At 45.1% G+C, this 67,732-nt stretch overlaps 1 protein-coding gene and 1 pseudogene across 1 annotated transcript; both read right to left on the reverse strand.

Annotated features, from left to right (window-relative positions):
- Positions 1 to 18,816: 18,816 nt before the first annotated feature.
- RASGEF1C (RasGEF domain family, member 1C) lies at positions 18,817 to 44,992 on the reverse strand. Its single transcript, XM_006898120.1, has 13 exons — positions 44,812 to 44,992; positions 44,527 to 44,649; positions 43,341 to 43,478; positions 38,050 to 38,250; positions 36,347 to 36,421; positions 29,340 to 29,429; positions 28,500 to 28,602; positions 27,914 to 27,993; positions 27,738 to 27,833; positions 26,399 to 26,494; positions 23,979 to 24,102; positions 19,302 to 19,374; positions 18,817 to 18,841 (listed from the first exon to the last, which is right to left on the reverse strand). Exons 1-13 carry the CDS (start codon positions 44,986 to 44,988, stop codon positions 18,817 to 18,819), a joined length of 1,401 nt encoding a protein of 466 aa, XP_006898182.1. The 5' UTR covers positions 44,989 to 44,992.
- A 2,366-nt stretch (positions 44,993 to 47,358) lies between these two features.
- LOC102859509 lies at positions 47,359 to 47,798 on the reverse strand (annotated as a pseudogene).
- Positions 47,799 to 67,732: the final 19,934 nt, after the last annotated feature.

Raw genomic sequence — 67,732 nt, forward strand, 5'->3', positions numbered from 1 at the left:
ATTATGAAAATAGAAGTATAACTAGTAAGATGTGTATAAGACTCCAATGGATAAGGGCAGGGGAAAGAGGAGCTGAGAATAGGGAGAGGAGAAATCACTTGGTCACAGAGTGTGGTGGGTGGAGTGAGGGAGTGAAAGAATTAGAAAAGATACAGTGGGGACCTGATAAGACAGGGTAATAGTGGGCATAGATCAATGATAATTAATTGTATAAAACACAATGCATGGGAATGATCACATAAAACACAATATTAATAAAGGAATGTATGAAACAGAATGTATATGAGTGAAACACAACGTGTACTAATTTTGTATGCAAACCAATTCAAAATTTAAAAAATATTTTTTTAAAAGGTGAATTATACCTTCTATAAATTATCTAAATGACATGTTGCAAGGGAACCAGAAGGCATAGTGTATAATCTGTTGGTCTGCTAACCAAAAGGTTGGCAGTTTGAATCCAGCAGTAGCACCAAGGGGAAAAGACAGGTAGTCTCCTTCATTAAAGATTACAGCCTCGGAAATCTCAGTAAAGGGCTGTCGAGTCAGGTTCAACTCTTGGCAATGGGTTTGGGTTTGGTTGAAAAGATATGCTGGAATCCTAACCCCTGTATCTGTGAGTGTAAACTTATTTGAAGATAGATGGTTTTGTTTTTTCTTTTTGCTATCAAATAAATTCATGAGATTATACTCAGAATGAGAGGATTCCTAATCCTTCCTTCTGGGTGTCTTCGGGAAAGGGAGAACAGATAGGAAGACAAGGCCACACAGACACCACTTGAAGCTATTTGTACAACCAGGTTGATGTTCACTGCTGTCGAGTTGGAATCAACTCATAGCTGACACTCCAGTGGGTTTTTAGAGGCTGTAATTCACACAGGAGAAGATGGCCTATCTTTCTGCCAAGGAGCATTGAGATTTGAAACACTAGCCTTTGAGTTGGCAGTGCAAGGAAAACTGAGAAATACCTGGGGCTACAAGAAGCTGTATGATATTTTCCTTTAATACAGAGAGAAAAAAGAAACCTGTCCATAATCTGAATTTGATCTCCCAAGCTCTACTGAGATAACTTGGGGTTGCTGTGATGATGAACACTGTGCCACTGGTGTGTCAAATTGATTACCCATGGTGGACAGTTTTTGATAGGACTCCCAGATTAACACAGGATTGGCATCCACTTCCTAAACAACATGCCTTTGAAAACTCGATAAACATTAGAGATATGACAACAGTTACAGAATATGGTTCACATCTTTTGTTCATAGGGTCACTGTGAGTCGCACTCAACTTGATGGCACTTAGCAATAACAACAACAACAACAACCCTTAGGACTGTAAGGAAAAGAAATTCTTGTTCTTTAAAGCCACCTACTTTGTGGTATTTCTTCTAGTAACAAATAAGTCTGTCTCGTAGAGGGTGAAACCAAGTTTCTTCTGAAGGTTGGGATTTTGAAGCTCCTTCTCACATATTTTGGTCACATGGCCAGAAGAGACCAGTCCTTAGAGAAGGATGTCATGCTTGGAAGGGTGGACGGACAGTGCAGGAGAGGAAGAGCCTGAAGGAGATGGATTGATAGAGTAACTAGGGCAATAGGGGTTGTTGTGTTGGAGTCAGTGAGACTGACTCAGGACAGGGCAGGCTTCAGAGCGGCTGTCCATAGGGTCGCTATGGGTTGCAGGCAACTGAATGGCACATAACAAAAACCCAAAGGAAATGAAAACACAAGGTATATGGACCTGGTTGGCCAAGCAAATTACCACCACAGTCAGGACTGACTCACCCATCGCATAGAGTAGGAGTGCTGAAGTTTGTTGTTATTTGCCGTTGAGTCAGAACCGATCCATAACTGACCCCACCAGTGGATTTTCAGAGGCAGTAAATCACACAACAGGAGATTGCACATCTTTCTCCTAAGGAGCACCTGGTAGATTTGTACTGCTTGCCTTTGGGTTGGTGGTGCATCTCTCCACCGATTAGGCGTCATAATGAGGTTTTCCCCTTAAAACCTCCAGAGAGGTTTTTAAGAAAGTTTCTGCCTCAAGACTATAACATAGACATGCTCTTAAAGTCTCCAGACTGTTGACTGACCTAAAGATTTTCGGACTAAAGATTTTGGGAGGTGAAAGATAAACTCAAGTTGCAACAGTTGCGTGAACCAACTACTTAAATCAATATCCAGTGTGTAATGTATCAGCCTGCTAACCGAAAGGTCAGTGTTCAAATCCAGCAGCCACTCTGCCAGAGAAACAGTTTCCCTCTGATTCTCCCCTCCTCCCAGATCCCACTTCCTCCTTGGGTTAAGATTCATGGCCTCAGAAACCTGATAGAGGGTTGCTATGAGCTGGAACTGTCTGGATGGTAGTGGAACTCCATCTGGACAACTTTTGATTTGCTTTTCTGAAGGACCTTGGATCATAGAGATCCCTAAAGATCATCAGGCAGCCCTGTCTGCAGGCTACCATTGCCCTCAGGGTGGGTCTGTGCTGTTGGATAGTCTGCAGTTTATCTAACAAGATCCTGGCTGAGACTTCTGGGGAGAAGGATTACCAGATTCACAGAGGATCCCCCTGAAGCTGTAGTGAAGTGTGTGTGTCGGGCTGGTGTGGTTGTGCACTCTCTCTGGGAGAGCCTGCCTGAGCCGCAGACGGAGCCAAGCGGAAGAAGCAGCCTCTGACAGTCTCACAGGTGCTCTGGGCCAGGAGCCACAGCTGAGCTGGGCTTTCCAGTTTCTTGAGTCAACGATTCTGAAATGTTGCGAAAGCTGGTTGTGTTGGGTTCCTGTTATTTAAGACCAAAATAGTCTTGGCAGATTTCCTGTGAGGACATATCCTCTTTTATTTCTTAAAATTAACATTTTATTGTATTTTTGATGATATTTTACTAAGTAAATTCAAGTTCTATTTGACAATTTAGATACACATTGCTTAATGATATTAGTTACATTTTCTAAGATGTAGCAACATTCTCTTTATTTGCATTTTGATGGTTATATAATTTTTATTTCCCTGTCCCTTTATCATTTCATCTTTGCTTTAGAGTAAATGTAGACCTTTTAGCTCCGCATAGATGGTTATTAGTAGGGTTCTGTACTTATCTGTTTTGTTCAGCATTCAAATTGGCTATGTGTGGAGAAAGGACGCCGCCGAAGCACACTTGCCATCATTTAAACCATGCAGTGTTCCCTTGTTCTTGTTAGTCAACAGCTTCTTGGTCGAGGGATGAGTTTTGTGATGAGCACAATTAAGTGCACTGAGATTCCCATTCTTCTCATTATTCACTATAATTTATTATGGTCCACACACGCAAATGTCTTTATACAGTCAATAAAACACAAGTAAACATCTTTCTGGTATTCTCTGTTTTCAGCCAAGATCCACTGGTATCAGTAATGATAAACCTTATGCCATGACCTTGTAGGAATACAGCTTGGTTTTCTGGTCATTTCCTGTTCAATGTACTATCTCTGACATTTAAAAAAGTCTTATATTTTATATAGGTTTGCTTACAAAATTTGTATACATTGTGTTTCACACTAACCTTTATTCTCATAGTGTTTCATACAATCATCTCCATTCTTTTAAAAATTAAACATCAGTAAATTTAAAATCAAGAAAAGTGTGTATCAGGGTTGTATCCTTTCTCCATACCTATTTAATCTGTATGCCAAGCAAATAATTAGAGAAGCGGGGCTCTATGAAGAAGATGTGGCATCAAGATTGGAGGAAGACTCAATCTATGATATGTAGGTGACATAACCTTGATTGCCGAAAGTGAAGAAAACTTGGCCTGACTTTAATCTTAGGGGATAGTTTCATTTCAAGGTTTAAAGAATATCTCAGGGCTTGCCAAAAGTGAAGAAACACTTGCTGCAGAAGGTCACAAACTATAGCGTTCATTATGGGTTACAACACAACATCAAGAAAACAAAAATCCTTAGCACTGGACAATAGGAAACTTTATGATAGATGGAGAAAAGACTGAAGTTCTGAATATTAATTTTACTTGGATCCACAATCAACGCCCATGAGAGTAGCAGTCAAGAAATCAAAAGGCATGCTGCATTGGTGAAACCTGCCACCAAGGACCTCTCCAAAATGCTAAAGAGTCAGGATATCAGCTTAAAGACTAAGGTGCGTTTGATGCATGGTATTTTCCATTTGTTTCCTACTCATCTGAAAGTTGAGTAATGAATAAGTATGATATAAGAAAAACTGATACCTTTGGATTGTGATATTGGAGAAGAGTATTGAATGGACCAAAGAATAAACAAAACCATCGTGCAGGAAATACAACCACAGTGCTCTTTACAGGCAAGGACGGTTAAACTTCGTCTCACTTACTTTGGGCACGTTTTCAGGAGAAACCAGTCCTTGGAGAGAGCCATCTTGTTGTGAAAGAGAGGAAGACCTTCTCAAGGTGGATTAGCACAGTGACTTCCACAATGGGCTTGGGCACGACAGAGCTCATGAGGACGGCACAGGATAGAGCAAGGTTCAACTCCATTGTTCACTGTGGTACTATGAGTTATAGGCAACTCGATGGCACCTAACAATGACAACTGTCCTTAGGGATAATAACTTTTTAAATGTGTTCTACCTGCTATTTTCCTAAAAGGTAATCTTAGGGGATAGTTTCATTTCAAGGTTTAAAAGTATCTCACAGATATAATTTTAGAGATATCAGGTTTCACTGGTTCAGTAAGTCTGGGCATTTTAAGACTGAATTCTATTTTGCATTCTTTTAATCTCTTTCTATTGTATTCTATCTTGTGTGGCCCTGATCACAAAGTTCAGTCAGTTGTGGTTGCTGGGTACCTTCAAGTTCTTCTGGTTTTAGAGAAGAAGAGGCTACGCTTTGTAGAGGCTATTAGTCACGTAGACAAGTTTTTAAAATCCCAATACTTTAGTAGTCTTCCTACTCCTTTGCTTTTGATAAGTAGAGACAAATAGTTGCACTGTAGATGGCTGTCTGCAAGACACTAAGATGCAAGACAGAAACCTTGTGAAATATGTTATGTTGGGTTGTCCCATAACATTAAGTCCTATGTATCAAGATTGGAAGAAGACTCATGAACAATTTGCCAAATGCAAAACATGCAACCTGGCTTGCAAGTAGTGAAGAAGATTTGATATACTTACGAAGAAGATCAAAGTCTAGAGCCTTCAGTAAGGATTACATCCTAACATAAGAAAACAAAAATCCATAGCACTTAGAATGATAGGCAATGACTTGATAGATAGAGGGAAGATTGAAGTTGTCAATAATTTTATTTTACTTGAATCCATGAACAGCCATGGAAGCAGCAGTCAAGAAATCAAAGGTGTATTTTATTGGGCAAATGTGCTGCTAATGTCTCTTTAAAGTACTCAAGAACAAGAATACCACTTTATTTTTTTAGAAGGATTTTGCATTTTAATTGTTTTTTTAAATTTTATACGGATATATTTATAAAGTTTGAATACATTGTTTTTCACAAAAGATCCTTCCTATTTCCTTCACTCCACCCACCCATCGAATTGTGCAACCCTATCATTAATATCCCCATCTTCATCCCTCTATTTCCATCCCCGCTTCCCAGATCCTTATACTCATTCTACAATAATGGTTTTATACAGTATTTGTCCTTGTGGGACTGAGTTAGTTCACTCAGCATAATGCTCTCTAGTCCCTCCCAAGTTAGGTAGTAATTTACAAAATCATTGCTCCTGTGTGCTATGTAGTATTCCATCGTATGAATGTACCACACTTCTCAATCCGTTTGATTGTGGTTGGACATCCAGGCTTTTCCCATGTTCTTGCAATGGTGAATAATGCTGCTGTGAACATTGGTGTACAAGTTTCTGTTTGAGCCGCAAGTCTCATTTTCTTGGGTTATATTCCAAACAATGAAATAACTGGGTCACCTGGAATTTCTATGCTCAGACTTTTGAGGAAGCACCAAACTGCCTTCCAGAGTGGTTGTACCATTGTGCAATCCCACCAACAACGTAAAAGAGTTCCTTTCTTACCATATCCTTTCCAACATTTATCAGTTGCTGTCCTGTTAAAAACTTTGCCTCTGCTACTGGAGTGAAATGGTATCTCATTGTGGTTTTTATTTGCATCTCTCTTATTGCCAGTGATTCGGAGCATTTCTTCATGTGTCTGTTGGCCATCTGAATACCTTCCTCTGTGAAAAGTCTTTCTATGTCCTTTGCTCATTTTAGAATTGTGTGATCAGTCTTTTCTTGTGGAGGCCTTCTATGATTTTGTGTACTTTTGATATGAGACCTTTGTCTGAAATAGTATTGTCAAATGTTTTTTCCCAGTCAGTAGGTGTTCTTTTCACTCTGTTAAAAAAAAAAAAAGGTTTTGATGTGCACAGGGATTTAATATTTAGAAGGTCCCACTCATCAATTTTATCCTCTCCAGATTGGATATTTCTTACTGTATTTGGCAGTCTCTTTATAACATCGACTAGCCGTCTAAGCTTTATCTCAGTTTGTCTCTGACAAACTTTATGGTTTTGGGCTTTACTCCCAGGTCTCTGATCCACCTTGTGTTGATTTTTGTGTATGGTGTGAGATGTGGATCCTGTCTCAGCTTTCTGCGGTTAGCAGTCCAGTTTTGCCAGCACCATTTGTTGAAGAGGTTGTCATTTTCCCATTTGATAAGTTTTGTTTTCTTATCTAATATCAGTTGACCATAGATAGCTGGGTCCATTTCTGGGTTCTTAATTCTGTTCCATTGATCTATGTGCCTATCATTGTACCAGTATCATGCTGTTTTGGTTACTACCGCTGTGTAGTAGGTTTTGAGGTCAGAAAGTGCTATGCCTCCTACTTCACTTTTTTTTTTCAGGTGCTTTGTTTATTTGGGGTTCTTTCTTCTCCAAATAAATTTGACAGTTTCGTTTTCAATTTCCTTGAAAAAGGAATTTGGTATTTGGATTGAGATTGCATTAAACTATGTGGATTGCTTTTGGTAGGATTGTCATTTTCACAATATTGAGTTTTCCTATCCATGAACAGGCTACATTTTCCAACTTATCTAGATCTTTTATTACATCTTGCACAGATGTTCTGTAGTTTTCTTTGTATAGGTCTTTTGTATCTCTAGTTAGGTTCACTCCCAAGAATCTCAGTTTGTGGTTAGCTAGGTTAGCTATTGTAAATGGTATTGCTTTCTTGGATTCCTTTTCCGAGTTCTCTTTGCTACTGTAGAGGAATTCCACTGATTTTTGAATATTGATCTTATATCCTGCCACTATACTAAGTTGGCCAACTACTCTAACAGGTTTTTAGGTTGAGTCTTTGGGGTTTTCCATATACACTGTCATATCATCTGCCTACAGTGATAGTCTAACCATCTCTTTGCCAATCTGGATGCCTTTTATTTCCTTCTCTTGCTGTATTATCCGAGCAAGCACTTCCAATACAATATTGAATAGAAGTGGTGACAGTGGGCATCCTTGTCTGGTTCCTGTTCACAAAAGCCTTGGTATTTTCTATTGCTCCATATTCATGTGAAAGTTTGACATGTATAAGGAAGATTGCAGAAGAACTGATGCCTTTGAAGTTTAGTATTGGCAGCGAGTATGGAATACACAATGAATTGTCAAAAGAGCAAACACATCTGTCCTGGACGAGGTGCAGCCAAAGTGCTCCTTAGAAGCAAGGATGATGAGACTTCACTGCGCACAGTTTGGGCATGTTATCAGAAAGGGCCAGCCCCTGGAAGAGAAGGTCATCCTTTGAGAAAGTGGACGGTCAGTGAAGGAGAGGAAGACTCCTCATGCGATGGATTGACAGTGACTGTAACAGTGTGCTTAAGCATGGTTGAGACTGAGGATGCACAGAACTGGGCAGGGTTTTGTTCTGTTGTAACCCACTTCTGAGTATATTCAATATTCTCCATGGGCACTGAGAGTCAGAGGCATCAATTATTCTTTTTTGCTCCTTATTCACAGCCAAACTTCCATGTACACATGAAGTGCTATCAGGGCCATGCACCTGGAAGACTTCCCTTAACTTTCTTGTGAATTCAAAAATTTATTCAATCAACTATTGAGTGAGGTATGTAAAAGCCTCTATGATTGTGGGTTTATCTTTTAGCTTTATATAATTTGAAGGCATGCTATTTTGTGTTTCTAGATTAGCAATTACAATGTCTTGCTGTTGGATTGAACAACTTGTAGTTCTAAAACATTTTTTAACGTTATACTGGCTTATTTACAGAGTTCTTTGTAAATAAATACTTGTTTTTCACACTGGATCTTTCTCATTTCCTTCACTTTCCCCCTCCCCCGATCAAATTATGCAATCCTATGATTAACACCCCCAGCCTATCCTCAGACCTCAGCTCTCCCTCCCTTGGATTTTCATACTCATTCCACAATAATGGTTTTATACAGTATTTGTCCTTGTGGAACTGAGGTAGTTCACTCAGCATAATGCTCTCCAGTCCCTCCCAAGTTAGGTAGTAATTTACAAAATCATTGCTCCTGCAATGTATAGTATTCCATTGTGTGAAAGTACAATAATTTCTCAATCCATTTGTGGTTGGACATCTGGGATGTTTCCATGTTCTTGCAATGGTGAATAATGCTGCTATGAACATTGATGTACAAGTTTCTCTTTGTGCCTCAGTTCCCATTCTCTCAGGGTATATGCCAAGCAGTAAAATGTCTTTTTATATTTAGTAATGTTTCTTTCCTTAAACTGTTCCCATCTGATATTAGTATATTATACCAGCTTTTTGTCTACACACCAGCTTTCATTTGGTTAATGTGTATTTTTGAAAGGACATTGAGAAGTAGATGTTGCCCTTTTGCTTCTTGGAGTCAGAGGGATTATGCTGACTATTTGGGGTCCAGTTGAGATTCCTCCTGGCACAGGACCACCGGAGATTGTCCCAGGACATGGTAGCCTATATTGCAGTGGCAGATCCAGCAGAGGGTGGTTACGAGGGTACAGAGCAAATGCTTCCAATGTCCTTGTCTCTTGCCCAAGTCAGAACCTCCTTCCTTCCTCTTAACCCTACAAGTTGCTTAATGCCCATCTACGATATCCCTTTTTTGTTTAACGAAGCCTGCTTCTCTCTTTAGACGTTTGATCAGCCCATGAATAACACAGTAAGCCAAGGGGTCTGCTGCATCTACAGTTTCTTTGCCTACAACCCTCACTACTCTCTTCTTTTTCTCTGTAGCTTTTACCATGGCCGCAGCTCAGCACAGACTTTATCCCCTCTAAACACTGGGCCAATTGGCCACATCATGATAGACAATGAAGAGAGTGAGACTGTTAACAGCTTTAGTTTGCTTGTTCCATAATCAACACTCTTGGTATCAGCAGCAAGGAAATTAAAAGGTGAAATTCATTGGGGAAAGTCTGCTGTCAGAGACTTCTCCAAAGTACTGAAGAGCAACAATGTCAGGCTGCAGACTAAGGTGTGTGTGACTCAGGCCATGGTCATTGCAATTACTTACTATGCATCAGAAATCTGGATAATGATGAGTGATGACAGAAGGAGAATTGATGCCTTTGGTCTGTGGGGCTGGAGAAGAGTGTTGTATATACTATGGACTGTTAAGAGAACCAACAGTTTTGTCCTGGAGAGGGTGAACCTAGACTGCTTCTTAGAGGCAAGGATTCTGAAGCTTCATCTGACATACTTTGGACATGTTGAAAGGAGGGACCAGTCCTTGAAGAGGGACACCATGTTTGGGAGGGTGGAGGGACAGTGCAAGAGAGGAAGACCTTAAATAATATTGATTGATTCAGTGACTGATTAATGAAATAGGTATGTCAGAGACAATAAGATAGGCACAGGATAGATCAGAGTTAACGGCTGCTGTACATAGGCTCGCTATGAGTCACAAGCTACTGGACGGCACATAACAATAACAACAACAAACCTCCATCCTAGTGGCAAGTAGCACTAGTGGCAAGAAGCTGCACTGCAATCTGGAAGGCACATGGTTCAATTCAAGCCTCTCTACCAGAGAAGGATGGGCAGGCTCCTCCCATGTGATTAACTGCCTCTGAAAACCTGCCAGAGGTTCAGTTACGGTTCACTTTCGGCTCTATGGTACACAACAACAAACTGCCATCAACACTTGCTCTGTCCAAGAGACTGAAGACATTCTTTTGCCAAAAGCCTTGAGTTTATTTCCCCAGGCAAAGCAATGTTGGGGGTGGGATTTTTCCTCTGCCTCCATGCCCTGTCACCTTTCTTTTCCCACCTGCTGACACCAAGGCCTGGCTCTCTTGGGAGGGAACGGGGGTGCTTGACACCCTCAGGTTCAAGCTCTTGCCACAGCACAACTATGGTAGTTTTTTGTTTGCCTGCAGAGCCCTTCACGCCAAACACATCCAACCTCATGACCATTATTCTTTTTCTGAAAATTACTTGGGCCACGCCATATATATCCTTCCTGCTTGTGTGAGTTGATTCTATTACTTGGACGTGAATCACTATATTAATTTCCTATGGCTATTGAAATAAATTCCCCCAAAGTCAGTGGCTCAAAACAACACAAACTTACTTTCTTACAACTCTAGAAGCCAGAAAGTTCAAAATTGGTTTTGTTAGGCCAAAGTCAAGGTGTCAGCAGATTGTTCCTCTAGGAGGTTCCAGGGCACCCTGCATTATCTTGTTTGTTTTCCAGCTTCTGGCAGCCACTAGCATTCCTGGGCTGGTGGACCCTTCTTCCATCTTCAAAGAGCATCACTCCAGTGTGCTTCCATCAGTCCATCTCTTTTTGTAGTCAAATTTTCCACAATTTCCCTCTTATAAGGACATTTAGGATTATATTTAGGGCCTACCTGGGCAGTCTGGGATAATATCTCCACATTTTTTGTTGTTGTGTACTGTAGAGTCAGAACCAACCCACAGATGACCCTCCAGAAGGTTTCCAGAGACAGTTAATCATAAGGAAGATTTCCCATCCTTCTCCCATGGAGCAACTGGTGGCCTTGAACTGTGTGCCTTCAGGATTACAGCGCAGCTTCTTGCCACTAGGTCACCAACAGCTCTCCACCTTAAGATTCTGAATTTAATCATATCTGCAAAATTACCTTTCCCCGTGTAAGGTAACATATTAACAAGGCTCAGGGATTAGGATATGGATGGCTTTGGAGGACATCAAGCCACCCATCACAGTCACCTGGCAATATTACGTTTATGATACATTGGCCTCGCCTGTCCTGATTCTCTATATGGAAAACCACCCACTGCTGTGGAGTAGATTGTGACTCAGAGCAATACTACAGGACAAAGCAGAAAGGCCCTACAGGGTTTCTAAGACTGGACATTTCAATTCCAGGAACTGAGGGGAAGTCTGTTCTGTCTTGGAGAGAGAATCTGACCTTGTTTGACCTTGCCAGCAACAAAGCCCTAACTTCAGCGCTCCAAACCCACTGTAAGGTAGGCTGCCAGTCACACAGGAGCACACACACAGAAGCTGACAGGCACGTCTTTTCCCCACAAGCAGATGGCAGGTTCCAACCATCAAGCTTTTGGTTGGCAAGCAAGCTTTAATGACTGCACTACCAGGGAGGGGACTGCCTTCTCTCTAACTAAAAAACTCAAATTCATTGCTCCCAAGTGTCAGCTGATTCTCCAGCAGGATGTAAAATTGTACGTAAGGAAACTGTCTTCCTCCCGCGGAACAGCTGGTGGATTAGAACCTCTTGCCTTTGGGTTGTCAGTGGGGCTCCCTGCTGACTAGGCCACCAGAGCTCACTCCACCTTTCCTACAGATGCAAAAACCCTCCTCAACCCAACAAAACCCCCAAAACAAACAATTGAACAAAAAACTCTCTACAAGCGTTTTTCTAAGTGAACTAAATCAATCCCATAAGGACAAATACTGTGTAAGACCATTCTTGTAGAGCTTGTATGAGGATCCAAGGTGAGGAGGGGGGAACAGAGGGGCGAGGGGGAATGGATATCTTAGGGTCGCACAACTTGATAGGTGGAGGGAGGGGCGGGTAAAGGAAATGGGAAAGATCTGGTGTAAAAAAAGGTATATTTTGTAAATAAATCAGTATAAAATAAAAATTTTATTTAAATTAAAAAACCAAACCAAACCCAAACAAAAAACCTCTTCAAAGGGTACCTGAGTAACTAACTGGCACTGCCTTTCCCCAATGTTCCCATGAGCATGCAAAGTCATATGACTCCTCAGCCCCAGTAGTGGGAGCCCAAGCTTCACTTCCACCTGCCCTTGGACACGTCTCTGGCTTCCATACTTCTCAGTGCTAGCTAGCTTGCTTCGCTTGGAGCAGGTTTCCTCTAGGCATCTACTGACCACGGTGGAAGAGATGACGTTTTATTTTTGTTACCGACCAGGTCCAGGTGAATATACAACATTCATGATAAGGGAGGCCCAGCGTTCACTGCAAGGTTTGGGCTCTGAGACCACAGCGCCAGGCTGCTTCCCATTCTGCGCGCCCACATCGCGCTCAGTCGAGTTAGGGCGTTGGGCAGAGAGCGCCGCCTGGCGGCCTCTGCGCAACATTGCCCTGGATCCCGACCGCAGATGTCTGGCAACAATTTCAGAGCAAACAGCGTGGTCTGATAAGGACTCCTTGGCTTGGCTCTCAGAACTGAAGCCATCAAAAGCTGAGTAATCTACTTAACTGCCCCTACGCTGGCTCACAGTTTTTGTAAATAAAGTTTTATTGGCATCTTGGCAAAAGTTAGAAAGCAAGAACCTGCAGTGCAGGCCAAGATGCAAGGGTAAGGGCACTCGCTGGCATGACTGACGGTATTAAGTATTAACACAACCTTTGGGGAAAGTACTTTGCCAGTATCTATTATATTTTAAAATCAACTTCTCCTCTGATGCCGCTTTTGTATTTTTAGGAATCAATTTAATATCTATAGAAATAAAAATACAATAAAGCAGGATGCCCGCACACACACTGAGAATATTTTTGTCTTTTGGTGGAAAAGCTAGAATTTTCCCTAATATCCTACTTCTTTCCGCTCCAGCCTCCTGTCAACACTAGGAGAATTGTGACCTATCACACAGTTCTCAAAAGAGTGAGCTAGAGCTGAACCTATTGACCCAGGAGAATATCAATAATGCATTAACAGAGAAGAGCAAACTGTACCGGAATGGATGCAGTAAGATCTACTTTTAAAGGAGCTCTGGTGGCCTAGTGGCAAGAAGCTACACTGCAATCACAGTGGTACGTGGTCTGAATCCACCAGATTCTCTGCTGGAGAAGGAGGGCCAGTCAGATCTGATTTGACAGTACACACACACACACACACACACACACACACATTAAAAAAAATACACTTTTGGTAAAAACCCACTTCTTCACTTATTTATGCATTTGTCTATGCATTGGGTTGGACTGTGTTCCCCTCTAAAAATATGTCTGTCCCAACGACCTACCCAAACCTGTGAGTGTAACTTTATTTGAAAATAGGGTATTTTCATATTTAATTTCATTTAAAAAAGTAATTTGAAAATAGGGTATTTTTAAATGTAATTAAAGATCTCAACATGAAATTATCCTGGATTTATTGTGGGCCCTAAATAAAATGACTAGAATTCTTATAAAACTCTAGGGAATTTGAGATTGAGACAAAGGCCCTGGGGGCAGAATCTGGAGTAAGATGGCTGTAAGTCAAAGACAGTGGAGGACTGCAGACAGCTAGCAGAAACTAAGACACACAGGCGTGGCTCAAAGATTCTAGAAGGAACCCACCCCTTCTGATCTGGCCCCCAGAACTGTGGAAGAATAAATTTCTACTCTTTCAAGTCACCAATTCTGTAAGATTTATTAAAGCAGTCCTAGGAAATGAAATATATGTATAATCAAAATGGACTGACACAGTGACTGTAACAGTAGACTAACGTGTATCAGAGATGGTAAAGATGGCATAGGATAGGATAGAATTCAGATCTGTTGTTCACACGATCACTATGAGTCGTACTTGACTCAGCAACAATATATACAGGAGCCTTGGAGGTACAAATAGTTAAATGTTCAACTGCTAATTACAAGATTGGTGGTTAAAACTTACCTGGTAACTCCACGGGAAAAGGAGCCTGGCAATCTGCTTTAGTAAAAATTGTTATTGTTATGTGCCGTCGAATTGCTTGTGACTCATAGCAACAGCTTTCAACTCTGTGCCAATCTCACTGTCTCCGACACACTCATCCTGATTGCCCCGGTCACCGAATCAATCCATCTCCCAGAGGGCCTTCCCCTCCTGCACCTGCCCTCCACCCTCCCAAGCATGATGTCCTCCTCCAAGGACCGTTCCCTCCTTACAACATGTCCAAAGTATGTCAGACGAAGCCTCAGAATCCTTGTCTCGAGGGAGCAGCCTGGTTTAACCCTCTCCAGGATGAATCTGTTTGTTTTCTTAGCAGTCCATGGCACTCTCAGCACTCTTCTCCAACACCAAAGCTCGAAAGCATCAATTCTCGTTCTATCCTCCCTGGTCACTGTCCAGCTCTCTGATGCATAACAAGTGATGGCAAAGAGCATGGCCTGTATCAAAACGCACCTTAGTCTCCAGAGACACACCGTTGCTCTTGAGTACTTTAGAGAGGTCCCTAACAGCAGACTTTCCCATCGATAACCCTACTCTCACATTCACTACTGGGTCTGTCTCCTGGCCCAGGGCTCTAAGACTCCCTTTAAGTCCTAGTGAGTAAACATGAATAGGACCAACTTTACCGACTACGCAGCAGGACACAGGCCACACAGCGTGATGTGTTGTGGAATGAGACCTACTCTTATCTACTGCTGGGGGTGTGGTGTGGCTTTGCTGTCCCTGGAGGACAGCAGTCCTGGATAAGAGGGCCTGTCTCCACAGGTACCATCCTGAGGGCTGTGAAGGAGAAAAGCTTACAGGGTAGGAGGAATAGTTCCTTGTCTTGAGCACATATGAAACATTCCAGGGCACCTCTGAAATCTCAGGGGGGACCAGGCTACCACAGGAGAAGGGGGGTGTCTGAGCAGAGAACAGAAGTGTGCTACAGTGTCTGACTATGAGGAAACACGGCTACCAGTCAGAGCCCCTCCTTCTACTTTGCTTCTTTCTACCCTCAGCAGCCCTTAGACGCAGAGCTCTGGGGGCTGAAAAAACACACTGCCAAAAATCAGTTCTGCACATAGCAACCCTCCATGAGGTGGAGGTCTTACCTGAAGCACGTCTCAGCAGTGACACTCAGCTGAAACCCCTTTACCTGGCTCTCAAGTCTTTGAAGGGGCCCAGGTGGGCCTGGCTGCTTTAGAGGAGCCCTGTCACGTGGGACTAATGAAGAGGACTGAGATCTAGTCCTGCCTGGGAGATCTGAAGCTCAGGGCGGGCGGGCTGTCCCTGACGTGTTAGGGCAAGAGCAGGGGGTTTATCGCAGCTCCAGCCTGGAGGGACTGCCGGGTGGGAAGAATGGGCTGTATTGACTGCCAGGTGAGCGCTGGTGGCCTAGTGCTAAGAAGCTGTGCAGCAATCTCAAAGGCATGTGGTTTGAATCCACCAGCTGCTCTGCGGGAGAAGGATGGACAGTTTTCTGCCATGCAATGTACTGTGTCTGAAAACCCACTATGGGGTCAGCTATGGGGCATTCTGAGTTGACGGCACTTAGCAACAGAAAGAGGGTCTGACTGTGGCTGGGTTCCGAGGATGGGTGGCTAGCCTTGGCAGAAACCACCTTGGCCAGAGAACTGTGGGTGCAAAGGTCCCCAGTGACACAGCAGTGTGCGGGCAGAGGAGGACCCACAGAAGCGCTTGTGAAAAGTAATTCATTTTGAATCCCAGCTGGGTCCAGGGGCCTCTGAGACCAAACCCCACCCGGAGAGAACCTTTCTGTCTCCATCTGAGGGGAGTGAGAGGAGAAGTGCCAGCAACAAAGGAGAGAGACAGCGTGGACCCTCCCTGACCGCTGGGGCCCAGCAGGGCTGCTGGCCTCTCTGGAACTGCCAAGCCAGTGGGACCAGGTACCTGTGACACAGTCAGAACCTGGCAGCTTCAAACCCCCTCACGTGCGTGGCAGGAGCCCTTTTGCTCTGGAAGGGCTGTGAGTGTTGGTGTCGACTGATGGTGGGAAAGACACAGGAGCAAGCTGAGCGGTGTGGCCAGGTCCATTCCCCGCTGGTCTCAGAGGCTGCTCCTGCAGGAGAGGTGTAATGAGAGCCGTCTGCAGCTTCTGGGTGTGGAGCAGTGGGGACAACACTCCTGTTGGCTCCATGCCTGTCACCTAGCAGCTGCTCAGAGGGCTCCTTCTGGGAGCCTTCCACACAAGCTCACTTGGCACAACCTTCTCAGCCCTTCGGTCACCACTGCGCTGGTTGTGGGCTGCCTGGGGCTGCTCTCCCGGGTGTGGGTGAACCCTGGAGAGTCCAGATCGTACCTCTGCCCTCTTTTGACACCTGCTGTGCCTGTGCCACCAGAAGTGCAGGCAGGCTGCTGGGAACTCCACAGGGCAGGAGCGACCATGCCCAGTGGAGGGAGCCTGTGTAGAGGAAGGACTCAGGAGGCGCTCTGAACCGAGGAGGCTGCACCAGCTAGGTGGGCCGGGTGCGGGATGGGCCAGGCCTGGAGAACAGCCCGTGTAAGGCCGGGGGGCCTGTCCTTTATCAACACAGCCACTGGTGTTGCCATTCTAGGCCTTGCTTTTCCTGAGTCCTACCATGCCCTCCAGGAAGCTCTGATGGCTTAGTGGAAGGGAGTTGTGCTGCCAAACCAAAGACATGTGGATGGAATCCACCAGTTTCTCCAGAGGAGAAGGATGGACACTCTCCTCCTGTGTGATTTACTGCCTCTGAAAACCTGCTGAAGGGTCAGCTATGAGTTGGTTCTGACTTGATGGTACTCAACAAACAACAAAACAACAACCATGTTCCCTTGACGATATTGCTATGATCACAGATCATGCCATGAAGAGCTGGACTCAGATACCCCAAGGCAGCCACTGTTGAGGAGGGTGGATGATGCGAAGAAGGCTTTTGGAGGCTGGCACTGGCCTGAGAGCCAGGCTCGTGGGTGAGGGGTACATGAGGCAGGGGGAGGGGGCTGATGGTGCTCGGTCCAAGGAGGCCCTGACACTGTGCTCAGCTGGCCCCAGTCCTCCCCTGCCACCTCCCAACTCCACGTCCTGAGGAGACTGGGCCAACTGAACAGCACAGCCTTGGCTGCCCCCATGATCTAGGAGCACCCAGAGGGTCCTAGCTCTCTGTCAAGGGCAGAAAACAGACTTCTCCGGCTGTAGCTAGGCCACCTGCAGACCTCCCTCGAGCTCTGGGGTCATTAGTCCTGACCTGCTGGCACGTGTCTCCAGGCAGGGAAGAGTTCTTCTGTGTCACTGACCCCAACAAGCAGTGCTGGCTAAGGAAAGACCAAGGATCGAGGGAGGAGTTGGATAAGGATGGGAACTAGGGAAGGTGGTTCTTGCCAGCACTGGAAGATCTCCAGGGCTCCTTGGATTTGGCCTGAATGTCCTTGCAAGCCAGGCTGCTGTGTGTAGGTGATGAGGGCCCCAGGTCCGGCCTGGCTGAAGCCCAGTTCCCGCTTTGCCACCTGCACCCCTTACCACATCTGGGGACTCTGAGATATGCAGGGGTGGGATGTTCTAAGTATGGAGCGTATTACATTCCACCCTGATTTGAAGGTGCTCCCCCACCTCTGCTGGTCTGCTGGCCATTCTGGTAACTTGTTGGGGCCCAGGACTCACCCAGACATAATTTCTAGGAGTGTTGGTGGTTCTGGTTCTGCCTGTGTGTTAGATGGGACCTGTAGCTCTGTCACCAGGACAGCAAGTCTGGAACTGTGTGTGGGGTTCAGGAGCTGGCCAGGGGGATCTGGGTACCCTCAACAGGCCCCTCCACTCTGGAGCAGGCCCTGTAGCTCCAGGGGGCCTGTAAGGAGGGCACCCTGACCAGAGGAGGGTACGTACGCATCCTCCTCTGCCTCCCCGGCTGGGTGACATCACATGCCAGGCGGGGTCTCGGCTACTTCACAGTCTGATTGCTTCCTGACCCAGATCCTGGAGTCACATGGTGCTGGACAGTGCCTCTCTGGCTCCAGCCACCATCCTTGGACACAGGCATCTGGCTGCACATGGGACTGTATCTTTTCACCGAAGATTTATTGAGCACCTACTACGCAACAGGCACTGTCAGCACAACACAGGGTCCCTGGAGCAAAGACAGCCACCATGCCTCGTCCTGGACTACGGCTACCACACTTCTGGACCCATGTTAGGAAATTACCCTGTATCCCGGTAGAAGCTGCCCTAGGCTCAGAGACACAGTGTGGACATGAAATACACAGATGTACGAATGTGTGTTTATACAAGGGAGCTGGACTGCAGGATTGTAATGTACACGTTGTCCACTCCATTTCTTAAATGTGTCCTGCTGACCCGTTTGATACTGGTCACTAGAAAGCCATCCACTGATACCAGCAGGACCTGGGAGTGGGGTGCATGGACCTGCAGGAACAAGCCCATCAGCAGCCGGGCTCCAAGAGGATCTCTGAGCAGCTCTCCCATCTCCCCATGGCATCTGCTGGTGACGCTGAGGTCCCCAGGCTCCCAGGACACAGTTCTTGCCAAGGACGGACACATAGACCAGCAACATGACCTCCAGGCACGTGAAGTTTCAGGCCCAGGGTCCTGCCGGGGTTGAAGTTACAAAAGGTCTCCTGCGCTTTGCACGGCCACCGTGGCACGCACAGAGCCATGGGATCATGGTTTGCAAAGTCTAGAGGCACTGCTGATGCCTCAGCCCCTCGGGCCTTCGAGGCAGGGTGGCAGAAGGCTTCTGCTGACTCCATCTCTTCCTCTTCTCTCAGCTTGGCACTTTTCATGTCTTCCCCAAAATAGATGATCTGCAGAGTTAAACAGATAAGAAGGTGGGAGGTAAAGTCACCTGGACCTGTCTGCCCTGATGCTACCCATTTCCCCAGCCCTGCCATGTCCTCATCACACACTCTCACCTGACTGGGGTGCTCTGTAAACCCTGTGGATTTCGTTCTCAGAGCTTTTCCCTAAAAATCGCTCCTGCCTTGTGTTTGGTTGTATATGAATGTCCAACAAAGCAGGAGATGGTGTGTATTTCACTTTCAGCCATAAATATATAATCCTGGGAGTTCCTAATCTTGAAGCATCTGTCTTGACCCTCCAGTGAGCTGGCCATAAGCCTTCTGAAGGTTGTGTAGTCCCAGCCTCCTCACAGCCCCTGTCATCTCTCCAGGTCACCCAAGAGGCTGATGATCCGACTCTGAGTCCCCTTTGCCCCAGACTGGCCTCACCCTCTTTCTCCCACAGCTGTCCTGAGAGCAGACTCACCTTAGAGATTTCCACCTCTCTTTTTCTGTTTGGTTCTCTGGGCTCTCACTCTCATAAGAGGCCAGGTAAAGACCTAGGGTGAAAACAAAGAAAAACCAGACAATTACTACTGACGGTAATACCTGTTTGCTGCCTTCAGCCTGGCCTGCTCTTATAAAATGAAAATTTCTTATTTTTATATAAGTGTAGACTCACCTGCAGTTGTTAAGAAATAATGTGAGAGATCCTGTGTACGTTCCTCAGTTTCCCCTAACGGGAACCATGTGCAACACTATTAACACAATATCATAGTCACGATACTGACATCGACACGGAAAAGACACAGAATGTTTCCATCACCACAGAGATCATTCATATCCCTTGCTTTGCCACTATCTCTTCTCCATTTCTACCTTTTTTTTGTTTCAAGAATGTTATGGAAATGGAATCACAGTGTGTACCAATACCCAGGATAGCAGTAGGCAAGAGATAAAATGAACATGTTGCATTGGGAAAATCTGCTGTCCAGGTTCTCTCCAAAGTGCTAAAGAGCAAGGATATCAGTTTAAAGACTAAAGTGAATCCAATCCAAGCTATGGTGTTTTCAGTTGCATTTCAGTAGGCCTTTGAAAGGTGGATGAATAAGGAAGCCCAAAGAAGAACTGACGCCTTTGGATTGTGGTGTTGATGAAGAGTATTGGATATACTATGAATGGCCAAATCTGTGTTGGAGGAAGCGCAGCCAGGGTGTTCTTTAGAGGCAAAGATGGTGAAACTTCACCTCACCTACCTTGGGCACGTTGTCGGGAGGGGCCAGGCCTTAGAGAGGGCCAGGCCTTAGGCCAGTGTGCTGGGAGAAACTCAAGGTCAGCGAAAGGCAGGAAGACTCTCAGCAAGATTTTGACACAGTGACGGACAATGGGCGGAGCATGCTGTAGATGCTGAGGACGGCCCAGCACAGGGCAAGGCTCTGACCTGTTTGTTGGTCAAAGGGTGGCTATGAATTGTAGTTGACCTCATAGCACCTAAAAGCAACCTTGTAACACAAAGGCTACAAGTAGGTGAATTTAAAGGACGAAAATTTAGTTTCTCATAGTTCTAGAGGCTAAAAGTCCCAACTACGATCTTGGCCATGTGAATTCCAACTTTGTCAGAAGCTTTGTACGTTCTTGATTCTGTGATCATGGCATGTAATCTATTCTCCATGTGTGTATAAGACACACATGGAAAGACTCTGGTAGCTCAATGGCAAGGGTTTGTGCTACCAACCCAAAGGCACATGGTTTGAATCCACCAGGGTTCTGTGGGAGTAGAATGAACAATCTTCTCCTGTGTTATTTACGGCTTGTGAAAACTTCACCAGATGGTCAGCTATGATTCGGTTCCAACTTGATGGTACATAACAACTACATATATTTGTGTGTGTGTGTGTGTGTGTGTGTGTGTGTGTGTGTGTATGTGTGTAAATGTTGTTGTTGTTATGTGCCGCTGAACTGAAACTGAAATCTGGTAGCTAGCTGCCCATGGTTTTCATTAAGCACTTCCTTCATCGTTGTTGTTATGTGACATCAAGTCAAGATCAATTCATAGCTGACTGTCCAGTGGATTTTCAGAGGTAGTAAATCACACAAGAGGAGATTGCCCATCCTTGAAGCAGCTGGTGGATTTGAACTGTGTGCCTCAGGGTTAGCAGCACAGCTCATTACCACTAGGCCACCAGAGCTCCCTTTCCCCTTGTTAGGAATGACGTTCATGTACTTATTGCCCTTCTGTGTACCCTCCTTGGTGAAATGTCTCTTACTCACTTTCTAATTGTGTTTTCTTAAACTGCTAAGTCATGTTGAGTCTAGATTATGGCTCTTTGTTGGTTATGTAATTTGCAAACATTTCTCTCTGCAGTATATCTCTAGGTCATGTTAACAGGCTTCTTCATAGAGCGAAAGTTTTAAATTTTGTATTAAGTGGAGTTGACTAAGTTTTCCTTTTATGAAAAATGCTTTTGTTGTCAAGTCTAGGAATTCTTTGTGTAGCCCCAAATCTCAATATATTTTTTTTTCCCTTAAAAGTTTTCTCAAACTGCTGAGATGCATAGTCTTTTGATGAGCAAGTGCAACATTCTATGGACGACACAGCCAGAGCTTGGAAAGTTTTATAGTCTTATATTTAAGGATGTTTCATTTTGAACTAACTTTTTTATAAGGTGAAAGACTTAAGTTGAGGTTCCATTTTCTTGGCCTGTGAATGTTAATTATTACATCATGGCTTGTTGAAAAGCTGTTTCCTCACAGAACTGCTTTTATACTTTTGTCGTATATCAGCGGAATGTGTCAGTGTAGATATATTCCTAGCTTCTCTGTTCTGTCCCATTGATCAGTGTTGATTCCTGTAGCTCTACATTAGATTTTACTATCAGGTAAGATGATTCTTCTCATTCTAGTCCTCATCTCAAAGTGGTAGCAGCTATCCTAGTTCCTCTGCCTGTTCATATAAATTTTAGAATGATCTCATATATATCTAGAAAAGCCCCTTCCTGGCATTTTGATGTGAATTGCTTTTAAAAGTGCAAATCAAGCCCTCAGCCACATCGATTACTTCCTTGTCTGCAGCCTCAGGCTTTCCTCAGTTTCCTGGCAATTATGCATTATCCATCTTCTCTGTGTGCGTTTATTATGTTCAATTTTCAATTTCATAGACACAGCATGTTTCACCATTTACTTATATTCTTTTTTACTTCTCTCATCAGCATTGTGTAATTGCCAGACTACAAGTCCTATATATTTTTTTTGTTAGTTTAACGCCTAGTGAGTTTAATCTCTCAAGTGATTATAAAAGGTAGTATATTTTTAACTTTGGCATGTTAATTTCCAGTACACAGAAATACAACTTATGTTTATATGTTTAGCTTGCATTCTATCTTTTAAATTTCTTATTGAAACTTTTTTATCATGTTGCTTTAAAAAAATCTATGTCAGATAATTCTAGTATTACTGTCATCTCTATCAAGGCATTTCAATTTTTTCATTCCATTTGAGATGTTTCTGGTTTTGATTATTTCTGGTTGAAACAGGGACATTTTTCTAGTATTTTATGAGATTCTAGATCACATCTAAATCTTGTATTTTAGCTAGCTTTTTTGGGGTGTAGTATTCCATGAGAAAAGCGAGTACTGTTCTGTTATTGCCAGGTAGAGGTAGGAGTCCAGGTTCTGTACTTAGCCTCCATTTATACCAGAGAGGAGTATCCTCATTTCTACTTGTCAGGGTGGGAGTTCTGGTTCTTCAGCCAGAGTCTAAAATTGTGGCAGTTATAGCCTTCTTATTACCCTATGAGATAAAATGCCCAACTTCTTTCATCTCTTGAAAGACTGAGAAAGACTGAGTCTTCTCTGACACCACCCCAGTGAGGGTGATGAGGCATCTTGCTGCCTTCTTCTGAGGACGGAAGTCCAGGCTCTCCACTAAGCCTTTGCTGGCACGAGTGAGGCTGGGGCCACAATTCCTGGCTGTTTGTTTAGAGTAGAGCTGTTACTGTCTAAGCATTTTCTGTCTAGCTGTGCTGTTCCCTTCCTGGCCTTTTTATCAGAGAGAGCAGACTTTTAATATGTTTGTAGGGGGTGTTTTGTTTTGTTTTGGTCCATACCCATTGGTGTTTATAGTTGCTCCCACTACTTTATTTCTTGGGACCTGAGACTCCTAGCCGGTCTGTCTTCTTCTTTCCCCTTATCAGAGTCTCTGTCCTTGCCTTTTCCACAGTGAAGCTGCCTTTGGCACATTTGATTAGAAGACACGGGATAATGAAAACAACAATCATAATAACAACTACTGTAGTCAGCTGAGATCCATACCCTAGTCCCCAGAACTGTGTATACACTACTTTATCTGGCAAAGGAATTTTGCAGATATGACTCAGTTAAGAAGGTTGATATGGGGAGACTGTTGTGTGTTATCTCAGGAGGCCTGATAAAATAATAGGTCCTTTATAAAGAGAGATACAAGAGAAGTCAGAGAAGAATGCGAAATGAAATGTGAAATGAAAGCAGATGTTGGAGTGACTTGTTTAAAGATGGAGGTAAGGAACAAGGCCACTAGAAACCCCCAGCGTCCCTTTTCAGCAGGAAGTAGCTAAGAGAATACGCCATCCCCTTTTCCTTATGAATCAGGGTAAAGTCTCTCTCAGGGAGGAGTGATAGGGAATGGCAAGGGACACACTGACAAAGGAGATTAATCAGAACTGGCTTTGACAAGCACTGTGGCAATTGGACAATTAAAACAGACATTGGGGGGGGGAAGAACGAACTGGGGATGAGGGTGGAGAAAACAGTGCAACAATGAATGAATGAAAACCCAAAATCTCTGTAAATGTTCATTAAAACTAATAAAATTTAATAAAAAAAAAGAAAAGAAAAAAGGGGTTCTTGACTCTCAGAGCCCTCAGAAGTCTTACCAACTCTGTGACCTTAGGCCAGTGAGATACTTTTGGACATCTGACCTCCAGAACAGTACAAGAATAAATTTGTGTTGTTTTAAGCCAGCAAGTTTGTGGTAACTTGTTCCAGCAGCTTGAAAACAAAATACAACCTTCCTTGCTCTCTCCTGTCACCAGCAGAGACTGGCGTGTCTTGTCCTTGTTCGGGCAGTGGTCCTGGTGTGCTGACTAGACTAAGGCCCTTGAGGTAAGGGAGGACTCAGGGTACCTTACCATCCTCACTGAAGATGGGAGCCGTGTGCAGGTAGTGGGTGATGCTGGGGTCTTGTTCAAAGGGACACTCCACTTGCTTCCATGTGATAAACTCTCCAACTTGCTTGGCCAACTCCAGAAATTTCTGGCAGGGACACAGAGACAGAGAATGGAGGCACACTCAGAGCCTGGAGACCACCTTCATGGGTGTGTAACCTCTTCTACTACCCCTCAGTGAGGCTCACTGGACAGACAGCAAGCTCCAAACCCCTCATACAAATGCCTAAAACCTCACTCACTTCACAGGGATCTGGGCCCACAAGGTAAACAGTCTTCTTGGCTTTGCATCCCAGACTAGGGGCTCCTCCCACCTCTGGGAGAAAGGGAGCTGTCAGGTGGTATCATGGGCCAATGCATGTCAGAATAGTGAAGAGAAAAAGCTATTTCTTGTCCAAATCACCTTCATTCCCTCTGCTTACTCAAGCCCCCATGTATATCCACCGGTCGCCATCAAGCAGATTCTGACTCATGGTGACCCTGCGTGTCAGAGCTGAACTGTGCTCCTAGGGTTTCCCACGGCTGAGCTTCTGGCTGTCGATTACCAGGACTTTCTTCTGAGGCACCACTGGGGGAGGGGACTGTAACATCTAATCTGTTGGTTAGAAGCTCAGCACAGTCAGGGGAGCTCTGGTGGCCTAGTGGCAAGGAACTGCAACTACAATCCCAAAGGCGCATGGTTCAAATCCACCAGATGCTCTGCCGGGGAAGGAGGGACAATCTCCTCCTGTACCAGTCAGATCTGATTTGACGGTACACTCACACAAAAATTAAAAAAAAAAAAAAAGAAGCTCAGCACAGTCAACCCTTTGCCCCACCCAGGGACTCCAGGGTTTACTGGTCTCTTCTTTGGGCTGGTACAGCCTTCAGCAGGCAACTGCATCTAGCTGGGGTTGAACATTATTTCATTTTCATGGTATTTTTTTAAATGGTCATTGCCAATTTATAGCAGCAAGTAGTGTGTGTTGTTAATTCCCAGAATAATGCAAATGCACTTAAGTACATTTACTTAAGTAAAATATTTTTACGTAAAATTGAAAAACCTTTATTTACATTTTTTTAAAAAACAAGCCAACTTAAAGAAGGAATTTTGGTAAACATCAGAATGAAAGTCATGCCTAGGTGAGGAGCCCTGCTCTGAGGTATCATTGATACGCCCTCGGGAACAGGTCTGGTCCAGCTGTTGGTCCTGCTGCCCCACTCCTGAGTTTTTCATCTGCCTTTGGCCTTAGGACCAGTTGATACTGTGTGTCGGGCTGTGTGTCAGGCTTTGCTGGGAAGCAGCTCCCAGGCTCCCTGTGCCCCTGCAGCCCCCTCCACATCCTCTACAGCCTAAATGACGCCCCTTGCCCTTGTGAGTACATTGGCCTGGAGAGGCTGAGGGGCTACCCACCTGGACCAGACATCAACCAGATCTGCTGACTGTCAGGGGCAAGTGTGCGTGCTGGCAGGACGAAACACACCGCGGAGGGCATCTCTGGCCCAAGGCTCCAGCATTTGGGGAGATCTGGATCCTGAAAATCCCTTTCAGCCTGGACACCTACCTGTATGCGGCCAGTCATGGCCAATTCTACTAGGCCCTAATAGAACTGAGAGATTGTGAGAGGACAAAAGGCTGCCCCGTGGCCTGGAGTCCCATGGCGTTGGAGACAGGGTGGACAGTCAGACACTGCTGGTGACAGGGATGCCTGCTGTCACGTCCAGCATTCACAAGTCTCCTAGACCTCAGCCCTCACCGTGTGTAAACTCTGTCCACTTCAGGGCCACTCAGAGACCTGAGTGCTGGGTCACCACACGAGGACTCATGATTAGTCTGACTGATATCACAGAGTGACGTTAATTTCTGAAGAGCTTGGGGAGGGAGGTGCTGGGACCAAGGACACTCAGCCTGCAGCTGCTGGAACTTCCTCTGCCTGGAGGGTCAAGGCCTGTGTGGAAAGGCCATGCGACCTGACATAGGAAAGTGTCTGTAAGGGAGTAAGTGTCCCCTTGTACTCCGTCTCTTCTGCTTCTGCCTCATTGCTCAGGGCCCTCTTTGACCCATGCACTGGTCCTGTGTGGCCCCATCACAGTACTTGCCCGTTGTCAGTAGGAGTCTACAGGCCTGACTTTCCCTTCAGTCTGGTTCTCCCCTAGGGTTAAATGTGACTCTGCACCACCCTCCTTGCAGTAAAGCCATCACGTGCATCAGTGCATCAGAGAAGGGAGGGTGGGAGACCTGGTCGTTCCTGCCCCACAGTGTCTGTGAACAGGCTCTGCCAATGGTGGGTACCGGGCCTTGGAGTCCCCCATTAGTCACCAGCCCAGGGCCATCATTCCTGCTCTGGGAGTTTACTTGGGCTCATATAAATGAGTGGCAAGATGACTGGGGCTCCAGGTCCTACCTCAAAGTTGACATGCCCATTGGGAAGGCGGTTGGCACAGCCTTCATTCAGGAAGTAGATGTCCTTGATAAGCAGGCTGAAGAAAGGAATGACAATCTGGAAAGGAGAGCAGGCAAGTCAGGCCATGCTGGCCTTCTTCTGGGAGTGTGGGTCCCTCCTGCAGGGCCGGGAAGACTTGGGGTGTGAAACAAGCATGCTTATCTTGGTCTGCTTCATCCCTACACCCAACACTGATATCCACCCCACACACTCCAAGAAGAGTGACTTAGAATATCAAGAATAGCAATTTTCCCATCTTCTTATCCTTCAAGCTGGAAAAGAGATCCCACAAACCCCACCAGGGACTCAGTGCCCTCATTACTCCTGCAAGAAAGCAGACGTTAAAAAGGCACAAGAAGTCTTGGTGTTTACATCCCATGGAGATTGACAAGTCTAGTCATGGCTGGACACAGGCTTTCCGTCGGAGATTCACTCCAACCCCAGGGCGTGGGCACAGCTCCCTGTGTCAGAGACCACTGGGAGAATTTAGAAGACAAACAAAACTGAGAATGGCCAAATGAAAAGGAGTAAGAACAGGATGAGTGAGAAGATGGTTTTGATGAAGTTGGTTTAACCAAACCAAACACAAACCAGCAAATCCAATGCTGCTGATTCTAACTCACAGTGAATCTACACAGGACAGAACTGCCCCTCCCCCTGATTTTTTGAAGCCTAAATATTTACAGGAGGAGATTGTCTCATCTCTCTCTCCTAAAGTGGCTGGTGGGTTAGAACAGCCAACCTTTCAGTCAGCAGCCCAATGCTTCACCTATGTAAATGTGATCCGTGGGCATATTAATGAAGACAATGCATTCAGACTAAAGGAAGCATAAGAATCTATGTACTTGGAAACGTGGACCAGACAAAGAAAGAACTCTGACAAATGGAACTGTTCAGGGATAAAAGGGCCCAAAGTAGGGACTTGGCAGGGTAGCACTGGGGTATTGACTCCGGAGGAGAGAGGAAAGGGGCAAGAAGATTCTGATGGGCAAAAATGGATGAGGCCTCACTCTGTGCTGAACCCTCAAGGGCAGAAAATCACAGATACAGACTTCAGCCCCACACAAGGAATCACTTCTTATTAGTCAGAGCTGCTTGATGGCACCTGACCTGTTTGGGGAGGGGATGAGTTCCCTGTGTAAGCAAGGCTTTGTGACTGGTTAGCAACAGATCCTGTACAATGACAAGGGAGCAGAGGCGGTGGTCCTCAAATCAGCACCCAGGTCTCCTGACACAGCCCACCAGAGCCGACAGGGTCTGAAGCCAGCAGGGGCTCTGAAGGCCCAGGGCTCTGACCTACCTTCTCGCGGCTGCTGTGGGCGGTCAGGGAACGGTGGGCGGCCCCACGCAGGGCTGTTCTGTAGTTGCAGAAATTCCCTGTTGGGTCCATCTGGTGCTGGAAAGACACAAGACACATGTGGGCAGCACTATCCAGGGGACGGTCGGGGCACTCGGCAGCCCAGCTCCCTTGTTTACCTCCAAAATGAAAAATTTGGCCGTCTTCACTTTGGCCCAGGTCTTCTTCAGCCTGGACACGGGGCTCATGTTCATGCCGGCTGGAAGAGGAGAGCTGGGCTGGAAGGGCTGCTCTGACCATAACCATCCCACTCGTTCCCATGGCAGGGGCCCCACTGGCCCAGGCCCTCACTTGGCCAGGGCTGGGTTCTGTTGATGGCCCCAGCTGCTAGACAGCTGATGTTGAGAAGAGTTTATAGATGTGGATTACCGCTTCTGTGTGTGCGGACACCTAGGCCCTGTCTCTGCCACGTTGGCCCCATCCCTATGACTAATGGCTGCACTGACACCCCTTTCCCCCTCTCCAGACATTTTTCCTGGACCTGGAGACAGGACACACTGCCAATCCCTTGCCAGGCACCCAGAAGAGCTGTGGTTGCTACAAAGGGACACCTTTCCCAAGACCTCAGGGTCAGGGTGCTGCTAGCACTTTGGGCCTGCATATAGCCAACTCGTGGCTCCCAGGAGGACCTTGGCATGCAATGGCCTCTCCAGCTGTACCCATTTCAACCTCACACAGGGCCTCATGCCTGGGTGGCCTACTCACAGATAATGGCCATCAGCGAGTTGAAGTTGCCGATGTTGAAGCACTCTCGGGCCACGTCGATGAAGAACTCGATCACCTGGGCCCGCTGCTTCTTCTTGGCTGGCTGGGGACAGGATGCCAGAGCCTCGGCAATGAGCGTCCCTGCTTGCCTTCCTCACCTCTCAGCCCATTTCCTGACTGAGACGCTCAATGCCCAGGGCAGCTTATAATTTTTGGCGCAGGGTGTCAGGTGTGCATCATGGCAGAGCCAACACAGAGCCCATGGCCAAGGAGGAGCATGGAGTGGGGAAGGGACCCCAGGCAGGACTCCCCAGGACAGCAGGAGGTGCTGAAAGGCCCCTTTGGGATTGGCTTAGAAGGTACTTCACAATCCCCCTCCTCTGACTTCTGCATCTGGGAAGCACAATCCATTGCTACCTAGCTTTTCCACCTAGCACTAAGCTTGTTCCCAGGGTTCACACATTGGCCCTGACTTGCTGCTAGACCTCCAGGGTCCTGACCCTCAGTGGTCCCTCCGTTGACTTTTGTCAAATGGTGAATGACGGTTATGGTGAAGCACTTAGGGTTTCACACCTTTCTGTGACTCAGAGTGAAAATGAGCTTCTTCCCCTGGGCCCAGGTGGGCCTGAAGCCCTGAATGACACCCCGTTCAGTCCAGGCCTCCCGGGAATCTCATCTCTGCTGCCAGGTCCATGAAATAAGTGTAGGAAAAGGGCCATGCAGCCAGTACCCTCTAACACACTGGGGCTCAGTATACTCTGGTCGTTCACTTCCAGGTGGGCGCCTCCAAACTGCCCAGCAATCTTTGATGCCGTTCACAGCCCCTGGCCTTCCACTCACCATGCAGATCTCTGTCGCCACGAGGTAGCACAACCGATTGAACCATTTCACGTAAGCCTCTAGGTTGTTAGTTTTGTCGCTGAAGCAGGGCTAGAAAAGACAGGACCATACGCTTGAGTTTTTTGGTTAATAACCTTTCAGAACAGGAAGGCAACCCAAGATCATCATAGCCAATCCAGAAAATGCTGAAAACTTTGAAACCATGTTGTTACTGTGGTTAGATGCCATCGAATAAAGTATGAATCACAGAGGTCCTATAAACAACATGATAGGAACCCTTTTCTATCCTGTGCCATCTTCACAATTTCTGACATAATTGAGCCCATTGCTGCAGTCACTGTGTCAGTCCATCTGGTTGAGGGTCTTCCTCTCTTCTGCAGTCCCTCTACCTTTCCAAGCATATGTCCCTCTCCAAGGAATAGCCTCTCCTAGCAGCATGTCCAAACTATGTGAGACGAAGTTTCATCATCCTTACCTCCAAGCAGCACTCAGGCTGCACTTTCTCTAAGACATATTTGTTATTTTGGCAAATCATGAGATATTCAGTACTCTTCTCCAACACCACAGCTAGAGGGCATCACTTATTCTTCTGTCATCCTTACTCATTATCCAGCTCTCAGAGCAAGTGATGCAAAAGACATGGCCTGAATGAGATATATTTTAGTCCTTAAACTGACATCCTCAATAATTTGGAGAGGTCCTTGACTGCAGATTTTCCCAGTGTAATGTCTCCTGATCTTCTGACTGTTAGTATCAAGGGTTAATAACCTTGGACTATGGATCCAAGTAAGATGAAGTCATTGACAGTTTCAATCTTTTCCCCACCTATCATGATGTTGCCTATCAGTCCAGCGGTGAGAATCTTTGTTTTCTTAACGTTGAGATATAACCCGTATTGAAGGCTATATTCTTTGATCTTTTGCAGCAAGCACTTCTAGTCCTCCTCACTTTCAGCGAGCAAGGTTGTGTCATCTGCATAATATAGGTTATCGATGAGTCCAATCCTGATGCCACAGTCTTATTCAGAGAGTCCAACTTTGGAAAGAATTTGTGCTGCATACAAATTGAATAGGTATGGAGAGAGAACACAACACTGACACACACCTGTCTTAATTTTAAACCATGTAGTGTTCCATTTCTCTGTTTGCATAACAGTCTCTTGTTCTAGGTAGAGGTTTTACATGAGCACAATTAAATGCTCTGGGATTATAATTTTTCTTAATGTTAGCCATGAGTTGTTATGATTCACAAAGTCAAATACCTTTTCATAGTCAATAAAGCACAAATAGATGGTCTTCTGGTATTCTTTGCTTTCAGCCAGGATCATCCGACATCAGCAATGATATTCCTGGCACCACAGCCTCTTCTAAATCCAGCTTGAACTTTTGGCAGTGCTGTATGTACTGTTTTAGCTATTTTTTTAGATGGTTGTTAGCAGTATTTTGCTTGCCTGGACTCTATGAAAGCATGATGGAATGTTGATAATTTCAAGTGTATCCTTTTAGACTTTTTTCCTATTAAAATGTATTTTGGAATGTATAGTATATGCCTTGAATACATATCATGAATGGTCTATTATCTAAGAAGTTAGAGTCCGTTAAGAAGAATGTGGTATCAGGATAGGAGAGAGACTCATCAACAACCTGCATTATGCAGATGACATAACCTTGCTTGCTGACAGCGAGGAAGATTTAAAACACTTGCTGTAGAAGATCAAACATTGACTTCAATATGGATTACATCTCAACATCAAGAAGACAAAAATTCCACCACTGACTGGATCAGCAACATCACAATAGATGCAGAACAAATTGAAATTGTCAACAATTTCATCTTACTTGGATCCACAATCAACACCTTTGGTATTAGCAGTTAGAAGTTAAGAAGACATACTGCACTAGGAAAGCCCACTGTCAGGGACCTCTCCAAATTACTTAGGAGCAATGATATCAGTTTGAGGACTAAGGTGCACCTGATTCAGGCTATGGTATTTTCAATCATTTGCTATGCATCTGAGAGCTGGACAATCACTAAGAATGACAGAAGAAGAATTAGTGCCTTTGAGTTGTGGTGTTGGAGAAGAGTACTGAAGATCCCATGGATTACCAAAAGAACAGGTATGTTTTGGAAAAAGTGAGTTCAGAGAGTTCTTTGGAGGAAAGAATGGTGAAGCTTTGTCTCACATACTTTGGGCATGTTGCTAGGATAAGCTATTCTTTGGAGAGGGACATCATACCTGGAAAGGTAGAGGGACTGTGAAGGAGAGGCATACCTTCAATCAGGTGGATTGACACAGTGACTAAATTAATGGACTAGAGTGTGTCAGAGATTGTGAGGATGGTACAGGATAGGACAGGGTTCAGATATGTTGTTTGCAGGGTCGTTAGGATTTGTACTCTACCTGCTGGCACCTAACAATGACAACAACAACAAGAACTTTGTAACTCTGGACTAAAGCTGCAAGGCTGAAGGTTAAGGGGACTGTGAGCACATTTTGGAAGCTGTCTTGATGGAGTAATCCTATCTGCTACCAATCTGAATTATAGCCTTTTGACTTCCCAAATAAGATTCTGTGTGGTCTGTGAGTTATTGCAAAGGCTTTTGAACGCAGTAGAGTAGTAACATTGGTGTCGGAATTAGAGAAAGAGATGGGGGGAGTGAGAGACATGTATAACCTCTTGAAAATTGGTTTTATGCTGTGGATAATGCTGATGGGAGCAGTTTTCTCTTGTGGAATTGTTAAAGGTCAGATATGGTCATCCCCATGAAACCCATGCTGTTTTTACACAACCCAAAGCCAGGCAGGGTGAATTCTCTAATTCCTCTGTAGGAGAAAGATGGGCAATGTCCTCTTGTGTGATTTATAGCCTCAGAAAACCGGATATAAGTCAATTTTGATTGACAGCAATGTGTATCCACAGGGGTGCTTTCCTTTGCCACAAACTATCCTTTGGAAACATGGATTTTTAATTGATATAGACATTCTATTTTAGAAATATAATAGTGTTTAAATGTTGCTTTTCAGAAAGAAGGAAAATAATCAGAGTAGGAAGTTTTGATACACATGGAGGAATGATGAGCAAGGGAAAAAGATAAATGTGAGTAAATCTAAAATGTTAACAACAGCATACAAATTGTGGAATCAAAATCAAGACAAAAATAAAGTTAAACAAGTAGTCCACAAGTTAGAAAAGTGGACTAACAATATCCTCAGATCATGAATAAGGAAGACTGCAGAAGAATTGCGGTAAAAGATGTACATTTTTTCAAGAGATTTACAGCCTCTGAAAATCTGCTGGAGAATTGGCTATGCGTCAGTTGAGACTTGATGGTGACAAAGAATTTTCATTGTTGCTGGAGAAGAACTGATGTCTCTGAATTGTGATGATTGTGAAGAATGTTGAATATACCATAGACTATCAAAGGAAGGGACAAATCTGTCTTGGAAGGGGTGCAGAGAGACAGCGTCTTAGAAGATATGTTAATGGGAGTTCATTTCATGTTTTTTGGACATTTTCTCAGAAAGGGCCTATCCCTAGAGAAGGACGTCGTGTGTGAAAAGTTGAGGGTAGGGAAAAAGAAGATTCTCACCATGGGGGCTATTGGCAGCATCATGATAGACAGTGAAGAGATGGAGGTTGACAGCTTCATCTTGCCTGACTCCACAAACACTCCTGGTACTAGCAGTCAAGAAATCAAAAGATTAATTGCATTGGGAAAATCTGCTGTTAGAGATCTTTCCAGAGTACTGAAGAGCAACAGTGTCAGTCTGGAGACTAAGGTGTACCTGATCCAGGCCATAGTTTTCACAAATACTTGCTATGCATCAGAGAGGTGGACAATGAGTTAAAGACAATAGAAGAATAGATGCCTTTAAATTTTAGTTCTGGAGAAGAGTATTAAATTTACCATGGACTACTAAGAGAACAAACAGGTTCATCCAGGAGAGAGTGAAAGCAGGCTGCTCCTTGGAGACAAGGATTTTGAAGCTTTTGACATACTTTGCGATGTTGCAAGGAGAGATCAGTCATTGGAGAGGGACATTATGCTTGGAAGGGTGGAGGGACAGTGCAAGAGAGGAAAACTCTGGATAAGATGGATTGATTTAGTTGCTGGGTGTGTCAGAGGCAATGAAGTTGACTTAATACAGAGCAGGGTTCAGAGCTGTTGTACATAGGGCTACTATGAATTGCAAGCAATTCAATAACACATAACAATCACATATTTGTCATAGCTACACACTTGTCAGATGTAGCTATATATTGTTGGTGTATGGCTCAGTGCTTGGCTGCTAACCAAAAGGTTACCAGTTTGAACCCACCAGCCACTCATTGGCAGAAATATGTGGCAATCTGCTTCCATAAAGATTTATGGCCTTCTATGGGGTGGTTCCTATGATTTGGAATCGACTTGATGATACAAACCCTCTGTAACTTGCGTGTCCTTGATGAAGCAACAAAACTTCTAAAACTTATCAAATATTAACCCTTGCTTATAAATCTTTTTAATATTCTGTGTGAATACAGAAAGAACACATGAAGCACTTTGTGCATCGAAGTTAACCTGAGGAAAAGTACTTGTGTGGTGAGCCCAACTAGTCGTGCTCCCATCTTCCCCCCACCCCCACCCCACGGAACACAATTTCCATGTGAAAGAAAAGCGGACAGATAAACTATGATTATCCATACTTCTGTATCTGGTAGCTATTTTCTTGACCCTTCACCCTCAGGACTACCTTCCCCAGAGTAATGAGCATTCCTATTGACGGGTTAGGCAGCTGTATATATGCACCTTCCTTTGTTGCTATTACACAAATGGCCATATACTCTTGACATGGTTTATTCCACAGGCAAGCAAGATTCTGCTGAAGATTACCCAAAAACGACTGGAACAGCACATCAGCAGAGAACTGCCAAAAGTCCAGGCTTGGTTTAGAAGGGGCCGTGGTACTAGGGATATTGTAGCTAATGTTAGATGGGTATTGGCTGAAAGCAGGGAATACCAGAGGAATGTCTATCTGTGCTTCATTGATATGAAAAGGTGTTTGACTGTGTGGATCATAACAAACTGTGGCTGACTCTGAGAAGAATGGGAATCCCAGAACACTTGATCGTGCTAATGAGAAACTTATACTTGAACCAAGAGGCAGTTGTCAGAACAAAGCAAGGAAACACTGCATGGTTCAAAATCAGGAAGGGCATACGCCAGAGATGTGTCCTATCTCCATACCTTTTCAACCTGTATGTAGAAAGATTATCCAAGAGGCTGGGCTCTATGAGGAGAAATGCAGCATCAGGATTGGTGGAAGATCTATCAACAGTCTGCATTATGCAGATGACACAATCCTGCTTGCTGAAACTGAGGAGGACCTGAAGCGCTTGCTGCTGAGGATCAAGGACTTCAACCTTCAATATGGTTTGAGGCTCAATGTCAAGAAGGCAAAGATTCTCACCACTGGACCAATAGGCAGCATCAGGGTGGTGAAGCGATTGAGATTGTTTACAGCTTTAGTCTGCTTGGCTCCACAATTAACAATCTTGGCACCAGCAGCCAGGAAATTAAAAGACGTATTGCCATGGGAAAGTCTGCTATTAGGGACCTCTCTAAAGTACTCAAGAGCAACGGTGTGTCTCTGGAGACTAAGGTGCATCTGGTACAGGCCATGGTCTTTGCAATCACTTGTTATGTGTCAGAGAGCTGGACAATGACCAGAGAGGATAGAAGGAGAATTGATGATTTTGAGCTTTGGTGTTGGAGAAGAGTGTTGAGGGTACCATAGACTGCTAAGAAAACAAACAGATTCATCCTGGAGAGGGTTAAACTGGGCTGCTCCTTGGAGGCAAAGATTCAGAGGCTTTGTTTGACATACTTTGGTTATGTTGTAAGGAGAGACCGGTCCTTGGAGAAGGACATCATGCTTGGGAGGGTGGAGGGCAGGCGCAGGAGGGGAAAGCCCTCTGGCAGGTGGGTTGATTCGGTGACTGGGGCAATCGGGATGAGTGTGTCAGAGACAATGAGATTGGCACAGGACAGAGCAGAGTTTAAATCTGTTGTACACAGGGTCGCTATGAGTCGCAAACAATTCAACGACACATAACAACAACAACAAAAGATCTCTGCGATTATTCCATATTTATTCTTTTAAAGCTGCATAGCACTCCATTTATTGATACTGTATAAATTTAAAATCTGGTCTTCATGATAAGGTAGCTTGAGCTCAGGCATTGACACAGTTGACACTATGTAACCAGAATATCTTTGTACTTAAATCTTTGTGTACTTGGGAATGTACACTTGTGGGTCAAATTATTAGGGGTATAAATTTGTAGTCAAGAGTGTCGATTTAAAGTGCTGATGCCACTGTCAAGAGTCAACAAATGAATATGCCCATTATACAAACTGCCTCTCAACAGTGCATGAGAATGCCTGTTTCCCAGTGTACTGGCGCTCACAGCGTGTTTTCTATTTCATCTTTGCTGGACCTGTGAGGCAAAGACGCTTCCCAATTTGCACTACCTTTTTTTAACGCATGAGGGCGGAAGGTAACTATTTTTTTCCCCGGTTCTAGCTGGGGGTTAACTGGCTTTCTTAAACACTAGGCACCCTGCTGGTTGGGTTCAGAGAGGATGTCTTGAAATCTGAGTGTGTGGGGATGGTAGTTTACAGATGCCCCAAAGAACTTCTCCACTCCTCTCCAGGTGAAGAGGGTGCACTTAGCTTCCTCAGTCGCGCACCAGCCTGCACTTCCCAGAGTGGCCGCTGGAGGGAACTAGCGCCCACAGAAATGTACCTGGCGAGTTCCAGTCCCCGAATGACTGGGCACACTCGATCTCCACCTATGGCCACAGTTGGAATCGCGCTTCTGACAGTTTGCTAATTAACTAGAGAGGTGTGGGCTGGGGCCCTTCATCCCCTCATGCACACATTTTGGGCCCCTTCAAATCTCAAAAGTTGATACTTTATGATACCCCCAGAGGGGTGGGTGAGCCATAGTTCGGACAGCCTACCTGTGTGCTGGCCAGAGGATCCTTGTTCACAAAAGCCTGGACAAACTCCTCAGGCCCGATGTGCCTCAGCCGTTCCTGCAGGAGGATGGAAAAAAGGGTGTTCTGGGACCTGGCGGTGGTGCTCTGCTTGGCTCCCTGGATGCTCTCGACCTTTCCCACAGAGCTTACGGGCATTTTCCCTTTAGTGGGGGATAGGGTATGGGTTATGAGTCACAACAAAGTTCTCCTCCCTGAAGAGTCAGCCCTTCTCCAAGTTACTGAAGCCACCGCAGTACCTGGGACCTGGAGAAGGACCTACAGTTTGCTAGGGATTCTCACCACTGGGCCAATTTGCATCATAATTATGGATGGTGAAGAGATTGAGATTGTTAATAGTTTTAGTTTGCTTGGTTCCACAATCAACATCCTTGGTACCAGCAGCTATGAAATCAGGAGATGAATCACATTGGGAAAGTCAGTTGTTAGGGACCTCTCCAGAGTACCAAAGAGCAACGATGTCAGGCTGGAGACTAAGGTGAGCCTGATTTGGGCCATAGACTTTGCAATTATGTGCTATGTGTCAGAGAGCTGGAGAGTGACTAGGGATGATAGAAAGAGAATTGGTGCCTTTGCGCTGTGGTGCTGGAGAAAAGTACAGAATATACTATGACTGCTAGGAGAACAAACAGGTTTGTCCTAGAAAGAGTGAAACTGGGCTGCTCCTTGGAGGCAAAGATTCTGAAGCTTCGGCTGACATACTTTGGACATGTTGCAATGAGGCACCAGTCCTTGGAGAGGGACATCATGCTTGAGAGGGTGGAGGTACAGCACAAGAGAGGAAGACCCTCGATGAGATGGATCGATTCAGCGACTGGGGTAATGGGAGTAGGTGTGCTGGAAGCAGTGAGGTTGGCACAGGATAGTGTAGGGTTTAGGGCTCTTATACATAGGGTTGCTATGAGTCACAAGTGACTCGATGGCACATAACAACAACAATACCCAGGGATTGCCATTAGGTGCGTTACTCCAGGTGGTCTGGAGGCAGAGTGTTGGGTTTTGCATCAGAATTTAATTCTAACTTTGCTCCACTACAGTATGAACTCAGGTAAATCATTTAACCTCTCTGTGTCTTGGCTTCTTCAACTGAAGAAAAAAGACTAATAAGAACACCTACCTGGCAGAGTGGAGGGAGGATGAAATGAGATAGTGCAGGTAACTGTTGAGTAAGAGTGCCATACACATACATGGTGGGAATTTAACAGGAAGAAGCCCGCTCCCCAGCGTCCCTCTGCTTTCTCCATCACATGAAACTCAGTGCACTGGGATGAGCCTTCTCACAAGAAGGAACAACATGTCTGGACAGCTCTGAAAGCTGGCCAGGTGTAGAGTGCTGAAGTGAGTCTCAGAAGGGGAAACGGAGGTGTAAGTGAGGAAAGCATTTGTCTTGAGGTTCACACAGAAGATGGAGACTGAGCCAAGGTTTAAACCCTTCCCTCGGTTCCAGGTCATCGTTTCTGCCCTGCCACTCCTTACCCCAGGGCAGGGTAGGACCCCGCTCGAGCCCAGGGCCCCCTCAAACATGCTCTGCAGTCAAAGGTTCTAGTCCAAGTTATGCTCAGGTGAGGGGCCTTGTGCAGTTGAGGGGAACAAGCAGTGCAAAGACACTCATCCTCACACACTATTTCTGGCTCTAGGTTTGGATGGAGGGTAGCCAGGTTGCTCACCAGCTCCACATGGGTCAGCTGCTGGGCCATCATGTAGGGGTCACTGCACACGCCAAGGAGCTCCCGGTGGATGGAGGCTGGCGGCTTGGTCCTGTAGGAGATGGGTTTGTCGGCGCCCACTAAGCCTTCGGGGCCCTGGCCCAGAGCTGCCAGTTTCTGGTGCAGGGCCTGCAGGAGCTGGTGCATCCTCTTTCGGTAGGCCTGGAGGGCGAGGGTGGAAGAGTGGTGCTTAGGCCCTAACACGCATCTCTGTGTCTCCTAGAATCAGTAAGATAGACTCTTAAAGTCTTTGGTGGAAATAACAGGTGCTAGCAGGTGACCCAAGACATATCCCACCCCAATTAAGACCCAATGCCAGCTGAGATTTGGGACTAAAATTCAAGGTCGCATGGGGAAGAAGCCTGCAGGGTTATGGGGGAAGCTGAGAAGAGCAAATATCATGAGTCAGCCCCCAAGCTGTCAGAAGGGTGGGCAATGCAGGGATCTGGGGAAGGAGGGACATGGAGACAATGAAGGGACCTGCCTGGCCCAGCAGGCTTTTTGGTCAGCTCATCTTGTTCCTGGCTTCTGTTCAATGTTGCTCTTTGTGGCTTTGTTGGAGCCTTGACCACTCTCAGAAATTACCTGATAGGAGGCTGTGTCTATTCCTCTACAGGGAGGGAAATTCTTCAGGGCAGGAACTCTTGGGCTGTTCCCTCTGTGTTCTCAGAGTGAGCCCAGCACAGGGTAAGTGGGTCCCATAACAACCACTCACCTCACTACTCAGGCTGGACCCCAGATTCCTGCCACAGGCTACACCCCGGGCTGGGCCAACAGGGGGGAAATCTTCCACAGCCCTGCCCTCAAAGGGTGCCCATTCTTTCTCTCCCAAGAAGACATTTACTTTCCAGGGATGACTATATCAAAGAATGTGCCAAACAGGGTGTGTTTAATGGGTGTGATGTTCACATGCCCGTCAAGGATTTTTTGTCAATAGTCACAGGTTCAATCTCACTTGAGTCAAGGAGCTGGCCTGGTGCTGGAAGAGGGAGGAAAAGTGGAGGTTTAAAGCTTGGTGACCCAGCAATGACACCAATCCAGTTGCACAGGCCTCCAGATGGAAAAAAAAATCATTAATTTTGAACTGAAAGGAAAAAACCCTGGATAGGCAAGGGCCTCATAATAAAGAGCAAAGTAGGAGGCTTCACTTTCTGATTTCAAAATCTACTATGTATTCACAGCAGTCAAAATAGTCTGATACAATACAATAGACATACAGATCAAGGAATATAGTTGAGAACAAAGAGGTCCGTCCTCTATCTATTCAGACAAATAAATGGTTGAAATCCATTCCGTTCAAAGGAGATCATCTCTTCAACAAATGATGCTGGCAAGATGGAATATCCATTCGTAGAAACAAGAGCAATATGTTATACATACAATATGTTATACATATACAAAACCATAGGAGGATCAAAGAGCTAAATGTTAAGCCTAAGATTATAAAGATCATTAAAGGAAAAATGGATGCAAATGTACGGCTCTAATTTATGGCAAAGACAGACTATCAAACATAACTAAATATGTACAAACAGTAGAAGATAAGCTAGGTGACTGAGACACTTAAAAAAATTAGACACACAAAAATTAAACTCGCACATCAAAAGACAGCTCTAAAAAATGAAAAGTGAACCAGTGAACCTAGACTAGGTGTAATGGATAGAATTGTGTCTCTCCCACACTTGGATGCAGTGATATAATGTGGAGAATATGTAATGATTACCCCAGGATCTAGTAAAACAAATAGTTCTGAAAGGATTAAGGGCAGATTGCAAATTCCCTTAATCCCATGACAGCCTGATTCAATGTAAGGGAAGTTTCCCTAGGGTGAGACCCATAACACCTTTTATCTCCAAGTGACAAAGGTGAGCCAAGAGCGGAGATCTTAGTCCCACTAAGAAGGAATCTTCAGGATTGGAGAGTGTCTTTTTGTACTCAGGCGCCCTGCATTAGGAAGCTCCTTGACACTGGAGAGGCCAGGGCACCTGGGCATCTCTGAGGGGCTCCGATCTTAAACATGATGAAGGAAACAGAGACCTTCCTCCAGAACCAACAGAGAGGGGGGGCTTTTATGTCTCTAGGATACATACTGGGTATTGGGATTGCCACTCTCCTGGTTAAAGAAATAAAATGAAAGCTCAGAGGGGTCAAGTAACTTTCCTAACGGCACACAACTCTGAAAAGATCCAAGTTCATCATCTCATTGCTTTGCACAGGGCATTTTCTATCATTTAATTCTATCCCTGTATAAGAGAGGAGTACTGACTATCCCATGGACTGCCAAGAGAACAAACAGGTCTGCCCTGGAGCAAGTGAATCAGAGTGCTCCTTGGAGGCAAGGATGGTGGAAACTCCATCTCACATTCTCTGAACACATTCAGAGAGGCTATTCTTTGGAGAAGGACATCATGCTTGGAAAGGCGGAGGGTCAGTGTAAGAGAGGAAGACCCTCAACAAGATGGAATGATATGGTGGCAGTGGCAATGGGAAGTGTGAGAGATGGTGAAGAAGGCACAGGATAGGACACAGTTCAGGCTCAGCCAACTCAAGGACCATTTAACAATCGTGTAAGAAGTCTTTGAGTAGTTTGGCACGTTCAGGCCAAAATATTTCAGAACCAAAGACATAACATGAGATTTCCAAATAATACAGAAGGTAAGAGGGAACTTGTGTGAAGAGACAGAAGAAACAAGTTTGCAAATTGGTGTTAATTAGTGAAGGGATCGGGTAAGTTCACAGGAGTTTATGGTTACTATTCTTTCTGCTTTTGTGTATGTTTGAAATTTTCCATAATGAAAAGTTTGAAAATAATCCCCATATGCCGGGTTTGAGGAATTATTTGGTCCTAATTATAGCTCTCATTTACCACGTGTTCACCATGTGCTGGGCCGTGAATCAAAAGCATATGTGAATCCAGGGACTCCTAAACCCCGAAGCGGTTTTACTGATGTGGAACTGAAGCTCAGAGAGGGGGAGCACTTTGCCCAAGGTCACATAGACGTGGTTCTAATTCTGGACCGATGCTCGAGTGGTCTGAGTCCTCTATACCCTGTCCTCATCTGTGAGTCAATGTCCCAGCTCCTATGTGTTGCCCAGGACCAAGAGAGGACCAACCTGCACTTCCCCTTCCAGCAGCCAGGGTCAGAACACCTGCATCCAGAGGGTGTCTTCTCTGGAACAGGTGCTTTTTTGTAGGTGTGAAACTTAGGGATAATGAAGACACATGGGAGTACTCCTAGCCTGAACCTGGAAGTTGTGGGTGGAATGGGAGTCAGGGAACCCCCTTTCCATTCTAGTCCTGCTAGCACGCCTAGTGGGCCCACAAGAGAAAGAATTAGAAAGGCCTTAAATGATTCATTTCTGCTCTGAAAACCCACTCCTGGCGGGTGACTGTTCTCCCAAAGCCCATTCATTGGTCTCAATTGTATCTTTTCCCTTCCATCAAATAGTGGCAAGAGAGAGTTCTTACACATACTGACAACAAACTCCACAGACTCTCAGGGCTTCTGTGAAGAGGCAATGGCTTCCTGGAGCCAAGGAATAACATTCCTGATATTAGGATTGCCTTGCTCCCTCCACCAATATAGTCAGAACAGTAATGCCTGCCTCTGAGTGCAGGTAAAGGCAACAGCCCAGTCACCTATCCTCCTACCTACCTGTACATTCATCTGTTCACCCACTCGCCTACCTTCCTGTCTGTCTATCTATCTATCTATCTGGTGATCCATTATCTCAAACATTTACCTACTCACAAATTTATCCATTCACTGTCTCCGTCCATCCATCCATCCATCCATCCATCCATCCATCCATCCATCCATCCATCCACCCACAGACCAACTCATACACTTCCCCCATCTATTTACCCACTCATACATTTACCCATCCATCCAGGTATCTATACACTCACCCATTCAGCTAACCTCCCACCCATCGATGCAGCTTTATCCTTCTCATTTTTATACTTTTTAAACATCTACTTCCTAAAAATACTCCTGCCTACCCAATTACCCAAACATCTATCCTTCCCTACACCCATCCATCAAAGTGGCTTTCTACCCAGGCGGTCAGAATGTTGCCACCCAGCTACATACTGCCATCTCTTCATTGATAAACCTTCCCTTGTATAATTTTATCCAAGCTGAATGTGAGGTTCCAGAGAGGGACTGAGATGCAGAGTAGAAGGAAGAAAATGAGACCTAGATCTTCATTTACGTCACTGGGCCTTCAAAACAGCTCAGCCACTTGAAAAATGACCCCATGATGGGGACTCCCTCTCTCAGCCTGACGTAGGCCTAGGGCTGTCTGACTCTGTTGCCCGTCTGCCTTTGCAGGTTTCCTTTAGTTTCACATGTTGCTGGCTCTGTCATGGCCAGGACCACTACTGAGCACATCACCAGCTATTGACTGGAAATGACGTGCATCACCTGATGTTTCCTCTGTCCATAAATAAAGCATTGCGGGCCACAGGGTCATTGTGGAGATGCTAGTAAGCCCTTTCTTCCTATTCAAACAAGGAGCCCTCCATGCCCTTCCTGGGTTCTTCTTTGTCATACCATCATCCTAGAAAGTGGGAATATTGTTCTCCTTTCACTCAGGAGGGCAGTGAGGGCTGAAGAACTTAGGAACTTGCAAGAATAATGGAGCGGGGAGAATGGAGCAGGATGTGGGCTCAAGGCACCTGACTTCCCAGTACACTCTCTGCTCCCCAAGCCATCAGAGCTTATAAGTTCAGGGTGCAAAGGACACTTTTACTGTGATACAGGTTTTATTTTCAGGACAGCAATTTCTCTTCCTCTGCCCCTTCCTTGTGGGGTTTGTACAAGCTCAGTCCCTAAAGACCTAGACGGTCCCTGGAGAAGCTATGCATACAGAGGCGGCAGTTACTATCACTGTTACTGCACTTCCTCCTGCAGAGCATTTTCCTACCCTAGACTGACAGGTCCTGAGTTTTGCCTCCAAAACTTTTGACTCTGTGGGTCTTGCTTTGCCCACTATCTGATTCCAACGATGAGAGATGGCCAGGAGGGCGGCCAGCACAGGTCTGAACCGCATGCCTGGTTCTGTCCCATCTCTGCAACTCATCAGGCCTGTGACCCTGGGCACATGCCTTTGGTGGGTCATAAAGGTCCTGACTTTGGAAGGGCCACGGCCTGCAGGGTGGGGAAAGGAAGATCTGAGAAAGATCCCCGGGAGCAGCTCAGGCCCTGGCAGTGAAGATGGAGTGAACTAGCCCTGCTCTGGCCACCCACCTCGTCACAGGGAGCAATGCGGCCCACCACGTCCTTCATGTGTCCAATGGCTGCCTCCTCCTGGAAGTCCCGAGGGAAGGTCTCTGTCCACTCAGTCAATAGTTGAAGCAGTTTGGGGCCAAACTTTCGGACCCGAGCCTGCAAGGCAAGCCGAGGAGTGCCTGTACTTGGGGCTCAGAAGGTGGGGCCACATCAACCACCAGCGCACGTCATCTGGTGACGCCAGCACAGTGGTAGTGACTATGGCCAAGAAGAAGGGGTGCATGGAGAACTAAGGGGAGACACACATTTTGAGTGGGTCACCTTTTATTGTTGTCTTCCGAGGTCTCTTTCCATGGTAGCAGTATCTCAATTTTCCCTACATGAGAGGTGCTCAGCCTCCTTCTAGCCTGTGGGGTTCCAGAACAACTTGACTGCACGGGGGTTAGGGAGAGAGCCAGGATCAGGGCTGTCCAGTTAGAGCACTGAGCACTCCAATCAGACAGAGTGATTGGCACAAAGATGGGCGTGTGGCCAAAGGCCCAAGACCTATTGAGAAAAGCTCCTGTTTGGCTCTGGAAGGGGTAGAAATAAGTCTGGAGATGTGATGCCTGGCTGTCACCAGGCAGGGAGAATGTGCCCCAGAATAAGGAAGGCCCAGGGGAAACACCACAGAGTCTGGAGGGAGAAAGACAAAGTCTCAGTGACACCATCTGAAACCCTGCAGCCAGAAGTTGCAGGAGCCAATCAGGTCTTATTGCCTTAAGCAAGTTGAAGTTGGGCTTCTGTCAATTAACAACAGAGCTCAACAGACACTCCCATAAACAGTCACAATTCAGTAGGTTTCAGGCAGGGGCAGGGGAAGGGACATAGGAAAGGACTTGGAGACTTAGGGAAGGAGAGGCAACCAGCAGGGAAGGGAAGAGAGACAGGAAAGCGTGGCAGAAGGGGCCCACCAGAAGCTGCAGGTCCTCAGGTCTGGCCTGGAGTGAGGCTCCCTGGGGCACAGGACAACAGCAGGGGTAAAAGGTGCCCAATCTATCCCTTTGACTGCAGCATTCAGACAAGTCAGACGCCTCTTTAGGGCTGGGGTTGGAGTGGGGGGTCTTGTCAAGAGAATAGGGACAATTATCCCCTCCCTGAGAGGCTGGTGGCAGGAGGCTGTCAGGGATGCTGCATGGAGTGGACTGCCTGGCCCTGTCCTCACCTTGTCCAGCACCGGCTTGTCCAGCTGCTGCTGCTCGATGCACAGGTGGCAGACTCGGGCCAGCAGCTCCCGGGGCTCGATGAAGAGGCGGGAGCTCAGCAGGAAGGTGAATATGTAGGCTTTCTGGGGGGACACGTGGGAGACAACCCATAATCATGAGGTCAGTGGGAGCAGATGTTCCTGGCCCCCAATAACTGAGGCTGGCCCTGACCCTGCTGTCTCTCCCATGCCTTGTGGAGGGGAGCCCGCCCTGCGCCCCTCATCCCCATTGGGTGGCTCACCTACCTCGGGGTAGTAGTCGGCAGTGGGCACTAGGTGCTGGATCAAGGTGTCCAGGGAGGCTGAGGATGGAGCTCCATCCAGGAAGGGCTGTCCAGCCTGCTCGCCATCTGTGGGCTCTGTAGGGGGCGGTCCAAGGCTTCCAGGGGTGACCATATCGGAGGCACTCAGTGTCCGGGGCATGCCTGTCTGCAATGGCGAGGGGCAGCTGAGGTGACTGAGCTGGGGCCTGCTGTTCCTGGGGCTTCTGGTGGAGTATGCCCTGCCTCCTTCTGTGCCCACTTGACCCTAGAGGTCACTTTCAAGAAGGTTTGCAAGGACATGCACCCCACAGACAGCATCTGTTCTCTTTCCTCTTACAGCCCTTCAACCCCTCCATGGATCACCTTTCCTCTCTTCTTAGTTGCAACCATTCTGTTGTTTTTGACAAGGCCACACTTATTGGCATATTTCTTTTGCTCTGGCCATAGAGAGTCATTCAAGGAAAAACCTGGTCCAAACAAGGAGGCTTACGCTCAGTCTTAGAATTTGTGTAGCACTTGGGAAATCTTTCCAACTATGGTCCCTAAGCTAGAGAAAGGAACAGAAGCCTGGCACTGCTGAGGCCATCTGTCCCCAGCAGTGGCTGGGGGAGTAGGCACGTTCCCAGACACATCATCTGAGGCCTGGGACCTTGCTGAGATCAAGCTGGTCCCTGGACTTCTCCTTAGCAGCACAGCCTATTTGAATTAGTCTTTTTCCAGATGCAATGAAAATGGCTGTCTTTCTGTGCTTGATGTGTAAATGGATGATCTTAACACAATAAAACAAATAAAATGAGCTCCCCTCTGTAGCTTGACATTCAAGTCCTGTGTTATTGAAGCCTGCTGACCTGTCAAGTCTGAACTCGTGTCATTCTTCATTGCAGCTGTTAGTTACAGTGGAGTCAGTCAACCCACAGTGGCCAGACATACAGCCGAATGCATCTCTGCCTGGTCCTGTGTCTTCATAATGCTTGTTGTATACTCAAATCTCTTGCTGTGACCCATGTATGCCTTCTAATGCAGAGGGCTCATCCTCCAGCACTGCATTAGACAGTATTTTCCTTTTCAAATAATCTTCAACAAGGTCTACCTGCATGTAATTGTAATGACACTGCTTGATAATTTTCACACTGTGTGGGTTATAAATATTAATCTCTTCTGGTCAGTTGGTCAAGTAGCTGCCTTTCAAATTTCTTGGCATTGACGAGTGGGACCACTGTCTGATATAGTGCTGGAAGGTGAGGCACTCAGGTTGGAAGGCACTCAAAATACGACTGAGGAAGAGCTGTTTCCTTAAACTAGACTTTACCTTAATAACATGAATGATTTCACCCAGTGAAGGACCTTCACTTGCTGATATGATACAACTCAAAATAAGGAGTGAAATCCGTTAAATAACTATAATAACTGGAGCATGGAATGTATGAATTATGAATCCAGAAAAATTAGAAAACTAGAAAAATTCTGAATTTGTAAAGAATGAAGTGGAATGTGGAAAGAAGGAATTGCGCTGCCAATGCAGTGTCTGCTGTTGGAACCCACCAGCTGCTCTGTAAGGAAAAGATGGGCAATCTCCTTGTGTGCAATTTACTGCCTTTGAAACCCACTGAAGGGTCAGCTATGGGTCAGTTCCAACTCAACAGTGCACAACCACAATAGCAACAATGAGCTGAAACAACCATACTAGTTATTCCAAACTGAACAATCATAGGTCAACCATGACCCAACATGCATTCTTTCCCAAACACTTGCTCCCATCTGAGTCACTATCCAGCTGGGCCCTCCTCCAGAAAGGCACCTTCTTCACCCCCTTACACCACCTTCACCTCTCCCCTCCTCAGGACATGACCAGGATATCTGCTACATTGTGGAGCTGCCGGGCTCACATCCTTCTGGCCCTCAGGACCACACCTAATCTTTGGAGTTATCACCACCTTCTCCTTGGTAACATTTCTGGGTGCTGGTGATGCTTCTCTCTAGTGCATAGTACAAACACCCTAATAAATGCCAACTACGACTATTGGTGTCTTTTGCACCCAAGCCCCTTTGTGACCAGAGTGAGGCCTCATACTCTGTGAGCTCAGTTTGGTTCTTTGGGGTTTTTAAAAAATTTTTAATTTTTATTTTATTTGTTTTAGTAAAGATCCTTTTATTGGGGTGGACATGGAGCACACACTATGATAAAATGAACGAAGAGAAAATTTCAGAAGGGCTTCTCTGCCCCATGAGCACACTCAGAGAGAGTCCTACCTGGGCCCAGGAGAGTTCCCAGTGGAACATTAGACCAGGCCATGGACCAGGTGGGTAGTGGGGAAGGGCTGCTCGCTTTCCCTGTGAGCCAGGAGGCTGGGGACCCTGGCCCCTACGCTCTTGGCCACCTTTTCATTTGAGAGGAGGAAAACTGGAGGAACAAAGGGAGGTAGACTGGGTGGGGGAAATAACAACTGGTTTTCTTAAAAAAAAAAAGCATCTACTGACATCACACTATGGCCGGGCCGTGATGTCTGTTTTAACCATCGCTGGGTACACTTTACAGCGTAAATAAAAACTCGAGGAAAAGAACTACATCAGCTCTTAGGCAGTGTGGGCGGTGTGGGCAGTGTGGGCGGGGCGGAGAGCGCACGGCCGCCGGCAAGGAGCGCACACACAGGACGCGCTGAGGGCGGTGTGTCTTAAGTGTCCCATGCATGTCTTGGCTGTCAGTCCCTGCGATTTTGCACGGCGGCGGCGCTGAGCTCTCACCCTCCAGGTCCACTTGCTCCTGGTCTCGCTTCTTGGCGGCGTTCTTTTTGTCCCACTGTTGATGTAGATATTACAAGAGGTATTTGTCTTTTCGGTCACAATGATTTGTTCAGATGGGTACTCCCACGTAGGCAGGTAGACTGAGGGCTGGCTTTGCACACAGTCGGCATGGAATCGGCTAAAAGCGCTTTTGTTGTAGACAGGCAATCCTTTCAGACAATCGGCCATCTTCTGTTGCCGCCCCCACCACAGCCGCCTTCTCTGCTGCCTCCGCACAGTCAGAGCTCAGTTTTGAATCGAGGCCCTGGCAATCCATGAGCATGTGTGCAGCGGTCCCAGGGCTCCACTATCAGGGTTTCTCCCTGCATCCTCATAGGTCATTCTTTTCTGAGCGAAGCTTTCCGAAACCTCCATGATGGTATGTCCTGACCTGAGACTGACTTCTTTAATCATTCCCTATGCTAGATATTCCTGGAGAGAGGATAAAAGGCACCCAAGCGTCGAGGACTCTCCTTCATAGGGTCGCTATGAGTCGCCTTCGACTCGAGGGTACTTAACAATAACAACATGCTAGACATTCAGTTACTGACTACATTTCCCCTTACTTTAAAAAGACCTTCTTGTGACAGAATAAATCTTGTTGCTAGGCCCTTCGCATCGGTTCTGACTCATAGTGACTCTCGTGTGTAACAAAATTCAGTGCTGCCCTTACCTGCATCATCTGCCCAATATTTGCAATGCTGGACCCTTTGCTGCAGCCCTGTGCCAATCCAGCTTGTTGAGAGGCTTCCTCTTTCTCTCTGTCCCTCTATTTTACTAAGTATGATGTTTTTCTCCAGGAACTAGTCCCCTCCTGCTAACATGTCTAGAACACTGGGATCAAGTCTCATCATCCTTACTTCTAAGATGCATTCTGGCTGTATTTCTTCTAAGATAACATTTTTTCAGTCTTCTTTATTCCGGCTTTCACATGGCTATGTTGGTGTTGTTACACTGTCAAATTGGAACTGATCTCCAGCTGACCCTCCAGCAGATAAATCACTTGTGAGATTGCTCATCTTTCTCCTGTGAGGTGATGGAAAATTCCATCATTTAGGTCAGATGCACCTTAGTCATCAAAGTGACATCTCTGCTTTTTTTTTAAGATAACAGAGGTCTTTTGTAGCAGATCTGTGCAGTGCAAGAAGTAATTTGATTTCCTGACTGCTGCTTCCATAGATATCAACTGTTGATCCCAGTAAAATGAAATCTTAACAACTTTAATATTTCCTCTACTTACCATGATGCTCTTACTGATCCAGTTTTAAAGAGTTTTGCTTTAAGTTGAGGTTACTGAAGGTTGTAGTCTTTTATCTTCACGAATAAGTGCCTCCTTTTCACTTTTAACGTGCAAGAGTAGTGCAGCTGCAATCAGAATTCCTGGGAATGTCAAAACGGGTGACTCTGGAGGACATTATGCTGAGTGAAGAATCTCGGTCACAAAAGGACAAATACTGCATGGTGCCACTGTTGTAAAGCAGGACTGACCTCGGGGTTGGGAGGAGACTGAGAAGGATGGGTTCAATAATGTATACTGCATTGAAACAGGTGAGGGAGAAAACTGTTTAAAAGGGAAAATTATTAGGTATTTTTGTCATGACAGGAGTCCAGAGTGAACGCTGAATAGTGGAGTGGACCTGGGTGGAGGGACTGTAAAACAATGAAAGAATTCTACTTTTCCAAGAGGGTAGTGTACTAGGGCTGCTGGTGCCAAGAGTGTTGACTATGGAGCCAAGCAAACTGAAGCTGTGAACAATCTCAATCTCTTCGCCATCCATCCTGATGCTACCAATTGGTCCAGTGGTGAGAATCTTTGTCTTCTTGACATTGAGTCTCAGTCCATAGCCAGGAAATCAAAAAACGTATTGCAATGGGAAAGTCTGCGGTTAGGGACCTCTCTAAAGTACTCAAGAGTAATGGTGTCTCTTTGGAGACGAAGGTGCGCCTGATACAGGCCATCATCTTTGCAACCACTTGTTATGCATCAGAGAGCTGGACAATGACTAGGGAGGACAGAAGGAGAATTGACGCCTTTGAGCTGTGGTGCTGGCGAAGAGTATTGAATGTACCATGGACTGCCAAGAAAACAGATTCCTCCTAGAGAGGGTTAAACCAGGCTACTCCTTGGAGGCAAAGATTCTGGGGCTTTGTCTGACATACTTTGAACATATTGCAAGGAGAGACAGGTCTTTAGAGAGGGACATCATGCTGGGTAGAGTAGAGGGACAGTGCAGGAGGGGAAGACCCTCTATGAGGTGGATTGATTCAGTGACTGGGGTAATCGGGATGGGTGTGTCAGAGCCAATGCGATTGGCACAGTATAGAGCAGGGTTTAGGCTGTTGTACATAGGGTCGCTATGAGTCGCAAACGACTCGAAGGCACATAACAACAACAACAAGTGTACTAGGGAGAGGAGAAAAGTGCAACAATGAATGAATGGAAATCCAAAGTCTCTGTAATTTTCATTGAAATAAAAAAATAAAAATAAAAAAGAATTCCTGGGAATGTATCTCCTGCCTTCACTGTCCTCAGATAGCTTCTGTCTTCCTCCTGTCTGTGCTCATTGCTCTGTGTCTGATCTTTTCCTGTCTCAAAAATTATTAGATTTGAGTCACATCCTATACCAATATGGCCTCATTAACATAACAAAGACAACTCTATTCTCAAATAGAGTTACATCTTTATATAAAAGAGACTGAATTCCAACAAATATTCAGGGAGCGCTGGTAGCCTAGTGGTAAGGAGTTACACGGCCAACCCAGAGGCACACACAGTTCGAATCCAACAGCTGCTCTGTGGGAGAAAGACGGGCAGTCTGCTCCTGTGTGATTTACAGTCTCCAAAATCCCACTGGAGGGTCACTTTTGACTTTCAGGAACATAACAAAAACAGCAGCAACATTCTGGGGGACACGATTTAGTCCGTAACAGATGCCACCTTCTCGTCACTTCCATTCTCAAATGAGAAAGAAGGCGTGGTGCCTCAGGGATGTGGGACAAGAATGGTCCTTCTCAGGAACCTGAAAAACAAGAGCCTTCAGGAAAAAAGGCGGCTCTGCTGCCCTGCCTGGACCTGGGTTGATAGCAAATACCACCGTGGCTGTCGGCTCACTGCCAGTAGAGCTGGACCAGTCACCAGGGGAGAGGATTTGGTAGCGAAAAGAAAGACCAGAGAAGAATGTGATTATACTGTGCTGACACTTGCAGGACTTGTACATATGTATACGAAAATTTGTGCAATATCCGTATCTAAATAGGAAGCAAGGACTACTTCTCAGGCATCCCCTTTGGGATTTGGGGACTAGGGCAGGAACAGGTTTACTTTTCATTGTGCCACATTTGACAATTTGATTTTGAGCAAGTATATTATCTGCTCAACAAGCCCCTGTCTTCAGGGACTGGATGTCCACACTTAGTTGCCACCCTCATAGAGATGTGGGGACAGAGGCTGTCTTGCCCTGGCACCCAAGGGCCCCTGAGAGCTCAGTCTCTCTTTGGAAGTCCTGTGGGTTGACCACAAGAATGTTCCAGTGGGCAAGATCTCCCCATTACCTGCTTGCCCACCCTGCTGCCCTCTGGGGAACCTACCCAAGCTTATTTCTGTCTCTTCGGACAAGCAAGAGAGACTTGGGGAGTCAGAACCGAGGATGGTAAAGCCCATGGAAGGGCTGCTCCTCAGACGGGTAAACAGTAGTGTGGACTGCAGCCCACACCGTTCTGGTCCTGGTGAAAGCTTTATTTTCACCTCCCTGGCCAAGCTGTAAGCTTTCAATTTTCAGCTGATGAAACTGTGAAATTTCACAAAACCAGCCTGTGCTCATCCCAGGGGAAGCCACTGCTCACGTGGAGGCGCAGGAGTCAGCACAAGCCAGGGGGAGAGGGAAGAGAGGGAGATACAGCTGATGAGGGGTGAGCGCTGGCTCTGCTCCACACCCACCTCCAGGTTCTGAGCCGAAAGCCACAAGCAGAAAGATCTCTGCTCTCCTCTAGACTTGGGCACCAGCTTCCTCTCCACCGGCAGACACAACTGGCCTGCCTGAGGTCACAGTCCAATTTTCTCCACGAGGAGAGAGCAGAAAGGTGGAAGTGACTTCAGAACCAGTTTGCAGGGCAGTGGAAACCTCTGCCAGATACAGTGGGAGGGACAACAGAGAGGTCTTTCTGAGGGAGCCCAGGAGTGCCAGCAGGGATCCGGACCTGGGAGCTGGGTGCACAGAGGGGGCTCAGAGAGAACTCGGGAGGAGGTAAACCACTGAGAGCCACAGGGATGCCCAGAGAGGGAGGGCTTTGCTGGGCCTCTGACCACCCACAGTGTTGCCAGCTGGACCCAGCCTGGGCCTGGATGGATGAGATTATCTTCCTGCTGCATCCTCAATCCCCTCCTGCTGTTGCCAAGGGTGAACCACTCATTCATGCATGCCTGCATAAAACATGATGTATGGAGCAAGTTCTAGCTCTATTCATGGCATGAGATCAAGCATGTCCTCAAATGGGTGAGGAAAGGCAGACAAAGAACTGACACTGATGTGCAAAGAGTCTGCTCCACTGAGGGAGGTTCCTGAGGGGATGTTCACAGGTTAATGTGGGAGACAGTCTTTGTGGGTGAATGTTTCTGGGAGACTCCTCAAAAAAGAAAGAGGTCAGAGCTGTCACCACACATGCTAGGCGCCATCCATCCTCTAGTACCTGCCTTTGGAAATCTGACTTCTACCTTTTCAGCTTTATCTAACCTTCTCAGCAACTCATACAGGGTGTGTGGCTGGGTCAGGGAGAGGCTGTAAACTGAATATTGGTCCTGGAAAGGGTCTGCAGGTAGACCAGGAGGTAAAGGCATGCTAGCTAGAGCGACTAGCATGTACAAACTCTAGGTGCAGCGGTGGGCAGCATGGTGGGACTTTGGGAATTTGTGAGCAGATAGCAGGAGCCAGATGCCTGGAGAGGGTAGTAACAGGCTATCCCGCTTTAGGGGTCAAGGTGCATCACATCCTGGGGTATAAACACAGCCACATGAAGAGGACATGGGGGTGGTTGGGTGAAGGCTCTGTCCACCCACAAATCCTCATCCCATGTAATAATTCTTTTTAATAGTTTCCTTTCTGTTTTGGACTGAACTGTGTCTCCCAAGATATGTATTGAAATCCTAACTTATGTACCTGTAGGGTTCATAGGGTCACTATAAGTCACTTACGACTCAAAGGCACTTAACAACAACAACAACAACAACAATGAGAGAGATCAGTTGGCCTTGTGGACAGAAAGTGATGCTCCCAAGCCAAAGGTGGGTAACTTTAACCTGTGGGCCTCAGGCCTGTTTTTAATTGTTTTTGGTCAAATATTCTTGTATGTCATATAGCCCTGGTCTGTCCACTTGCCGTACAGAGGTAACTCGTGGTTGCTGTGAAGCTGAACACTGTGACACTGATGTGTCAAATGTGAGAATGGTTACCCATGGTGTTTGGTGAAGCTCCCTGATTAAAGAAAGCTTGGAAGCAGGAGGGGCATCCACTTCTGAAATAGCTTGCCTCCGGAAACCCTATGAACCTGGAGAAAGGATGAATGTTATAAAAGTGTCCAGGTCTTCCACTCATAGTGTTGCTATGAGTCACCTACGACTCGTCGGCCCTTAACAACAACAACATACCTGTAGATATAGTCCCACTGGGGATGTGACTTTCTTTGTTTTGTTAATAAGGCTATGCTGGCTTTAAGCAGCCACTTTTGAGATATAAAAGCAGCAGATTTGGCACTAAAGCAATGGAAGCACAGATGGGGACGTGAGACGCCAGGTGGAGATCACCAAGGAAGGAGGAACAGACGCCGAAGAGACAAGGATCTTCCTCCGGAGCCGACAGCGAGGGAGCGTTTCCCTAGAGCCAGTGCCCTGAATTCAGACTTTCCAGCCTCCTGTGAGAACATGCATTTCAGTTTGTTAAAGTTGCCCGCATGTGATATTTCTGTTAGAGCTGCATTAAGAAACTAGTATTCAGCTTTCCATAGACTCTGTGCACGAACTAGGAGCTAGAGATCTGTGTGGGAAAAAGTGCAGTCAGAGTGCTCCTTAGAAGCAAAAATTTGTGAAATTTCTGTTCGCATACTTTGGGCATGTTTTCAGGAGGAGCCAGGAGTTGGAAGGGGACATCATTTTAAAAAATGTGGAAGGTTAGAGAAAGCAAGGAAGACCCTGGGAAAGAGTACTGAATATCCCACGGACTGTCAAAAGAGTAAGAAGCCATGTCTTGGAAAGAGTACAGCTCGAGTGCTTCTTGGAAGCAAAGATGGTGAAGCTTCGTCTTTCATACTATGGACAGGTAAGTGTGTGAGGCTATTCCTTCGAAAGGATGTCATGCTTGAAAAGATGGAGGGTCAGTAAAGGAGAGGATGACCCCTAATGAGATGGACTAACAGTGATGTCAGCAATGGCTCTAGCGACTCAGAGATAATGACGATGGTACAGGATCGGGCAGGGTTCAGGTCAGCTGTTCATAGGGCCACAATGAGTCATACTCAATGGCTCCTAACAGCAACAACAATAGCATCAAGTCAGAATCTATTTGTTAAGGCCTCATAACAATAACAGAGAAGCTCTGGTGGCCTAGTGGCAAGAAGTTGCACTGCAATCCTGGTGGCAGGAGGTTCAAATCCATGAGCTACTCCATGGGATAAGCCTGGGCAATCTCCTCCTGTGCGATTAACTGCTTCTGAAAACCCACTGGAGGGTCAGATATGGGTCAGTTCCGACTTGATAGTACACAACACAACAACAACATAACAGTAACAAGGAACAAGAAATTTCTGTTTTTATTATCCACAAGAAGTAGCATGCTGCATGCATTCTCCTGTCCTGAGCTCATTTCACTAACAATACAGTTTGGAACTCTTTCCATTCTAAGGCACAAACAGCTTTATTATTATGATTATTATTATTATTATTACTACTTCTATTGTTATTTAACTTCCTCAAAGCATTCCACTGTTTTGATGTTCAGGGGTAAGTTTTAAAAGCCAAGGAGCAATGGGAAAATAACTTATCATCCCACTTTCCCTTGGAAAACCTTTAGGTCACCATTGAGTTTCCCAGTCTGGTTTTGTGAACAGAGTCCCACATGGTGTACATGACGTTCATGCTGTGGTGGTCAATGGTATCTGCTATTGAGTCATCTTTGACTGACAGGGGCCCGTCCACAACAGAACAAACCGCCGCCTGATCCTGCACAATCCTCACCATCGCAGGCCTGCTCAAGCCCATTGTTCTGGTCACTGTGTATTTTGAGTGCCTGCCAACCGAGGTCACTCTCTCATTGCCATTACGTCAGAACCGACTCACCGACTGATGGTGACTCCCCATTGGGTTTCTGAGGGTGTAGATCACACAGAGAGATCACCCATATTTCTCCCTTGGAGTCACTGATGGATTCTATCTGCCAGAGAGGCGCAGTCAGCTCCAGTCTCCCACAGCCGAGGCCATCGGCGCTCCACAGGGAGCTGTGCTGCTAACCCAAAGGCTGCACTCGTTAGCTGTTTGAACCCACCAGTGGCTCTACAGGAGAAAGTTGGGTAATTTCTGCTTGTGTCATTTATGCTTTGAAAACCCCAGAGGAGGGAGAGCTATGAGTTGCCCTGACTTGACAGCAATGTATTTCCCCCCAACCTCTGTGGCTCCTCTTCTAGCATTGCACTGGACAGAGCGATGCTGTGGTCCATGTGGTTTCCACTGGCTGATAGGAGTAGCTTGATAAACGTTTCTTCCAAGGCTGTCCTAGTCAGGAAATTCTGCCTCAGCCTGCCCATCGTGGGTCACCCTGCTGATATTTGAAATACCGGTGGAATTCCATGCAGCGGTACAGCAGCAGCATGCAAGTCACTGCAGCAGGACACACTGACAGAGAGGTGGTGGGTACATGATGAACAGACTGGGAATTCCAAAGGTCAAGGCAGAGATAGTGTCAAGGTTCTACTTGAAGGTGCTGGAAAATATGATGACAGCTTAGTATGTGCCATTTAAATTGTTCCACTTTCCTCTCTCTGCCTTACTGAAGGCCTGTGTGGTACAGACATGTACAGAGTAACACTAAGGCTATCTCTTTGTACCCACTTAATAAGCACAATTTACTAAAAAGCCCAATACTGTCGAGGTCTGGTGGGCTGATCCTTAAACACTAGAGCATATTTTTACAGTCTCTTTGAATCATACCAAGATTTAGTTCAATGTACTACAAACCTTATGTCTGAGAGCACCATTTCACCCTAAACAAGTCCTTGGAAATTCATCCTAAGAAAATAGCCTAATGAGGAACAAGCTGTGAGGAGAAAAGAGTGCATTTGGCCAATAATTATAAATAGTGAACAAAATCTAGAACACCTCCAGTGGTTAATCACAGGAGACTGGACCAATATGAGGTAGCAGGTGGAGTTTCTCTTGTCACTGAAATGATGGTAGGAAGACTCAGTAAAAACAATGATTACAGCATAATGAGAGACAATTGCACATACAGCATGATACAAATGATGTTATCCATGTGGATAAGACTGCAGTGGGCATGGAAATATGAATTATTGATGGTGTTTCCCTTTGTTATTGTTTCTATGCCACTCATTCATGCAAAAGACAAAACTCAGTCATCCAGAGAAGCCACGAGGATAAAAGATTCAGGCACGCCATGTAAAATTCAGGCACATGCTGGTAGGACCGGGGAGGGGGGTGAGTGTTCACGCACAGCTCTGTGATGAGGTCCCCTGGACACTGAGATGAAATGTTTTGTCATGACCACAAACAGAAGTGGCCAAGCCAAGGTGAATATTCAGGTTCACTCCCCGGCCTGTCCTGGTGAAGGCTCTTTGCATCTGGGTTGAGTGATTGCCAAGCCTTTGCATACACTGTGCCTGACTGCTGGCCACTGCTCCTCATGCTCCATCACTGTCCCCACCTTCAAAGGCAGCACACTGTTACAGATCTCCCCATATTCCATGCTTCTAGGAGTAACATGGTTCAGTCACTGAAGCACCCTGAACCTATGCAAGCACTTAGTCACTGTACAGAAATGACATGTGGTATTGAAGTGACTTGGATTGATGCAGGCCCAAACAGTGAAATGTGAAATTACTAGGGGATAAATAAAGACTGCTCTGACAGCCTAATGGTAAGAAACTTCACTGCAGTCCCAAAGGCATGGAGTTCAAATCCACCAGCTTCTCTGTGGGAGAAGGATGGGTAATCTCCTTCCGTGTGATTTACTGCCTCTGAAAACCCACTGGAGGGTCATCTATGAATTGGTTACAAATTGAAGGCACACACACACAATAGGAAAGACTGAGTGGCTAAGCAAGGCATTCACATAGTTTCTTCAATGGATAAAGAGGAAAGAAGGTCTTGTAGAGACCCATAGGATTCTGGCTTAGGAAGGCTAACCAGGTAGATTCTCTCTGCTTAACCCTTGTCTTATATCTTGTTATTGTTGTTGTTATGTGCCGTCGAGTTGCTTGTGACTCATAGTAACCCTATGTATAACAACCCTAAACCCTGCTCTATCTCTTGCCAACCTTATTGTCTCTGACACACCTATCCCCATTACCCCAGTGAAGGAATCAATCCAACTCATTGAGGGTCTTCCTCTCCTGCGCTGCCCCTCCACTCCTCCCAAAGCATGACAACCCTCTTCAAGGACTGATACTGCCTTGCAACATGTCCAAAGTATGTCAGATGGAGCTTCAGAATCCTTGCCTCCAAGGAGCAGCCTGGCTTCACCCTCTCCAAGATGAACTTGTTTGGTCTCTTAGCAGTCCACAGTATATTCAACACTCTTCTTGAGCACCAAAGCTCAAAGGCATCAACTATCCTTCTATCATCCCTAGTTACTGTCCAGCTCTCTGATGCATAGCAAGTAATGGGAAAGACCATGGCATATCAGGTGCACCTTAGTCTCCAGACTGATGTCATTGCTCTTCAGTACTCTGGAGAGGTCCCTGACAGCTGACTTTCTCAATGCATTTGTCTTTTAATTTCCTGGATGGTGGTACCAAGAGTGTTGATTGTAAAGCCAAGCAAACTGAAGCTGTCAACAATCTCAGTCTCTTCACCATCTGTCATGATGCTGCCAATTGGCCAAGTGGTGAGAATGTTTGTTTTCTTGATGTTGAGCTTCAATCCATAGTGAAGGCTGCAATCCTTGACCCTCTGCAGCAAGCACTTCAGGTCCTCCTCAGTTTCAGCAAGCAGGGTTGTGTCATCTGAATAATGCAGATTGTTGATAAGTCTACCTCCAATTCTGATGCCACACTTCTCATAGACACTCTTGTAGCATAAATGAAGGAGAAGATGCCCTAAGGTACAAGAAGTCAATCCTGGAACAGAAGTTCAAAACTCCTGAAGTCAGTCAAGAGATACTACTCTTAGAGGAAGAAGCTGTCAGCAGCTTGAGGCATTAGGAATCACAGAAGCCAAAAAGATTGACTTTTAGGGCCATCACATCAAGGTTGGATAGGGGAGATTGTTGTTGAATGGAGCAGGTGGGAGTAGATGTAAATGCCGGTGGGTCAGGGTAAGGTGTGACTCAAAACACACCTGGTAACGGTGGGACAACACAGAATCTATTGGGGTTTGTTTTTTTTTCTACTACTGGGAAATATCTTTAATTTGCTCTTCTCTGTAAAATGCTTGTCTGTCAGATAATGTTCTAAATCTGAGCAATCTAACTAAGACAGACAAGGAAGAAAGACTGGTCATCCACTTCCGAAATAGCAGGACTTTGAAAACACTATGTACAACCTATGTGATCTTATCTCTTAGCTCTCCCATATCACAGATCCTTATCTGTGTTATGGGAGAGCTAAGAGATGAGATATGATACAACTGAGGCTCAGAGAGTGAAAAAGGGGTGTCCAGCTTACAATGAGTAAATGGTAGAATGAAGAAATGAACACAGGTATTTCTGAGCCTCAGAATTTGTTCCTGCTTCCCCAATCCAGCTGAGTGCTGATGATGGTACTCCCAAATCACAGAGTTCACGGGACACAGTCGAGTGATGCTCAGCACATCGAGAGAGGGATGAATGTGCAGGCTTTGGCAGTCACAACAGCTCTACTAACAAGTAAGTCCTTCCAGGCACCATATTTGGTCCCATAGGAACTCAACACACAGAGGTTCTTACTGACCATTGTAGAACCTCCTGCAGTCCCTCCAAGTCCCAAATCTACCCCTCCTTGTATCTCTAGCTGTTGAGTTGGACTTTGCAGTCTTTCCTTGCTCAAGAAAATTAGAGTTTTGCTTTGAGGAATAAATAATCCTGTCCTCTGCTGTATACTGGAATCCCTGGGTGGTGCAGATGGTTAACATATTGAGCTGTTTAAAAGTCAGCAATTCAAATCCACCCAGAATTGACTTCAAAGAAAGGTCTGGAGATCTACTTCTAAAAAAACCAGTCAGGATTATGGAAATCTGCTGAGGGGCACAGGTCTAGTCTGACACACGAGTAATCACTATAAATCAGAATCCACTGGGGGTAATGTGTGTGTGTGTGTGTGTGTGTGTGTGTGTGTGTGTGTGTGTGTGTGCTTGTGTGCACTGCATATTAATTCTTGCTGGGACAGTGTAGAGAGGCCTGGTCCTCTCTGGGCCTAGGGGTGGCATCAGCTGAATCTGGGTCTATCAAAGCATCTCCCTGGACTATGCACCTGGCAAAGGGCAGGCCTGAGGACTGAGCTCGCTGAGGCCAGGGGCAAGAGGAGGCTAAGATAGTTTCTGAACCTCCACTTCTTGTCATTCTCCTAGGCATGTGCTTCTGCCTTGGCTACTCTGTCCACCTCTCTTGCCCCTTGTCCTTCCAGGCATGTGGGTTTCCCCCCGTGTCTCCAGGACCCACACTAGAAGTGATGCCTCCTTGGCCAGCAGGTAGGGGCAGCCTAGATTTGTGTGGGGTTGGGCCCAGGTGAGTATCTGATTTTCCGCCAGCATCCATCTGGGCATCCTTCCTGTTCAATGCCGTGCACTCACTACCCAGAACTGACCCTGCTATAGAAGTCCTAGAGCCAGCACAGTTTTGGGGCGTAGAGGGGAGGCTGGAGCATGAAATGAAGTATCAGGAATGCACAAACTTCTAGGACAGCCTTCTTCCCTTTCACTTTCTTCAGAGATGTGGAATTGTTTTAGTTTCCCAATACTGCTATAACAGAAACATCACAAGTTGGTGGGTTTAAAGAAGAGAAATTTATTCCACCAATCCCCTCCCCAGCCCAGGAGGTGACAGGCTATGTGAAGGATCCACTATGACTTCACTATGGTAATTACTGGACAAGGGGTCAGGACAGCAGACCATATTAGGGGACACTATCAGAGAGGGTGACACCAAAATTACTATCTAAAATTTTTTCTGCAGTAGTTCGGCAGAAATTTGAAATTCTTTTTATTAGGAGAATTTTTTTAAGAGAAGAGGAATTCTTTTATTTGAGGCATTTAGCAGATGCATCATTAAATCAATCTCTGACTGGGGAAATATTTTTGCTATTCTGTGAAAATACAACAAAAGGTAAATGCAGAGCTCCCTCTCTTCCTTCCCCACTTAATTCTTTTCAAAGCTGGGTGTCATATATTTTAGAAAGCATAACACAGACAAGAGTTCAAAAGTTGCCTGGTCCTCAAAGAGACAACTGGCAGGGTAAAAATCTGTGCATGTGACCCTGGATAGCAGTCCAGCACCCGTCTGTTGGTTAAGCAATCTGTCTTGGGTTTGGCATCTCTGCCTCTGTGGTGCACTGTCTCCTGAGCCTTTATTTTCATCTTGAATTGCCAGCTAGCTATGATCCATTCAAGAGGTTGGACTCTCTAAGAAGGAATGTAGCACCAGGATCAAAGGGAAACTCATTAATAATCTGTTTTATGCAGATGACATAATCTTGCTTGCTGAAAAGTGAGGAGGATTTGAAGCACTTGTAGAAGATCAAGGGATACAGCTTTTGATATGGATTGCATCTCAATGTTAAGAAAACAAAGAATCTTACCACTGGACCATAGGCAACATCATGATGGATGGAGAAGAGACTGAAACTGTCAACAACTATATCACAATTCACACCCTTAGTACTAGCAGTCAGGAAATAAGGAGAAATATTGCATTGGGAAAATCTGTAGTTAGAGAACTCTCTGAATTATTGAGAAGTAATAATGTTATTTTAAGGACTAAGGTGCACTTGATTCAGGCCATAGTCTTTCTGGTCACTTGCTAGGCATCTAAGAGCTGGACAATGAATAAGGATGACAGAAGAATAAGTGATGTCTTTGAGCTGTGGTGTTGGAGAAGAGCACTGAACATCCCATGGAGGGCTAAATGAACAAACAAATATGTCTTGGAGAGGGTGCAGCCAGAGTGCTCTTTAGAGGCAAGAATGATGAGGCTGTGTCTCACATACTTTGGACATGTTGCTAGGAGGGGCTATTTCCTGGAGAGAGACATGATGCTGGGAAGGGTGGAGGATTGACGAAGGAGAGGAAGACCCTAGGTCAGGTGGACTGATATTGTGACAGCCACAATGGGCTCTTGTGTGTCAGGAAGTGTGAGGATGGCACAGGATAGAGCAGAGTTCAGATCATTTGTTAATAGGGTTGCTATGAGTCATACTTGATTCGAAGAAGAAGAAGAAGAAGAAGAAAAAGAAGAAGAAGAAGAAGAAGGGGGAGGAGGAGGAGGAGAAAGTGATCCACTTTGCAGAGCTTTAAGTTTAGCAGGAATTTATTCTTTTTTAAAGAAAAAAATTGGAAGCAGGAGTAGCATCCACTTCCTAAAAAACATGCCTCTGGAAATTCTATGAACTTAGAAAAACAACGATAGTTATAGAACAGAGTTAAGGTCTTTTGTTCATAGGGTCACTATGGTCATACTTGACTCAATGGCAATCAACAACAACAACAACAACAACAACAAAGAAAAAAATATACCTATACATAGTTATAAGAACAATGATATTTTCTATAAGCTGAGGTTGCATGTATTACTATACCTACAAGGATAAAACTTCATGTAAATTTAATTTTTTAACATTATAATGTGTTCTGGTCACATTGTAATTACCCATGACAATGACAGCTTTGAACCACATGGTTTTGATTCTGCACACACTACAAGCAAGTCCTGTTGTTTTCATCGTTACCTATATTTACATCATTGCTGATTCTGTTAGATACTGCTTTAGCTATAACATTGGAGTAAGTAGTATTTGTGAACTTATACCAGTAACTTTTTTCAGAATGAAATAATAAAAAAAAAGAAGGTTAAAAACAAAGAAGGCTTCTGTTCAGTTCCCAATGCAGATTTTACAATGTAGTACTGTTGTTTTATACAGTCTAGGAAATACTACAATTAGTCAATTTACATCTAAATTTCCCATGAGTTATTTTATCATTAAGATTGTTAATGGGCCTTTGACGCTGAGACTGCTCTCCCAGACACTGTCCAGGAGTGTCCAGGTTACAAGCCTCCAATGGAAGCCTGCAGGCTGCTGCCACCAGTGCTGGTGAGTCTGTCCCCATCCCTTGGCCCCAGGCCTAGAAGTGTGGAGGTCACAGGCTTCCAATCTTGAAGTCAGCATGCTGCTGAGCCCACATTTCCTGCCCCATCCTAAGAGCGAGGTAGTGGCAGACTTCCCACCGAAGCCCTCAGGCCACTGCTGTAGGAGCTGAGACTTGCCAAGAAAATTGCATTCAGGAAATAGACTGTAAAAATAAAGAACTGGCAAACACTTATGCTGACACTACAGAAGCTACTTCATACCAACCAAGAAGAAACCCACATAATGTAAAGAAAATTGCAGTTGGGTTCAAACATGTTGGGAAAAGCAAAACAAACCTTCTCCTAAAAAAAGGCAGATCAGAATGAGAACCCAGTGAATATTCCAGAGAAGGAAAGCCAGAGGAATACACTTTTATGGAGTTCCAAGAATTGATACTAAGGAAATTACAAATGATGAAAGAGAAATAAAATAGAAACAATTTAAATAGAAGACAGAAAGGGTACAACCAACATAGTTCTAGAGACAATAGAAAATATGTAAATACTAATCATCATAATAAGACCAATGCTGATGAAATCTTCAACATGTTAGAGGGACAAAAAAGCAGGATAGAAGAATTGGAACAGAGAATCAGGGAAATAGAAGATAAGAATTTACCAGAAGGAAAAACAGAGAGAAGATGGAAGGAAAATGAAGAAAACTTAAGAATCATGTAGGATGACATAAAACAAAACAAAATATATGTGACTGGAATTTCAGAACAAGAGGAAAAGAGAAAAAGCACTGAGAAAACTGTGGAAGAAGTACTAGAAGAAAACTTTCCAGGTATCACGAAAAATGAAGACATACATGTTCAAGAATCTCAGTGAACAATAATCAGAAAGACAGCAAGACATATCATAGTCAAACTCTACAAAAGTCAGAGTTGGTGCAGACGGCTTGAATGGGTAAATTCTAACACTCAGAGCTGAAATACCCTATCAATTCTCCTTAAATTATTTTAAAAGGTAGAAAGAGAAGAAATACTTGTAGGTTATTCTATGAAGCAAGCATAACTCTAATAATAACCAGGAAATGACATCATCCAAAAATAAAACTATAAACCAATACATTTCATGGACATAGATACAAAAATCCTAGCCAATAGTAACCAACAGTACAAAAAAAATTACCATCATGACTAAGTGGGATTCATAACAGTAATGCAGGGATGGTTCAACATAAGAAAGACAATGAATGTAATTAATTACATTAATGAAACAAAAAAATAAGAATAACATGATCCTATAAATTGATGGGAGAAAGGCCTTCAACAAAACACAACACCCCTTCCTGATCAAAAAAACTCAACAAAGTAGGACTAGAGGGAAATTTCCTCAACATAATGAAAAATATATATGAAAAACCAAGAGCCAACATCATTCTCAATGGAGAGAGACTAAAGGCATTGCTTAGGTAAGGATGACCACTATCACAAATCCTATTTAATACTGTATTGGAAGTTCTCACTAAGTCAATAACGCAAGAGAAGGAAATAAGAAATATACAAATCGGCAAAGAGGTGGTGAAATTGACACTACATGTAGACTATATGACAGTGTACGCAGAGAAACCCAAAGACTCAACTGAAAAACTGTTAGACCTATTGTTGTTGTTGATTGCTGTTGAGTTGAGCACAACTCATAGTGACCCTATGAACAAAAGACCTGAAGCCTTTCTATAACTATCATCATTTTTCAAAGTTCATAGAGTTTTCAGAGGCATGTTGCTTAGGAAGTGGATGCCACTGTAGACCAATTTAGTAAAGTGCCAGAATATGAGAACATCATGTAAAAATCAGTTGGATTTCTCTACAGCAACAAAGAAAGCATGGAAAAGGAAACTAGAAAAGTAATACCATTTACAATAGCCAATCATAAGATGAAATACTTAGGAATAAACCTAACTAGAGACATAAAAGACCTTTATAATGAAAACGATATAACACTACTGCAAGAAACAATGACAGACCTAATTATATGGGCATATATTCCCTGTTCATGAATGTTCACAAAGAGAACATTGTGAAAATGTCAATCCTACCAAAAGCAATCTACAGGTTCAACACAATCCCAATACAGATATCAATTTCATTCTTCAAGGATATAGAAAAAGCAATTTCTAGTTTCATTTGGAAAGGAAAGAGGTCCAGAACAAGCAAAGCTTTTCCAAAAATAAAAAATGAAATGAAGTAGGAGGCATTTCATTTTCTGATCTCAAAACCAGCCATAGTAATAAAAACAGCATAGTGCTGGTACACAGTGACAGACACATAGATCTGTTGAATATAATTGAGAATCCAGAAATTAACCTTTCTACTTACAGTTAACTGGTAATTGACAATGGGGAAATGGCAGCCTCTTCAGCAAATGGTGCTGGCAAAATTGGGCAATCCACATGCAGAAAAATGAAATAGGATCCACATTCACATCATACACAAAAACAACTCAAAAGTGATTAGAAACCTAGGGATAAAACTCAAAACCATAAGAATCATAAAAGACAAAATGGGAGCAAATTTAGAAGCCCTAGCCTACAACATAAACAGGCTTGCAAACAGAGCCAAAAATGCACAATCTTGAGAAGTAAAATCAACAAATGGGGCGTTCTTTAAATCAAATCCCTGTGTACATAAAAATCTTTCTCCAATAGAGTGAAAATAAAGCCCTCAGATTGGGGAATTTCCCCAGATACTGTATCAATCATCTCATCCGGGTTTTCCTCTCCTGAACCATTTCTCCACCCTTCTGAGCATGATGTCCTTCTCCAAGGACCAGTCTCTCCTGAACACATGCCCAAAGTATGGGAGGTGGAGCCTCAAAATCCTAGCCTCCAAGGAGAAACTTGGCTTTTTCTTCTCCAAGACAGACCAATTTGTTTTCTTGGCAGTTCATGGTATGTTTAGTACTCTTCTCCGCACCACAAATTGAAGGCATTGACTTTTCTTCTGTCATTTAGTCATTTTCCAGCTCTCTGAAGCATAACAAGTAATTAAGAAGACCATGGCCTGAATTAGGCACACCTTTGTCCCTAGACTGGCATAGTTGCTTTTCAGCACACTGGAGAGGTCCATGATGGCATATTTTCCCAGTGCAATTCGTCTTTTGATTTCCTGACTGCTGGTGTTATATGACCCAGTTATTTCAGTACTAGGAATATATTCCAAGGAATTCAGAACTGAGACATGAACAAAGATATGTACACCTATGCAAGAAAATGGAGACCAGTCAAAATTGTGGCACACTCACACAATGGAATACTATGGAGCACTAAAGAACAATTATTTGATATTATTATTATTATTACTATTATTATTATTATTATTATATAATACTATATAACATGGGAGAGTCTAGAAAGCATTAAGTTGAGTGAAATAACTCCATTACATGAGAACAAATACTACATAAGACCACTATGTGAAAATAGGAGAATAAACAAGTAAGCTATGTATACATGTTCAAAAGTGGAAGGAGAGAAATGAGGGCAGAAAAGGTGGAACAGAAGATAATCACTAGGATAGCACAGGTTAGTAGGTGGGGGAAGAGGTAAAGGAATAGGAAAGATTTAATGGGGACTTAAAAAGATAGGTATAGATCAACAATAATTCTATAAAGTGCAATGTATCTGAAAGATGTATAAAATACAATGCACATGAAGGAAACACAATGTATATGAATAATTACATGAAAACCAATTAAAAATGGAAGAGGAAAAAGATGTATGATACAAATGTATATTGTAGATTTTAAAAGCATGTAATTCTGCTTTGGCCAGTACTTGATTTGAAGTACTAAAAGAGAAGATCTACCCTGGATATAAGCTTGTTAAAAGAAGAATTTGGTAGTAGATGCTGAAGCTTATTCTAGAGGAGAGATTAAATCCCATTTAGTACTCTGAAGATATTTGCATTTGAATGGACTTGTAAATCCACCTTGGATTTTTGATTGAAGATGTTCACATTTGAAAGGCAAGCAGGCAAGCAAGGCAAGCAGGAAGAGAGAGAGGGAAGAGAGAAGAGAGGAGAGAGAGAGATATTTTGGCTTTTTAAAAAGGGAACAAGCTGCTTGGCTTTTGAGTCAGGATAAAGTTGGTGTCCACTACAGCCCACTTCAGGACTTGTAGTGATTACATGGACCATGGAAGTGGAAGCAGGACACAACAATGAAGACAGGCTGAGCTTAGCCACGTTCCTTCTACACTGTCCACCCAGAATGCCCAGATATATAAATAATTGTAAAAGGGTTGCTGGCTTGAGGAGCAGGGAGTCAGGAGGGGCCTCTGCCTTTTTTTACTTTGCCCCATGTGGAGGCTAAGGCTGAGTGAAAGGACCAGCTGGTCTGGAATGAAGAGAGAAGAGTGGATTCTTGAGTTTGTGGCTGATGCCCATTTGAACCTAGCCACTGATGACTGGGATACGAAACCAGATGAAGAGAAGATAATCCATGCTGTGAGCTTGTGTTGATTCCTGGAGCCTGATGATTTACTCTGGACTGGACTTTGCTTTGTGGATGCAGATGCTCAAATTTCCAAACCGAACTAGAAGATTTTTTAGCAAAAGGAACATTCTTATTCCCTCAGAGTACTTACCAGCTTGACGGAAATGGGAAAATTTGAAATTGGCTATCTAAAATTGGGGTGTTAAGGCATGAGGCACGATGTAACTAGCCTAAGCACTTTCACAAATGTAGTTACTAGTAAGATGATTGTAAAGGAAACAGTTCTTTAAAAATGAAGGTTGATGACTAGACCACGGGGGGGTCTGTGATCTCAATGGCTCAAAATGGCTTTCCTAGACATAGAGTTTGACTTTGCCACTTGGGTGAGGACATTCGAAGGTGGCATGTTGGTTTATTCACAAGGGGATTGTCTAGTCTTGACATTAAGCTGAGTGGATTTAGCAGCAGAAAGCGAGAATTTTACCACCAACAAGAAGCAGCAAAGAATGCTGAGTGAATCCTTTGAAGCCAAGGATTCTTGTGCCGGTCAGAGCAGAGCCTATAGGAACAGCAGCTGCAGCAGAGAATCACAGACCTGGTATGAGAAAGAGCTGACCTTGGGATTGCTGCCCCATGGAACTACAGCTAGGAGCCTTTGCCCAAGCTTGAGGACTTGAGGGGAGATGCCATCATTGGCAGGTTTAGGGAGCTCTCGTGGCCCAGTGGTAAGAGTCTGTGCTGTAATCCCAAAGGCACACAGTTCGAATCTGCCAGCTGCTCAGATGGAAAATGATGGGCAATCTCTTCCCATGCTATTACTGCCTCTGAAAACCCGCTGGACGATTAGCTATGGCTCAATTCTGACTTGATGGTACACAACAATAACAACAGTAACAAAAGATTTGTAGCACTGGCCTAAAGCCACAAAGCTGAAGACTGAGCACATTTCAGAAACTGTCCTGACTGAGTGATTGTATACTGCTAACCTGAATTATAGCCTTTTGACCTGCTTAATAAACAAAACACTCATGAAGGGGAGAAAAAGGGTTGTTTGGGACTTGAAACATTGTTCTTCATGGATTGTTATTGTTGTTATGTGCCTTCGAGTTGCTTGCAACTCATAGCGACCCTATGTACAACAGTCCTAAA

Source organism: Elephantulus edwardii, unplaced genomic scaffold (assembly GCF_000299155.1).
Source record: "Elephantulus edwardii isolate Elephantulus edwardi_28Jun2011 unplaced genomic scaffold, EleEdw1.0 scaffold00221, whole genome shotgun sequence".
Classification (NCBI taxonomy): domain Eukaryota; kingdom Metazoa; phylum Chordata; class Mammalia; order Macroscelidea; family Macroscelididae; genus Elephantulus; species Elephantulus edwardii.

Bases quoted from the DNA above. Each gene is read 5' to 3' on its own strand.
- RASGEF1C (XM_006898120.1), bottom strand. From the start codon at position 44,988: ATGCCCCGGACACTGAGTGCCTCCGATATGGTCACCCCTGGAAGCCTT. The intron at 27,834-27,913 runs GTAAACAAGGGA...GTGTCTTTCCAG, and splicing joins CCAAATTTTTCATTTTGGAG to CACCAGATGGACCCAACAGG. The intron at 18,842-19,301 runs GTGAGTCTGCTC...TTAACTCTGCAG, and splicing joins GAGAGGTGGAAATCTCTAAG to ATCATCTATTTTGGGGAAGA.